The 56,493-nt window shown below is 46.8% G+C and overlaps 2 protein-coding genes and 1 long non-coding RNA gene across 13 annotated transcripts; 1 reads left to right on the top strand and 2 right to left on the bottom strand.

The window, feature by feature from the left end:
- Positions 1–14,524: 14,524 nt before the first annotated feature.
- LOC118554525 (uncharacterized) lies at positions 14,525–16,130 on the bottom strand. Its single transcript, XR_013442665.1, has 3 exons — positions 15,957–16,130; positions 15,354–15,514; positions 14,525–14,858 (listed from the first exon to the last, which is right to left on the bottom strand). It is a non-coding gene; the product is annotated as an uncharacterized LOC118554525 (long non-coding RNA).
- A 14,681-nt stretch (positions 16,131–30,811) lies between these two features.
- On the bottom strand, positions 30,812–40,570 carry PLAAT5 (phospholipase A and acyltransferase 5). The gene is made up of 6 exons (XM_078059140.1): positions 40,395–40,570; positions 39,693–39,782; positions 38,197–38,305; positions 35,090–35,198; positions 32,527–32,789; positions 30,812–31,017 (listed from the first exon to the last, which is right to left on the bottom strand). The coding sequence occupies exons 1-6, from the start codon at positions 40,568–40,570 to the stop codon at positions 30,925–30,927; spliced, it is 840 nt and encodes a 279-aa protein (XP_077915266.1). The 3' UTR covers positions 30,812–30,924.
- A 5,188-nt stretch (positions 40,571–45,758) lies between these two features.
- On the top strand, positions 45,759–56,111 carry LGALS12 (galectin 12). 11 transcript variants are annotated; one of them, XM_036122148.2, is made up of 10 exons: positions 45,762–46,249; positions 47,938–48,026; positions 48,153–48,366; positions 49,185–49,304; positions 49,835–49,873; positions 50,501–50,527; positions 51,011–51,099; positions 51,975–52,022; positions 52,234–52,253; positions 52,713–52,949. In XM_036122148.2, exons 1-10 carry the CDS (start codon positions 46,154–46,156, stop codon positions 52,769–52,771), a joined length of 801 nt encoding a protein of 266 aa, XP_035978041.1. In that variant the 5' UTR covers positions 45,762–46,153; the 3' UTR covers positions 52,772–52,949. The 11 variants fall into 11 exon arrangements, with proteins under 11 accessions (XP_035978038.1, XP_035978036.1, XP_035978034.1 ...); XM_078057873.1 differs by lacking the exons at positions 51,975–52,022; positions 52,234–52,253; positions 52,713–52,949 and adding exons at positions 53,951–54,101; positions 54,664–54,813; positions 55,577–55,594 and having other exon boundaries at positions 45,763–46,249; XM_078057872.1 differs by lacking the exons at positions 51,975–52,022; positions 52,234–52,253; positions 52,713–52,949 and adding exons at positions 53,951–54,101; positions 54,664–54,813; positions 55,148–55,300 and having other exon boundaries at positions 45,763–46,249.
- Positions 56,112–56,493: the final 382 nt, after the last annotated feature.

Raw genomic sequence — 56,493 nt, 5'->3', positions numbered from 1 at the left:
GGTGACTCAGTCCGTTAAGTGTCTGACTCTTGATTTCAGCTCAGGTCATGATCTCAGGGTCGTGAGATAGAGCCCTGCATTGGGCTCCAAGCTAGGTGTGGAGCCTACTTAAGATTCTCCCTCTCCTTCTGCCTCCCCTAAAAAAATTGCAAAAGACAAATTAAAAATTTTCAAAATGGCTCTATATTAATATGTGTATCTAATAAATACTCATGAAAAGAATACATAATTCAGGGGCGCCTGGGTGGCTCAGTCGTTAAGCGTCTGCCTTCGGCTCAGGTCGTGATCCCAGGGTCCTGGGATCAAGCCCCGCATCGGGCACTCTGTTCAGCGGGGAGCCTGCTTCTCCCTCTCCCACTCTGCCTGCTTGTGTTCCCTCTCTCACTGTCTCTCTCTGTCAAATAAATAAATAAAATCTTAAAAAAAAAAAGAATACATAATTCAATATTAAATAGTCAAAAGGCAGGAACATATAATTTTCAAAAGAAAAAAGTCTTATAATAATGCAAAACTGTACAAAACCACTGGAATTTAAAGACATTCAAACTAAAATAAAATACCAACTTTTATTTCCAAAAGACCAAAGATCTGTAAATAGAAATTTGTTAATTGATGGCAGGATTATAAAATAACACATGCTATAGAACTGCTTAAAACACTGGATGGTGTCATTATAAAGAGCGCTAAAAATCTTTAATTAATTCAGCAATCATTTATTCAGCATATAACAGTTACCAAGCAGTATGCCGGGAACCTTGGATACAAAGAGGAAAAGAGGGGCTCCTGGGTGGCTCAGTTGGTTAAGCATCAGACTCTTGGTTTCGGCTCTGTTGGTGATCTTAGGGTCATGAGACTGAACCCAGCGTTGGGCTCCGTGATGGGCATGGAACCTGCTTAAGATTCCCTTTCTCCCTCTGCCCCTCACCCCCTCAAAAAAAAAAGACATGATCATGATATCAAAAATATAAAAAAGGAAGGAAACTTGATAAGTGAATGAAGATAAATTGCTATCAGCAGAAAAAGGATTATTTTATGAGATGTTTTATGTAGACCTCGTGGTAACCACAAAGCAAAAATCTAGAGCAGAGACACAAAACATAAATAGAAGGGGAGACTGAGCAAATCACCATGGAAAACCACCAACTTACTAAAGTAGACAAAAACAAGAAAAAGAAACAAGGGAGAAACAAAATAACCAGAAAGGAAAAGATGAAATGGCAATAGTAAATTCTTAACTATTGATAATTACCCTAGATGAAATGGATTGAACTCACAAATCAAAAGGCACAGAGTGGCTGAATGGATTAAAAAAATAATACCCTAATATATACTGCCTGCAGGAGAATGAAAGTGTGGAAGATGATATTCCGAGCAAGTGGAAATGAGAAGACATGTGTGGCCACACTTACATCAGACAAAATAGACTTCAAGCCAAAAAGGTAAAAAAAGACTAAAAAAACATTATTATATGATATCAAAGGGATCAATACATCAAGAAGATATAATAATCATAAATATATATGCTTCAACACCTAAGCATTGAAATATATTAAGCAATTAATAACAGATCTTAAGGGAGAAACAGACAACAATACAATAACTACAGAAGATTTCAATAACCCACTATCAGCAATGGATAGATCAGCCAGACAGAAAATCAACAAGAAAATATTGGAATTGAACCACACTCTACAACAAATGGACTTGGTAGACTAGAACATGCCACTCAACAGCAGCAGAATACATCCCTTTCATCCAACATTCAAAGATGTGCAGTCTCATACTTTTCTCATTTCTTTAAATTATTGAATATCTAAATGTTTAGATATAAACAAAGCAATTAAAAATTTCATGGTTTAAATCTCTCAAACAAGCCAGACCCCACCTTCACTCCATTGCTGGGACAAGACCCATGCTGGTGCCCTTGTAGAAACAAGTTTTAAAACACACTGGTGAGGGTGACTCAGGCTGTGGACATGGGCTTCTGGGACTCAGACAACTACCTTAGTGATCACAGTTTTGTGCCAATTAAACACTAGTCTGAGCCTGGACAAACCTACTCAGCATCGGTTCCTTGAATCCTTTCTCTGCATATCTAGTGCAATAGTCCAAATTCCTTTATTCCCGAGTGACCAGTAATCCTATTTGCCTAATTATTTGCCTAATAATTAATAACACCCTCTTTTGATGTCAAAAGTATCCCACTGAGGATGAAAACTTTATGGTCACTCTACATATTCTTGACTGGAAAGAGGCTACATATCAGAGTTTGGAGAAAGGAAATCATTGGCAATGCATTCAAGCCTTTTGATGATGATTAAAAATTTTATTATGAACCCTAATCTGAGACACTGACCTTGAGTCATATACAATGTCATCCAGATTATTATCTGCCAAACTCCTTTAGGATCATAGAAACAATAAATAATTGGGTAAAGAGAAGGAAATAATGAGCCGTGCTCACTGTCACAGACTAAAAACCGTTTACTGGAGGCTGCATAATATCTGTAACAAAAGCCCTTCCCTATTCCTACACAATTTTAAAAGGACTCTCAAGATGTCAGTCTTCCCAACTTGATCTATAGATCCAATGCATCAAAATCAAAATCTATCCAAATTATTTTGTAAATATCAAATAATTCTAAAGTTTATATGGAGAGGCAAAAGAGAGTCCTCAAAAAATTAAAAATAAAACTACCACATGATCCAAAAATTCTACTTCTGGGTGTATATCTGAAGGAAACAAAACCACTATGTTGAAGAGGTATCTGTACCCCCATGTTTATTGCAGCATTATTTACAATAGTCAAAACATGGAAACAACCTAAGTGTCTATTGATGGATGAATGGTTAAACAAGTTGAATGGAATACCATTCAGCCAGAAAAAAGAAGGAAACCCTGCCATTTGTAACAACATAAATGGACGTTGAGAGCATTATGTTGAGTGAAACAAGTCAGACAGGGAAAGACAAATACTGTATGATATCACATAATGTGGGTGCTAAACAAAACAAAACAAAACAAAAAAAGACACTCATGGAAAAAGAAATCAAATCTGGGGTTACCAGATGAGGAGCAGTGAGAGGGATTGGATGGAGGTGGTCAAACGAAACAATTTCCAGTTATAGGATAAATAAGTACTGAGGAATAAATATGTACAACAGGATGACTATGGTTAACATTGCTATATGATATATTTGAAAGTTGCTAAGAAAATAGATCCTAAAAGTTCTCATCACAAGAAAAAAATTTTTTTTCTTTTTGTATCTGTATGAAATGATTGCTGTTAAATAAATTTTTGTGCTAATCATTTCACAATATTTGTAATTCAAGTCTTTAGCTATATACCTTAAACTTATACAGTGCTGTATGTCAATTATATCTCAATAAAACTAGGAAAAAAATATGCACCAATCATCATAGTACTTAAATATCTTAAGCAAATACTAACAGATATAAAGGGAAAAGTAGACGACAATATAATAATAGTAGGGGATTTAAATACACTCATTTTCTTTTTTTTTAAGATTTTATTTATTTGTTTGACAGAGAGAGACACAGCAAGAGAGGGAACGCAAGCAGGGGGAGTGGGAGAGGGAGAAGCAGGTTTCCCGCTGAGCAGGGAGCCCGATGTGAGGATCGATCCCAGGACCCTGGGATCATGACCTGAGCCGAAGGCAGACGCTTAATGACTGAGCCACGCAGGTACCCCTTATATACCCCATTTTCAACAATGGATTGATCATCCAGATAGAAAATGAATAAGGAAATAATAAACTTAGAGTATACTTTATACTAAATGGACCTAAGTGTTCTATAGACATATGGAGAACATCTCAACAACAGCAGCAGAAAACACATTCTTCTCAAGCACAGATGGAATGCTCTCCAGCATAGATCACATGTTAGGACACAAAACAAGTGTTTCCACCAGCTTGCCTTCCTCATTTCCTGCTCACTGCAGTTCTTGGCTAGACTTTCTATCATGACCGTCTTTGCAAACAGTGTTATGCTCGGTAAGTCAACACTTTTGGCCTTGTACACTTTCCAAGCCTTGACTCTGACTTTGACATCCCGCCTTTGTTTGAACTTCAAATCCTGTTTGTGTTTTATTTCAGTTGTAGAATGGACAGTGCCCCGATTCCAAGCCCTGGGAATGACTCTGGTAATCTGTATCAGTATTTTCAGACATTTAATCTTACGAGGTCTGACTTTTGTCATTCGAGGCTGGTGTACTTTCCAGCTGGTTGTTTCTGTGTCATTATTTGTCATCTTTCTGTCTTTAAGGAATAAGCTCTCTCTTTTTTTTTTTTTAATTTTTTAATTGTTATGTTAATCCCCATACATTACATCATTAGTTTTAGATATAGTGTTCCATGATTCATTGTTTGTGCATAACACCCAGTGCTCCATGCAGAACGTGCCCTCCTCAATACCCATCACCAGGCTAACCCATCCTCCCAACCCCCTCCCCTCTAGAACCCTCGGTTTGTTTTTCAGAGTCCATTGTCTCTCATGGTTCTTCTCCCCCTCTGATTTCCCCCCCTTCATTCTTCCCCTCCTGCTACATTCTTCTTCTTCTTTTTTTCTTTCTTAACATATATTGCATTATTTGTTTCAGAGGTACAGATCTGAGATTCAACAGTCTTGCACAATTCACAGCGCTTACCAGAACACATACCCTCCCCAGTGTCCATCACCCAGTCACCCCATCCCTCCCACCCCCACACCACTCCAGCAAACCTCAGTTTGTTTCCTGAGATTAAGAATTCCTCATATCCGTGAGGTCATATGATACATGTCTTTCTCTGTTTGACTTATTTCGCTCAGCATAATACCCTCCAGTTCCATCCACGTCGTTGCAAATGTGGAATAAGCTCTCTCTTAGTCTTAGAGGATTTTGGAATGAAAAGTGCATGGGATCAGGGTATGTGGATTCTGTTTGGTTCTTGGTCAAGCCTTGAGCATGTGCTTTACTAATCTGTGTGATTTGAAAAGCTGAACAGACAGAGTTGCCAGGTAGTATCTTTGGACACTAAATTAAATTTGAATTTCAGACAAACAATGAATTTTTTTATAATAATTATATCTCAAATGTTTCATGGCACATAGTTACTCTGAAAAATTTTCTTTGCTTGTGTGACATTTCTACTTGTTTGAGGTTCTGTATTTTTATGTGCTACCTGGATAAAATACAAGATGTCCCATTAAAAATTCAAATTTCTGATATATAACAAATAATATTTTAGTATAAGTATGCCCAAAGTATTGCATAGAACATAGTTTAACTAAAATTATTCACTGTTCATTTGAATACAATTTAACTAGGCACACTGTACTTATTTTTGCTAAAATTGGCACCTCCTCTGAAGAAAAGGGGAGCCAATATAACTCCAAGTCTGTATTCCAAGCAGTGAAGATGCACTGCACGGAGGGATCATCCTCATATTTTCCTACTTATGGTACAAGAAGTAGATTAAATATTTTCCGGTATAACTGAACAGTGGTGGTTATTAGATGGGAGAGGAAAGGCATCTATCTGCTGGGGAAGAAAACTTCCTTCTACACTTTTAGGTTCCATGGATGGCCTGAGAATTAAACTGACATAAGAGAGATTAGCAGGAGAAATACATACAAATTTATGTAATATTTTTACAGGTACACGGGAGTCTTCAGAAGGAAAATGGGAAAAACAAGAAAGAAAAAAAGGAAGAAGAGAAAAGGAAAAAAGGAAAGAAAAAACAAAGGAAAATGAAGATTCAAAAAAGCCAATAGGTCTAAAGGCTTATATACCTTTTGACTACACACTCACACACATAAACACACACTAAATTGTGGCGATGAGACAAAACAAAGGGGCTGATCCTGATCAAAATTCCAATGACATTTTTCAAAGTGCTGGAACAAAGAATCCTAAAATTTGTATGGAATCAGAAAAGACCCTGAATCGCCAAGGAAATGTTGAAAAAGAAAAACAAAGCTGGGGGCATCACGTTGCCCGATTTCAAGCTATATTACAAAGCTGTGATCACCAAGACAGCATGGTACTGGTGCAAAAGCAGACATATAGACCAATGGAACAGAATAGAGAACCCAGATATGGACCCTCAACTCGATGGTCAAATAATCTTTGACAAAGCAGGAAAAAACATGCAATGGAAAAAAGTCTCTTCAATAAATGGTGCTGGGAAAATTGGACAGCCACATGCAGAAGAATGAAACTCGACCATTCTCTAACATCATTCACAAAGATAAACTCAAAGTGGATGAAAGACCTCAATGTGAGACAGGAATCCATCAAAATCCTAGAAGAGAACATAGGCAGTAACCTCTTTGACATTGCCCACAGCAACTTCTTTCAAGACACATCTCCAAAAGCTAGTGAAACAAAAGCAAAAATGAACTTTTGGGACGTGATCAAGATAAAAAGCTTCCGCACAGCAAAGGAAACAGTCAACAAAACAAAGAGACAACCCACAGAATGGGAGAAGATATTTGCAAATGACACTACAGATAAAGGGCTGGTATCCAAGATCTATAAAGAACTTCTCAAACTCAACACCCAAAAAACAAATAATCAAGTCAAAAAGTGGGCAGAAGATATGAAAAGACACTTCTCTGAAGAAGACATACAAATGGCTAACAGACACATGAAAAAATGTTCATCGTCATTAGCCATCAGGGAAATCCAAATCAAAACCACACTGAGATACCACCTTACACCAGTTAGAATGGCAAAAATGGACAGGGAAAGAAACAACAAATGTTGGAGAGGTTGTGGAGAAAGGGGAGCCCTCTTACACTGTTGGTGGGAATGCAAGTTGGTACAGCCACTTTGGAAAACAGTGTGGAGGTTCCTCAAAAATTTAAAAATAGAGCTACCCTATGACCCAGCAATTGCACTCCTGGGTATTTACCCCAAAGACACAGATGTAGTGAAAAGAAGGGCCATATGCACCCTAATGTTCATAGCATCAATGTCCGCAATAGCCAAACTGTGGAAAGAGCCGAGATGACCTTCAACAGATGAATGGATAAAGAGGATGTGGTCCATATATACAATGGAATATTACTCAGCCATCAGAAAGGATGAATACCCAACCTTTACATCAACATGGATGGGCCTGGAGGAGATTATGCTAAGTGAAATAAGTCAAGCAGAGAAAGTCAATTATCATATGGTTTCACTTATTTGTGGAACATAAGGAATAGCATGGAAGACATTAGGAGAAGGAAGGGAAAAATGGGGGGGGGATTGGAGGGAGAGATGAACCATGAGAGACTATGGACCTGAGAAACAAACAGGGTTTTAGAGGGGAGGGGGGAGGAGGGATTGGTTAGCCAGGTGATGGGTATTAAGGAGGGCACGTACTGCATGGAGCACTGGGTGTTATACGAAAACAATGGATCGTGGATCACCACATCAAAAACCAATGATGTATTGTATGGTGACTAACATAACATAATAAAATTCAAAAAAGTAAAATAAAAAATAAAAAAGTTAAAAAAAATCCCTGGAGAATGAAATGTTATGTGTCACTTGTCAACAAAGCCCAGCACTTTTCAGTGAAATAAGCATCTGATTCTGGAAAAACTTAATTAAAGCTGCTGTTGGCACTCAAGTGATTTACACCATCATTCCCAGCCTGCGCCTGGTGATTCCCTGGGGAGACACCAATTATCTCCTGGGGATGTTGTGAAATTCTCAAAATACTCCTCTATACAACATGAATCTTTAATTCATTTTAACTTAACCAAAAAAGAAAAAAAGAAAAAAAAGGAAGGAAGGAAGAAAATGAGGGAGGGAGAAGAAAACCAAATTATGTGGTACTTGTTCCAGAAAAAGCTACAAAGTTTAGAACCGAGAGGAACTAAAAGAAATGGGGGGTAGGGAGGGGGGCTCTCTTTTGCAAACAGATCCGGGAGGCATGGATTCAAACTCTAGTTGAAGACCCACTGTGTACTGGTCACTGGGCAAAATCCTAGGCTCACTCTTTTCCCCTTCGACTTGAAAGGAAGTGAGCTTCGTGCACAGAGGTGGTCAGGCTCTTGGTTTCTTGGCGCCTGGTTGCGAAGCCTGGATTTAGCAACTTCTTGCACAAACCCAAGAATCAGCAAATGCCCACAGGGGCAAAGTGGTTGCAAATCCTTAGCTTACCTGCCATCTCTACCCTCCAGAGTCCCAGCCTCCCTGTTTCTGGTTGCTTCCATTGTTCTCTTGCCTTTTGTATTTTTCCTAACTTGTCTTGTTGTTTTTAGCAATACTGTTGACCTGCCACATACTCTTCTATTCACCCCAGAAGTGCATATGCAAAATGGTAAGTTTGTGGGGTGCCTGGGTGGCTCAGTTGGTTGAGCATCCAACTCGATTTTAGCTCAGGTCATGATCGTGGGATCGTGGGGTCGTGGGATCGAGCCCTGTGTCAAGCTCTTTGCTCAGCGGACACTCTCCTTGACATTCTCTCTCCTCCTTGCCCCTCCCACCACTACCTCCTACACACGCAAACGGGCGCTCTCTCTCTCAAATAAATAAAATCTTTTTTAAAAAGTAAAAAAAACCAAACAAACAAAGGGGCTGGACCTGGGGGCAGTAATTTGTGAGACAGTGAGTAGAAAATATATGGGAAAACTAAGGGGAAAAGTTATTTTATTACGAGTTATTTCATTAAGTTTGTACAGGTCCTTTTTGGCATCAACTCCCAGTCTCTACTGATAAGAATCTCTTCTCTTCCTGGCACAGAAAGGACATCTTTGTCATGGGAAATTTCATGACCTACTTTCAGGTAGAAAGACGGAGGTTGGAGCTCTTCCTGCATCTGCTGTTTCTCACGTGCCTTCAGCTCAAAATAATCAGTAGGCCAGAGCAGTATATTTGGGGTGGTATGTTCTGAGCACCTCCACATCTCAAGACAAAGAATACGTGAAAAATGGGCACATGAGAATTGGCTGCACCTCTGTCTTCTTTGATCAGGTGGGTGACAGAGTCTGCTCGGTGGCTGATTATCACCAACCAACCTGAGGGGGGCTTAAAGAAACTTAGGAAAGCTGCACACAGGAATGGAAGAAAGAATGCCATGGCATGAGGAGGAAGGGAGCTGGATAGGGATATGGGGAAGACATAACCTGACATCTATATTAGTTAGTATCCATAAGGGGAATGGAAGGTAAGATCACAGGTCTTCCGAGCTCACTTTCCTGGTTCTCAAAGGGTATCAACATTGTTTGGGTTAACATTAGAAGGGAATACGCTGTTGCTAAAAGCATTGAACACATATTTTGCTCAATGGAGGCAGGAAGCACTGAGTATTAACAATTCTAAAGAGTATATATTGGTCGGGCGCCTGGGTGGCTCAGTTGCTTAAGCGGCTGCTTTTGGCTCAGGTCGTGATCCTGGGGTCCTGGGATCGGCCCCACATCGGACTCCCTGCTCAGCAGAAAGCCTGCTTCTCCCACTCCCTTTGCCTGCCACTCTGCCTACTTGTGCTCTCTATCTCTCTGTCAAATAAATAAATAAAATCTTAAAAAAAAAAAAGAGTATATATTGGTCTCACTCTGTGTAAGGAAAAGTAATAAAAACTAATCCATGCCTTTCCAACTAATGTTATGGCGGCCATTTTTCAGAACAGTAAAGCCAGTAGAAGGAAGAATTAGTGACCGCGTAGAAGAGAGCATAAGGAGGTTTCCTGTTTGTTCATTCATCCACACACTTTCATTTATGGTATATGTAATGAGTGTCTACCTGTGGCAGGTTTTGTTCTATCTCTGGAAATATGTAATATTCCATTATTCATATATACCACATCTTCTTTATCCATTCATGTATCAATGGACACTTGGGCTGCTTCCATATCTTGCTTGTAGTAAATAATGCTTCAATGAGCATAGGAGTGCATATATTTTTTCAAATTAGTGTTTTTGCTTTCTTTGGATAAATACCCAGTAGTGGAATTACTGGATCATATAGTATTTCTATTTTTAGTTTTTTGAGGAAACTACACACTGTCCCCCACAGTGGTTACACCAATTTACTTTCCCATCGAGATTGCATGGGGTTCTGTTTTCTCTACAGCCTCGCCAACACTTGTTATTTCTTATCTTTTTGATACTAGCCATTCTGAATGGTGTGAGCTGATATCTCACTGTGATTTTGATTTGCATTTCCCTGGTGATGAGTGGTGTTGAGCATCTTGTCATGTGTCTGTTGGCCATCTGGATGTCTTCTTTGGAGAAATGTCTGTTCATGTCTTCTGTCCATTTTTAATTGGATTATTTGGGGGCTTTTTTGTTAAGTTGTATGAGTTCTTTATATATTTTCCCAACACCATTTATTGAAAAGACTCTTTTCCCCACTGTATATTCTTGCTTCATCTGTCATAGATTAATTCACCAGACAAGCATGGGTTTATTTCTAGCTCTCTATTCTGTTCTTTTGATCTATGTGTCTATTTTTGTGCTATACTGTTTTGATTACTACATCTTTGTAATATATCTTAAAATCTGAGATTGTGTTACCTCCAGTTTTGTTCTTCTTTCTCAAGATTGCTTTGGCTATTCGAGGCCTTTTGTGGTTCCATACAGATTTTAGGATTATTTGTTCTAGTTCTGTGAAAAATGGTTGGTATTTTTACAGGGATTGCATTGAATCTGTAGATTGCTTTGGGTAGTATGGACATTTTAACAATATTAATTCTTCCAATCCATGAGCATGGTACATCTTTCCATTTGTGTCTTCCTCAATTTCTTTCATCAGTGTCCTATAGATTTCAGAGTATAGGTTTTTCACTTCCTTTGTTAAATTTGTTCCAAGGTATTTTATTCTTTTTGTGCAATTGTAAATGGATTGTTTTTTAAATATCTCTTTCTGCTACTTCATTATTAGTATACAGAAATGCAACAGATGTTAGCTGTGGATTTGTTTGCTGAGAGTTTTTATCATGAATGAATGTTGAATTTTGTCAAATGCCTTTTCTGCATCTACTGAGATGATCATATGGTTTTTATCCTTCACTTTGTTAAAGTGATGTATCACGCTGATTGATTTGGGGATATGAAACCATTCTTGCATCCCTTCTTATTCATATTTTTAGTGATGAGGAAGTTGAGGCTTAGAGATGTCCTGTTACTTTCCTCAAGGTATATACCTAGCATGTTGCAGAGCCATTGTATAAGGCCAGGTTATAAAATCTGGGTGTAAATCATACTACACCAAGCTCTCCCCTGATCTCATTCTCAGATTTAATTCTAGCCATCTCATTTGTGGAGCACAGCATGCCAAGATTTCTCTGAAACAGGTAAACCCAAGAACCAAAATATAGACTCTCAGGAAATTATCCTCCTTCCTGAAATAAACTATTTATTTATTTTTTTTAACTAAGAGCAGCCGACTGAGGACCAAGCTCGGTTGCCAGAACTGTCATGCCCATCTGATATAATGAAGCATTGGACTATAATCCTAGTTACTCTTCATTTAGTCCCCATCCTAATCTAAATCTCTAGCCAACACACCCCTTCTGAGGCCCTGCGGCCCAATCGAGTCTCGCATTAAAATGTCATTGTCACTACATAATTTCCCTCAGTCCCCTCTAACCCTCCAATTCACCTTTCATAGCACTTTTACATTATCAATGCATCTTTAATGGCTGTATTTTCCAGTATACAGAAAAATAAGCCATCTATCTTGTCCTCCATTATGGACCTCACGATGCCTACATTTTGTGAAAACTGAGCGATTTCTTGCTATTGTTGTTGAAGGTTGTGAGATGCAAGAGGAGCCGGAGGCAAGACAGATAAAACCTTCTGTGTGTGACTCGGTCCACATACCCAACCTGCCTAAAGGGATCTGTGCCCTGTCCTTTGTGAGGTAGGCTTCGCACAGTACATGGGGAATGTTAAAATATTGGAGATATTTTTCTGTTTCTTATTTCAGAGGATACAACACGCTCTAGAGACAGATTTGAAATAAAATCTGAGGAAGCCACAAAGATAATTGTTGTTGGGAGGTAGCAAACAGGTTATGAAAAGACCAACACAAAACAAATTGTACAGTGAGGGGTTTTATCATATGGCCCTACGAGGCTCATCACTGGAGATGATACTGAGATCTTCAATCATGGACAGAACTTGCTTTAAGTTCCTTTACTTATTTGTTTTCATTTCAACTGAGGTAAAATTATAAACAGTAAAGTGCGGCTCAATTAATATTTCTATATGTGAATATATAACCATCACCCAGATAAAGTTTAGGAAAAAACTCTAAAACTCTAGAAGGTCCCACTATGTATCCTCCACAACAAAACTCCCCACCCCCCCAATAAACTTAACAATTATAGCCTCCATGATCATACCGTTATTTTATGATAACTTTTAAATCATTACTTTGCGAAGAAACTGTGTTTAAAATGTACCCAGAGATTATGTTTTAATCAGGTATGGCAAGACATGCACCCTTGGAAATGATTATCATGAAGGAAGCTTATGCTCACAGGTCCCTAGAAAAAGAAGGCATGACATGCCAGACAGGGCCATGTGGAGAGCACCAGGGTCATTCAGGAGGCAGAGAGGAGAAAGCATGGCCTAGCACCTTTATTGCAGTTTTGGTGGGAACAGGAGAGGGTAGGTCCCCAAGTAAGGTTAGGATTGGATGGTTTGAATAATTCTGGTGGGCTCTGGGCCATAGCGGTGGCCCCTAGTTGTCCAGAACCTGGCCCTGGGGTGGTTTAGGGGAGAGGGAATATTGGCATGATGTGTGAGCTTGATAAAGGAGATGGTTGGAGCATGGGCTCTGGGTTGGTGGTTTGTGTATCAAAGGTGGACTTACAGGGGAGTCATTTGCTCTCTCTATGAATTAGCTACCCCTGGGGGAGGCAGTCTCTCCAGGATCAAGGCCCAAAATGCCAGAGTTTCCAAAATACAGAAAATAAGATATAGTCAACACGAATATTCTACAAATCAGACCATGCCTTTGTATTTTAACACCAACCCTGGCTTCCTAGCTCAAATAATCATTTTTAGGACAGAGAATCTAAACCTTATGACATCTGTCTTTCCTCTTTTGTTCACCACAGACTCACAACTCTCATACTCGCTTACGGCCTGACTCTCCACCTCTAGCATGTGGGGGGACATTATTTTCCTGTTCCAGATTCTCTTTGGCTTTGCCAACCTTCCAGGCAACTGTACTGGATTTTTGGCAATGAATTGCCTGGGCCGAGTGAGCCGGATGATTTTTATGTTCCTGCTGGGAATCTCCATTCTAGCCATCACATATGTGCCCCGAGGTGAGAAAGGAGATTGTATGGATCACTGATCTGAAGCCAGAAGGAAAGGGAGGATGGTGTTCCAAGGATTTCCTGAAACCGGTCTGGGGGTGAGCACAGTTTCTGCCATTACATTGCTGGGAAGAGAACCAGAGGTGAGCAAATGTCAGCTCAGATATATGATTGCCTTCATCAAATCCTGGAAGTATCCGGAAACTGGTGCCACCTCTTGCTGGCAGGTTCTCTAGGACATCAACTGATCACTTGTATTTTGGCTGGTAACACTTTATATAGTAAGCATGGAGGATCTGGACCTTGTCATTGTATCCCACGTGAGAACACTTCCTCTGTCTGGGCTCTTTTTTTATTACTATAGCTTCAGCCAACATTTACTCTCTGGCATGTACATAACCACTCACATGCGTTCTATCAGGTTGCCATAACTGCAGCTCTGGTTTAGGAATGTCATCCTGACAGTAAGAAAATAAAAATTCCTTGTCTTTAAGGAGAGGAGTAAACAGTAGGAACTAGGCATTAAGTCGTTAAGAGGCTCTCTTAGATCTCTTTTACTAAACGGAATGATTATATGTAATGAATGGGGCAACCAAGGTGGTCCCCAGGCTCCACCTAACTCCCAGCACAGTTGTGTATTTTATAGGATCCCAGATCGGTGGCTCCACATCTCATATGGAATGTCAGCAATGGTGCAAGTTTGCTCTCTTATAACAGAGCCCACTCCAATGTTGTAACACTCTTTTTAAGTTTTTTAGAGAGTGAGAGAGAGCGGCGGGGCCAGAGAGGGGGGGAGACAGAAGGAGAGTGAGAGAGAGAATCTTAGCCAAGCTCCACGCCCAGCACAGAGCCCATCGTGGGACTCGATCTCAAGACCCTGAGATCGTGACCTGAGCTGAAATCAAGAGAGTCAGACGTTCAAACGACTGAGCCACCCAAGCTCCCAGGAGTTGCTATTTTATTATTCTCTTCTGCAATACTAGTCCCATGTCAACATTGTGTAAGCTCCTAGGTTTTAAACTCTGGAAGACACGAAGGAGTCTTTCACCCTCAGTCACTGCTCACACGGCAGTCCTACATTCTACATGAAGGACAGAGGAGACACTGGACAAAATAAATGAAAGCAGCTCCTACTGGACTCAGCTTCCCCTCCCTCCTTTTCTGGCAAATCTCAGATACACAGGAAGAGTGGATGAAATAACTCAGAGCCTTTTATTCACCGCAAGGCAGATTATGTAGGTCAGTCACACTTCTCAGCAGATTAGCCACCACACATGCTCTACCTCTGTGCACTTTCTCTAGAGTGTATTTTAAAAGCACAAAAGCATCTCCAAAAAAGGCCCTTTTTGCTTGTAATTTGATGGATTCTGATTTTCAGCTCAGATGTTTTGGGTCTCACTGGTCTTCTTCTCTCCAGAAATGCAGACTCTGCGAGGGGTTTCGGAAGCTTTGGATAGGAGGAGTTTCTCCTGCCACTGTCACCACTGTTTCCACTCATGGAAGTGAACTCATGCCCACCGTAATCAGGTATAAATCTCATGATGCTCTTTCATGATCAAAACAGACATTTCCCAGTGAATTGACACTTACTGGGGAGAAGAGAACCAAGACGAGTTGGTTGTCAAAAGCATCAATTATAATAGTAATGATAATAACAAAAATTATGCCTAAATTTTATTGAAAGCTGAGTTTTTGCCAGGCACTGGATTAAATCATTTAATGTAACATCTCATGTGATCTTCTGGATCACACAAAGGGTAGATGTTATGGTTAACGGTATTTTCTTAATGATCAAATTGTGTCTTAATGCACAATTAAAAGAAAAAAATTGTTAGCAAATAAGAGAGATTCTCAAAGCAAGAAGATGTCATCAGCCTCCCATGTGTCTAAACACGCTGATGTGCCATCTCCCATAACCAGAGCAAAATAATAAACCACAAATTATATGTGTGGATATTCACTATATATTTTGTATTATCGTTTGTACCCCAAGAACAACAGCCACAGGAATCCTGGGAATTGCTGCTAATATTGGAGCAGCCCTGACTCCCCTCTTGATGATCCTAACAGTGTATTCTCCCTACCTGCCCTGGATTGTGTATGGAACTTTCCCCATCCTCGCTGGTCTTGTTGTTCAACTCCTTGCTGGAACCAGGATTCAGCCTCTGCTCAACTCCATCCAGGATGTGGAAAAGGAGTGAGAAAACCCTCTGGATGCCCATTAGGAGAGCTGTGTGCTCTAGATCTGTGATGAAGAAGACAAAACACAATGAGTTGAGCCCACTGCCCCCAGTCTCAGACCCAGACTATTCCATGTGGCCAATGCCTTTGGTTTGGTTACAGCCTCATCCATCCTCACACTGACCTCAGACTCCCCTGCAGCTCCCTAGGTCACACAGACTACCTCTTCCCAGCCTGCACCATAAGTTTAGTGGTGAAGAGGCCAAAATTGGGTGCCTTAGGGTGACAAACACACCTTGAAGGTATTTCACGAACACTCACAGATCCAAACACCAGGCTCCCATCCCTCCGATCCCAGCAGCCTCCAGCCCGGGGAGTGCAGTCAGCTCTCTGGGACTGCTGATTCCTGTGGGCCTGTATTAATCTGATTCTGATTTTCCAGGGAAACAGAACCAGTAGGATATGTACATATACAAAGAGACATTTATTTTAAGGAATTGGCTCACGAGATTGTGGAGGCTGGCACATTTGAAATCTGTGAACGGGCAGCAGCGTGGAGATCCAGGGAGGATTTGAAGGAAGAGACGAGTTTCTCAGGCTGAAGGCAATCTGGAGGCCGAGTTCCTTCTTCCTCTGGGGGGGCCTGTCTCTTTCCTTTAAGGCCTTCAACGGACTGGATGAGCTCCCCACCCCACCTCCACCCCACACACACATGGAGGGTAATGTGCTTTACCCAAAATCTACTGATTTATTAATTAATAATATCTAAAAACTACCTTCACAGAAACATCTAGATTGGTGTTTGATCAAACATCTGAACACCACAGCCTAGCCAGGTTGACATATAAAATCAAACACCACGAGGTCTGAGGACTGCCCTGGTCACTGAAGAATCTGAGCAGAATCAGGGAGAGGACAGGAGCCCCTCCCACAGATGACCATGCATCTCAGGGGAAGAGTCCCGTTGGGCTGCCCGTGAGATCCAGACTGGCTGGTTTCCACTGGGAATGCAACTGTTGAGAAAAGAGGGTAAAGAGTGGTAAATGTAGGCTTTTTTTTTTTAAGACATTTTTAAATGATCAAGTATTGGAAAGGATTTTTAAACTTTTGTTTAATGCCCCTGCCTCTTCCAAATCCCTTTGGCATCCAGATCCCTTGGCGTCCAAAGGTGAGAGATGAAACTATGGAAGCTGCCTTCGCAGATCCTGCCCTGGGAGCCTGGTCTTTTTCTTCACAAAATTTACTCAAACCCTTGGGGCAGGGGTCATGTTTTTTATCGAACCTGGTGGGTCAAGAATCAGCTTGTTCTAAAGAATGCAGGACATATATGCTGATTTGATGTCCTCTCATTTTTGTGCTTGTTTGTTGGTCTCATTGGATTTTTACCAGGAAAGAGGCCCAAGAAAAGCAAAGCAGAAAGATATTTCCATTAAAGTGACATAGTTTTAAAGAATTCTAGGAGCTGATTCAAGAGAAAAATAAAGGAGAAAACAGATAACTCCCAAATACTGGAAAAATTTGTAATATAAATAAATAAAAATGGAAAAAATGATTTTTTTACATTTATGGTACTAAATTACTAAGTATAAAATACCTATAATTAATCATAATAAGAAAGGTGAAGAAAACCATAATATTTTTAAAAGACTTAGAATATTTGTATAATTGTAGATAACTAGTGTGCTTCTGGATGGGAAGGTTGAATAGGACTAAAAATAACAATTCTTCTCCCAATTAATAGTAATTACAATGAAAAACCACATACTTTTAGAAGAATTTGAGGGTGGCTCAGTTGGTTAAGCATCTGCCTTCGGCTCAGGTCATGATCTCAGAGTCACGAGATGGACACAGCGTCGGGCTACCTGCTTAGCTCCGGGTCTGCTTGGGACTCTCTATCTTTCTCCCTCTGCCCCTGCCCCCTGCTCTCTCTCTCTCTCAAATAAATAAATAAATCTTTAAAAAAAAAAACTTGGCTACAAAATCTTGGAATAAAAAATGTTCTTTTTTTTTAAGATTTTATTTATTTGACAGAGAGAGACACAGCGAGAGAGGGAACACAAGCAGGGGAAGTGGGAGAGGGAGAAGCAAGCTTCCCGCGGAGCAGGGAGCCCGATGCGGGGCTCGATCCCAGGACCCTGGGATCATGACCTGAGCGGAAGGCAGACGCTTAACGATTGAGCCACCCAGGTGCCCCTGGAATAAAAAATGTTCTGAATAGTAAAGCAAATGCCAGAAATTTAAAGAGAGGTCAATTCGAATAATACACATTTAAAGTCTCTTTTGGACAAAAGTTTAACAACTTATCAGAGAAAACCAGAAAAATATTCACCAAAATGATAAAAAGACAATTAACTTTTTTTTAAAGATTTTATTTATTCATTTGAGACACAGAGATACAGAGAGAGAGAGATACAGAGAGAGAGAGCATGAGCAGGGAGAGAGGCAGAGGGAGAGGGAGAAGCAGGCTCCCGGCTGAGCAGGGAGCCCTATGCGGGACTTGATCGCAGGACCCTGGGATCATGACCTGAGCCGAAGGCAGACGCTTAACCATCTGAGCCACCCAGGCGCCCAAGACAATTAACTTTTATTCATGGACTTTTGATTGTTACTTTCTTCTTTGTAATTTTCTGTATTCAAAGTTTAAACAAGCAGTATGTAAAATTTCAAAATATCGTGTCAAAAATAAAAGAGCAGATGACAAAATAAACAATTTTCAAAATACACCTTTAATATCTACCCCCCCAAAAGACTATAAGTAGTTCAATAGAAAATGGGTAAAAAGTGGAATATTAAATTTTCAAAAGCAAAAAGCCCACATGGCTAATACATTTATGGAAAACCATATAAACCCGCTGGAAATTAAAGACACACAAACTAAAATGGAGTATCAACTTTTATCTTCAAAAGACCAAAAATTAAAGTGTGCTCATTGTCAAGGCTGGTGAGAGTGCAGTTAAATAGAAATTCATGAATCAATAGCAGAATTATAAAATAGTTCCTGCTAGAAGGCTGCTAAAAACACAATTTGGTGTCATTATCGAGAACTTTGAAATGAGTCTTCATTAATTCGGCAGCCATTTGTGGATCACGTAGTAACTACCAAGCAGTGGGGTAAACACTCCCCAGATGAAGATGCAATAAAAATACAGGCCTAAACAGAGATTTGAATGGTATATAGCTCAATGCACAAGTAGAGCTGTAGTCTTGTAGTTTTATTTTCTATAGGGCAACATAATTTTAATTTAAGTCCCCATTTCCTCCAAGTTGGCAGTAAATCACAGGTCAGTTAGTTTTGTGGATTGTTTTTACGACCCATCCCTACCAGAACTATTCTATATCCCATGGACAGGTGTGGTACTACAGTGAGGGGGTGTGAAAAAGTCAGGGATTATTAGTTATCTGTTCAAAAAGACCACCAGGTTACTACTGGCCCTGGACACACTTGGTTGCTACAACATTGACATTCACCACCACAACAGGCACTGGAAATGGGGGCTTCCGGTCTGGCTGCCCCCCCTTCCTAAGCAGCTGCTCTGTTATGGGCCTGCTGCTTCTCTGGGGTGCTACCAGACCTCAGGACTGAATCCTTGCCCCCCACAACCTGCAGACCCTGTCCCACTTTCCACCCTCCCCAAACACTCAACTTCTTTCCTCTCTCTCATTATGTCTTCCAGAGAACTTCTAGTTTTACTTGGGTACTTAAGTTTTGAAAGCAAAGTCAACTGGTCTTAACAAGCTTCTTCTATCTTTCATCTGCAAAATGCCCTCCAAGAGACAAAACAAAACAAAAAAAGCAGATAGGATAAACCGTAAGAATGTGGGGAAGACACAAAGGAAATTGCAAAGAAATCATCCCTAATATTATTGGCTTATCCAGCCACATCCCTCCTCCTAATGAAATGTTTGAGGTCCTATCGTGAGAAGGAACAGGCAGAACCTATAGTTGTTCACCTTGAAGGGTGGTGGCCAGTCCACGGATTCTGAGGTTTCCAGAGGAGAGTGTCCCAGAGTTCTTCATGGGCATTTGTCAGTGGTACAAAGATTGAAAAAGAATTACGTAGGAAGTGACATCATGGAAGATGGGAGAGTAGAAAGCACCTGGAATCCATCTTTTCATCTGGACAACAAAAGTACTGGCTTAGGTCATGATCTCCTGGTCCAGGGATGTAGCCCCACATCCCGCTTCCTGCTCAGCGGGGAGTCTGCTTCTTTCTCTCTCTCCCTCCCTCTGCCCCTCCCCACCACTCATTCTCTCTCTCTCTCTCAAATAAATAAATAAAATCTATAAAAAATATACAGAGTCTATTCAAAGCTTATAGCTTCCAAATGAAGTCTTGGCTGATAAATTGTCTTTCATTTTAGTCAATTTCATCCACTAGCACAGCATTGGCTACCATCCGGAACACCCACCCCGGTAGGTAGCCATGCCCACATTCCTAGAACAGGCTATGGGGAGCCAGGGTGGGCAAAAAGGACCTTGTCCTTCAGACATCAAGGATCTGTGTTCAATTGCTACGTCTGATCACAGAGGTGCATACATAGAGGCAGGCTGCCATCACCACAGACCCCACGGGCTGAAGCAGCTCCCAAGAGATATAGAGAGAGAGCACCTGTTATTCCTTTTTTCTCCCCCCTCCACCCATTTTCCCTTTTGGGAGCTATACATTTAAGAACTAGGACAATTGAAAGCAACCACATAGGGGTTCCCAGCTGGCTCAGTCAGTAGAGTGTGCGACTCTTGATCTTGGGGTTGTAAGTTCAAGCCCCATGTTGGCTGTAGAGATTACTTAAAAAAATTGTTTTAAATCTTATTCTAAGAAAAGCAATCACATATACAGGGAAATCTAGACATCACCACTCGTGCTCAGGTAAAGTTCAGGCTCAGAAAAGAACCAAAAGACCTTAAGATTTCATCTTGAGCTGATCTCTATCACAGAAACACCCTGTAACAGTTTTTTGGGTTTTTTTTAAGCACTGGCCCCGGAAAAGGCAGAAAATCTGACTTCCGGTGTTAACCATGTTAAGATTCAAATGTTAAGTTTGCAGCAAAAAAAGAACAAGAAACACAAAGAAACAGGAAGATATGACCCATTCAAAGGAATAATATAAACTAACAAAAACCATCCCTAAGGAAGCCCAAAGGATGAACTTACTAGATAAAGACTTTAAGGGGTGTCTGGGTAGTCAGTTGAACAACCAACTCTTGATTTTAGCTTAGGTCATGATCTCAGGGGTGGGATTGAGCCCTGCATCGGGCTCCATGCTCAGCAGGGAGTCTGCTTGAGATTCTATCTCCCTCTCCCTCTGTCCCTCCCCCCTGTACTCTCTCTCTAAAATAAATAAATCTTTTTAAAAATAAAAAATAATAATACATGGAATGCTAGAACTATGTCACCAAAAATGTATTTAAAAGGCCTGGAGTATTTAGCAGTGTTATATGTTATATTTTTATGCAAAACAAGATAATATTTTTAACTAACAACTCATGTTTTATTTTTTCCACACACACACACACACACACACACACACACACACACACCACTCTTCCGTTAACATCTTCACGCATGCACTAGAGTGATCATGCATCCTGGTTTGTCCAGCTCACACCTGTTATTTTGGCATAATTATTCAGCATCCACTTTTACTACTAAAAGTGCCTCAGTTTTGCTTTTATGATCATCCTACCTAAGGCCTTTCTTTTCAGGTCAAGCAACTAGAAATGGGTCATTAAACTAGACATGAGTTATCATGTCATGGGAGGGAACGTGTTAAGATAAACCAGCAAATTATTTACTTTGGGTTCAGAAATCTTTGTCCAAGTATAAGAAAGAGTTAGGGAGACAACTTATTTAGCTAGTCCTGTCCTTCATACCATCCCTTCAACCCAAAGACTAGCTAAAGACCTTCTGAGCTGGGGGAGGACTGTCTGAGAGGAAGCAACAGGAGAGTAGGAGCTCATCAAGAATTCTGGTCAGAGTACATGTCCCACCATCCAAAATAGAACGAACTCTCTCGCTTAGCAGGAAGTCGAGAGTATAAGGAGGTGCATTCATGGAGAGAATTTGAAAACAATCAATAAAACTTACTAAGTCAATCTCTGTTTTATTATCACCATGCATCAACAATTTTAAATAATATAAGTGATAAACTCTTCCTACCCACCCAAAAAATACTTTGTCGGTCCAAGTTCTAAATAATTGATGTGATTACTGCTAAGTTTTAATCATATATATGTAGGCTTAAAGTTAGCACAGTTTTGTTACTTATCACTTAACAGATACTGTATCCACATGGACATTGATTTGGAGCACTGCCCGCTCTACAGTTGATTCTAGGTATCTGTGGACTCAGCCACACTCATTCCTTTCAAGAAGAAGTTCTTGAGGATTCAGAATCATACCAGCTCACTTTGGGCACTAGCATATCTTCAATCCCTGTGGTGCGATGTGTTCCTGCCTTTCCATAGTGGGTTCAAATAAATGATGAAAGCGTAGTGATTGGAAAGATAACGAACTTGAACTTGAATTACTAATTATGTAATTTTCTGTGACCACCTGGAGTCTTATCTGTGTTTAAAATTTACACCAGTAAAACAATGCCAACTGTGAGATGTCACATTTTTGTTTGGCAGGTGAACATTTCATTTTATGTAATGAAATATTTTACTGAATTTGAAGAATATTTTCCAGTCGGAACTCACATTTTTTAAGTGCTTACCTCTTTTAAAAACTAAAGAACAAATTAAGAAAACAAAATGTTATTTAAGCGGTACAATAGAGGTTGCTTCTATTGTATCTTTTGCTGATGTTTCTATTTTGTTGTGTGTGGGTTTTATTTTAATTTACTTACTGGACAATTATTTACATAAAATATCATATCAGGCAGTAACCAAAGGATCAAGTTCAAAATACAAGGTAGAATAAAAACTATTGAGCAAAGGTATAAGGAGGTGCATTGTATTAGTGTACTTTGTATTAGTTGTTTTATTTTATTCAATTGTTTAACTTCCTTGGTTATATATTCGAAATTCAATTAAAATTTTTTTCCCCTGTCTATTCTGGCTATGAATATTATTTGCTTATTTCATGATTATTACTGAAAATTATTTTGCCATATAGAGGATGAAGGGCTTAAAATATGACCTATTCCGGGTGACAAATATGCTAGGTTCTGCGCCCCCCTCCCCCTCCCCAGAATAGGGGAACTGAGAATAGAAGAACTCGTGCATGATTCCCAGCAGAGACTTGTCACTTGACAACACTCTAGATGTTCCCCTGCCACAAAGGTAAGGAAGCAGCAGAGTATGGATGGCTGCACGCCAGGAAGGGTGTGATGCCAGACCCAAGTCTCCTCTGGCCTGCGGCGGCGGCAAATAAGCCAAGAGAACAGCTGGAGCGAAGTGATGGCTGGAAGGAGTTTCAGAGTCTTGAGGAGGGTGCCCCCCTGTGGACAGTAGTGTGAACTGCACCTATGGGAAATGAAGGACCCACAGGTTGCTCCGCAAGGTGCCGGCGACAGTCGCACCGCGGCTGGAAGAGTTCACCGGCAGCAGGTGCAAGCAATGGGGGAGAGGAAATAGACCGGACTCCACCCTCTTCCGTGTCACTTAGGTATCATCCGTGGGCAAAAGAAAGAAAATACTGGGAAATGGCTCGGTTTAAACCCGAAGTGACTGAGTACCGATGCTGCGTGCCAACAGCAGAACTGGGAATCTAAACAGACGGAAAGTTATATTTTTTCGAAGTTACATTTTCGCAGAGCCTAGTTACTTGGCTTTAGAGGAGATCTCATCTGCGACTCTGACACCGGTGTTGAGTAAAATCCAAACATCCCCAAAACAGAAGTCGTTTTCCTATTTGCCAGCAGAATCGCGTTGATAGCAAATGCGGGGGGCAGGCAATTCTCCACTCGCTGAACTTCTCGGGGGGCCTTTTTATCGTTGACTCCCCAGAAACCATCAGGGCGCCCAGAAAATGTTAAGTGTGGTAGAAACTGCAGTGGGTGGCCTACATCTGTGGTGTCCTGTCCACTTGCCACGGTCTTCAAGTCTGAAGGATGAATTTCCCACTTTCCCACCGCTAGGACTGTTGACGGTTGGCAGCTCCCAACTGAGACCCTCTCCCCTCGTCCTTCACAGCCTGCAACCACCAGCGAATAAATAGAGAGGCCCTATATTAAAGGACAACCCTGCAGGGCCGTTGCAGCTCCCCAGCTCCCCAGAGGCTGGCTCAGGCCTTTGCTGTGGCTGCATCACGGCTGGACTCTCTGTCTGGTCCTGCTGCCTCATCTTCCCGTAGTGGGCAAACCTCTGCCTCAGAGTCTGCCTCCCAGGGAGCCTGATCTGCAACAGTAGATTCTCTACAATGCAGCATTGAACTGAAGCCGCAAAAACTGTAAACCCCAAACACACATTTTTAGTGGAATAACCTAAGTGTCTACCCATGTGTCTCACTACATATGAAGCTTCTCTAAGGAAGACCAGCCATGAGTCTGGACCGACCGATCAGCTTTTGGGCATCAGAGCATGTTCTGGGTCCCACCGGAAGAAAATAAGCAAGGATCTACTGCGGTCATTTGCTCTTTCTGGCTATCTGAGTCCTTCACTTCCTAATCCACAATAATCACATGGTTCTGGAGAAATGGCCCATCACGTTACTTTAAAGCCGATGTCATGAAGCCCTAAATCCAGCTGTCCTCATTTACTCCAGGATTTGACAGTCACTTAAACCAGCAAATTCCTCACTTTGCTTATGTTATTTTGTTGAGTTTTCCATCCTTTGTAACTAAGAGAGCCCTAAGACAGGTCTACTTGCAGCTCTGGGAATATCTAGAGAAAAAGACTTCAAGATGTTTCTCCCAGATTATTTCCCCATATTTGGAGGATGACAGATCACGATACATATGCATCTTTCTATAGTTTTCTTTTTCTTTTTAAAGATTTTATTTATTTATTTGACACAGAGAGAGAGACAGCGAGAGAGGGAACACAAGCAGGGGGAGTGGGAGAGGGAGAAGCAGGCTTCCCGATGAGCAGGGAGCCTGATGCAGGGCTCGATCCCAGGACCCTGGGATCATGACCTGAGCTGAAGGCAGATGCTTAACGACTGAGCCACCCAGGCGCCCCTTTCTACACTTTTCTTAATATTATGTATCTGCTAGGGTCCTCATGCTTGGAGTGTGGGTATATGTTCTTGACGGACAAGACTGAGTGAGCCTCGCCCCCCCCCTCCTGAGCCCAGCCTTGCAGAGTAGTAGTGGAGTTGATGCTCTCTGCCACATCAATCCTGAAAGGCTGATTCCTACCAAAGAGATTCTGATGTCCTGTGACTCCCTCGTCCCTCCCCAGACTGAGCTTTTCTCCACCTCCCGTAAAGAGGACACACCTTATTGCTTCAGTTCTATGAGTCGTTACTGCATGTGGATAAACACAGCTCAGTGTTGAGATCCTGCAGAGCACTTCCATCCCAAAGGTGGCACAGATCAGCTTCAAAAATTCATCCTCCCTCCCCAGTCTCTACTCCTACTCACCTACCAGCCGCGGGCCGCTGTCAGGATTATGTGCAGACTCTGCCTCTGCTTGGTGGGCCCCACGGATGATGCGGTCTTTGGCCCTGCACATTGTCATCAGTATGCATCTTTGAGCCTTAAGTACTCTCTTCCCCTAACTAGGGTTCATTATCAAGCAGCTCTTAAAAAAAATAAAATAAAGCAGCTCTTGATCTCAAAGTTCTTATTTCACCAAGTGGAGATATTACTGCTATAAACATTTACCCACTTAAAGCCCTGGATCAAGCGTGTCGAGCGGGAGCAGCTGTTTCAGGGGCCACAGAGTCTGCGGTGAAGGTAAGAAACACATGGAGCACGGGGTCAAGGGAGGTCCTAAAGCATTTAAAACAGCGCCTAGAGCGGGGTGCACGCTCCGTGAATGTCACTATTACTATCGTTGTTAGTCGGCAGTATTGCATTCTTATCAACAGTTGGCAGAGCTCCTCGGAGAGGCTTCCCGTCCAGCAGACGCCGCCCTCCACCCCCAGCCCCCTGCTGCCCCCCGGGCCTCGCCTCACCCAGAGCTGCTCCAGGTTTATCCCGTGCAGACACAGGCAGCTCGATGACATCGTGCCTGGAGAGAGGGTTCTGCTGCTATGACATGGGGGCCGCAGTAGCCTTGTCTTTTTAACTCAGAACTCCTCACTGCCACCCTGACCCCTGCTTGTGGGTTCGGGCAAAGGTGAAGGAAGCCTGTTGTGGCCTCCGCTGATTTTCTCGAAAGCTTTTCTTTTGAAGCAGAAGCGCGAGTACCCGAATGTATTCATTCCCAAAGCATCCCCCACGTGGCTACAGACTCAGATATGCCTTAACTTTGGGGTTGAACTTTAAGCAATACGTCTGAAAGCAAACATAAAAATTAATCTTTTATATTTAACCTAGCAAACTGAATAGTTTGAGTCAGCAAAATATTAAAAAAAAAAAAATACCCACCATAATCCAGCAAAACAAAACCAAACCCAAACCACTTCCTCTGTGCCAAGAAGCAGCCGTGAGGTCCACGAACAGTTGTCTTCTAATCACAGGCTCTGTCTAACTGACGGGTGGCTTCAACCACGCTGGGACAAGACAGTTCGAGAGAACAGAACCTTACATGGCTTACAGAGCTTTCCCCGAGTTTGTATGGCCATTTGTTGTTTTGCTCAAGTGACAAAAGAAGTTTCGGTAGGAACAGCGTGCAGGTCAGAATGGTCTATGATCGTCAGAAGGCAGAGCGTTCTGCTCCCACTGCCCTCATGTTGGGCCGGACGATATGTCTGGCACGAGTATCCAAGTCCCACAGATTCAGAAACCAGCCTTCCCTCTAAGATCTTGCTTTTTTGGAGCCCTTGTGCCCTGTTGGTGGGAATGCGAGCTGGTGCGGCCGCTGTGGAAAAGAGGATGGAGTTTCCTCAAAAAATTAAAAAATAAGCCATAAAAAAGAATGAAATCTTACCATTTGTGATGACAGGGATGGAGCTAGGGAGTATTATAGTAAGTGAAATAAGTCCGTCAGAGAAAGACAAATACCATAAGATTTCACTCATATGTGGAATTTAAGAAACAAAACAAATGAGCAAAGGAGAGAGACAGAGAGAGAGACAAACCAAGAGACTCTTAACTGTAGAGAACAAACCGGTGGTTACCAGAGGGGAGGTGGGTGGAGGATGGGTGAAATAGGGGATGGTGATGAAGGGGTGCCCTTATCATTGTGAGCTCTGAGTCATGTATAGAACTGTTGACTCACTGTATTGTATACCCAAAACTAAAATAACACTGGATGTTGTCTATACTGGAATTAAAATTTTAAAACTTCATTAAAAAATTAAAAATAGAATTGCCATATCATCCAGTAATTCAACTACTGGGTATTTACCCCCCAAAACCCAAAAACACTAATTCAAAGGGATACATGTGGGGCACCTGGGTGGCTCAGTCAGTTAAGTGTCTGACTCTTTTTTTTTTTTAATTTGAGAGGGAGAGAGTGCAGATCGAGAGGGGGAGGGGCAGAAGGAGAAGGAGAAGCAGGCTTCCCTATCCAGGGCTCAATCTCGGGACCTTGGGATGGTGACCTGAGCCAAAGGCAGATGCTTAACTGAGCCACCCAGGCAACCCGCGTCTGACTCTTGATTTTGGGTCAGGTCATGATCTCAATGTCGTGAGATGGAGCCCTGCACTGTGTGGAGCCTGCTTAAAATTCTATCTCTCCCTCTGCCCCTTCCCCCACAATTGCACTCTTTCTCTCTCTCAAAAAAAAAAGGGAATACATGCACCCTTATGTTTATTGCAGCATTATTTACAATAGCCAAATTATGGAAGCAGCCGAAGTGTCCACCCATAGATGAGGAATACTAATTATCCATAAAAAAGGATGAAATCCTGCCATTTGCAACAACATGGATGGATCTAGAAGGTATAAGGCTAAGTGAAATAAGTCGGACAGAGAAAGATAAATACCACAGGATTTCACTCATATGTGGAATTTAAGAAACAAACAAAGAAGAAGAAAAAAAGACAAACAAAAGCCAGACTCTTAAATACAAAGAACAAACTGGGGGTTGACAGAGGGGAGGTGGGTGGGGGGATGGGTGAAATAGGTGATGGGGGTTAAGAGCACACTTATCATAACGAGCACAGAGTCATGTAGAGAATTGCTGAATCATTATATTGTACACCTGAAATGACTATAACGCTGTATGTTAATTATACTTGAACTAAAAAAATTTTTTAATTAAAAATACATACATTTCCATAAAAAAATAATAAAATAAAATCTCATTTTTTTGACCGAGCTCCCCTCCTGCGTGACTGCAAGAGACCCAGTTCCCTCCCAGGGTTTTCCGGAGGACATGGACCTGGAACCCCCGCTGGTCTGCTTGCTTCTGACGGACTCCCTCCAGCGGTCCCTGGGCCTCTTGTCTCTGTAGCAGTCGCTCTCTTGGGTACTATAGTCTTGTGCTATGGCTCCTTTATCTCCCTTCTCAAGACAAGGCTTGAGAATAACAAAAGGTGATTGTGAGCATTAGGCAGACACTGGGGAGCAGTTTATCTCTACTCCTGGTGTCTCAGGAGACTCCCTTCTGTCCGGGTCTCCCCTCAGCCTCTGGCCTGCTGCCAGGGAGGAGGGCTTCTTTGTTTTACTCAGTTGGCATCCCTGACTGACATGTTTTCCACTCCCTATCTCCCACTCCCAGCCAGCGAAACCAGATCTCTTTACCATCATAATACTCTCTGCAGAGCTAATTCAGTGTTTCCCGAAGTTGGCCTTTCAATCAGTAAGCAAAACACCCGGATAGCGCACAGTCCCTGCTGACTCATGTGTCACGACTACCCCTACCCTGAAGGAAACCAGCATGGTCAAGTTCTCTGACTTTCGCTGTGACGTGCCCAGTGAACCAACACCACCACTGACCCCACTCGCCCATCCCCCCAAAGGGAAAAGGAACAAGAACACTAAAAAAAAGCACACAAACAAGAGATCCATGTGTAACATCTCAGAAACATTTGCATTCACATGACTTTCCCTTAGGGTTTCCTGGAACAGCAGGTATGTGCCTTCTAGCTACAAGACTGAAAAGGTTTACCCAATTGGTTCCACCCAAAGCAGAGATTTCAGTTTTGACCCTAGAAGGCAGAACTTCAGGTTTGTAAACTCCAGGTTTGTAAACAGCACTTTAAGAAACCCTCCCTCCCCCCCCCACCCCACCCCTGGAAGTGTAAGGTGTGTGTTCCAGAGCTCACGGCTTTATGGGCAGCTGGGAGGTAAGAGAAGACAGCTGTCCAGCCAGGTGGTCTCCGCCCCATGCTCCACTGTGACTTGTGTCCTTCTAACCAACTCAACTTCTCACTGCTGTCCCTGAGCACTGCTCGTGGGTTCAGGCCAAGGTGGGGAGAGCCAGGGCATGGCACGTGGTAGATGCTCAAAAAATGTTTGTTGGATGAATGAATGAACATAAACCCTGATTACGCGCCTGAGGCCCTCGGCCCCACTGGGTGCAAACCCAAAGCAGCCACAGCAGTGTCTTTCTGTCCCAAACCTAAGCAAGAGATGGATGAGCCTTTAGTTTAGAAGTTACTAAACATCTCAGATCTGTACCTCTGAAACAAATAATGCAATATATGTTAAGAAAGAAAAAAAGAAGAAGAAGAATGTAGCAGGAGGGGAAGAAGGAAGGGGGGGAATCGGAGGGGGAGAAGAACCATGAGAGACAATGGACTCTGAAAAACAAACTGAGGGTTCTAGAGGGGAGGGGGGTGGGAGGATGGGTTAGCCTGGTGATGGGTATTGAGGAGGGCACGTTCTGCATGGAGCACTGGGTGTTATGCACAAACAATGAATCATGGAACACTATATCTAAAACTAATGATGTAATGTATGGGGATTAACATAACAATAAAAAAATTAAAAAAAAAAAAGAAGTTACTAAACACTCTCTGGAGTGGGGGAGTTGTTTGTAAATCAAACAACATCCGGTTTACTGGATTAATGATTACTATGGTCTGGGAGGCCAGTCATTCTTCAGAATCAAAAGGTTCACTAATACATGAGCGACTTAATTCAAAACTAAAAGGAATATAATTTATAAAAGATACATTCCTGGTGGTTGGGTTCTACTTCAAAGGAAGTCTCAACCTAGACAATAATGAAGAAGGAGCAGAAGGGAGCAGTTTCGGGAACTCAGCGGATTCTGGGGGGTGGGGGGAGGTGATTGGAGGAACTCAGGGTAATAACGGCTTTACCCTCATCATGATTCACAGAAATGAGGGCATACGCTCTACCTACCAACACCCGGAACTGCCACGCAAAGCAGAGATAGAGGCCATCGGGAAAGACAGAGACACACACCCAGACTCCAGCGTCTAGGGAACAGGAGGATGTAGTCAGGTTCGGATTGCTAAGAAAAGAATGGAAGGGAGGGGGTTAGGGAATGGAAGAGTTTCACTGAGGGTCTACTTTGTTCAAACAGGAGAAAGGCTCATGGGCAATCCTAACAGGTCTCATGTGAAATGCTTTGGGGGCTCCATCTTGCTCTCGTCCACATCGATCACAGTTCCTAGCCATTCTGAGAATCCCTCTCTAGCCTTCCCGGATGGCTTCAGCTCTCAGTGGGCACCAACAGTCCCTGGTCATAATTCTGGATCTGCTGTCATGCCAACAGTGGTCAACACACAAAAAATCGCTCCTTCCTCTCCCTCATGCGCCCAGAAGTCCACTGAGGAAATTATTTTAAATATTCATCTGAAATCAATGAAAATAACAGTTTCAAATTTCCCGGTAATTCTAAGGTAGAAAAGCAAAGTAAATGTTGATTATACTTTAAAGCAAGGGGGTGTCAAACAACAAAGAATAAGGCTGGTGTATGGTTTTGGATTAAGCACAGATGGCCCCGAATAGCAAGCCACTGAGCTTCCTTCCATTCCCCACCCCCCCCACCCCCCCACCCCCCCCCACCCCCCGCCAACCCCGCACAACGCTGCAGGTCAGGAAGAGCAGGATTCTCATGAATGCAAAAAGCTGGAGACTTTCTAGTTCAAGAACAAGAACTTCTGAAAAAGAGATCCCAGTTACTGGGAATGTTCAAGCAGGGGTTTCCCGGCTGGTGTAGGTGGTATCCAAACATCGCAGACCCGAGTCAGCCTGAGAAACAAGCAAGGCCCTTCCCGCAGGGAGGGAGATGAGACAAGCCTATGAAACGCCCAGCACGGTGCCCGGCGCCTAACGGATGCATAATAATAAATATTAGGTTCTTCTCACCCCGCGAGTCCACGGATCTAAGATCACATATATTGGATGTATTTCTGGAGGGGTAATTGGATACATTCTAGATTCTTCCAGAAGCACACAGTTTTCTCGAGTGGGGTTATGGAGAGAGAAGGCAAGGGGAGGCAAGGAGGCACGTGTCCTGTGGATGGCAGCAGCACTTCCTCTGCTTGGAGTCCCGAGCGCCTTCAGGCAGTTACGGGCTTGGGCCTTATGCTCTCCACAACGGCTGAGATGACCGCTCCTGCAGCCTTTGCCCCTTTTATCAGGGCGTGCTCTACCTGCAAAGCAGACCGGTTCACAGGACATTCAGGGGCCATCCCAGGCTTGTGCCCTGCCCTGCCCCCGCCGCCCCACTCCCCTTCAGCACCCGGCCTGCCTGGAGGAGGAAGCCACCTGTGCTAGCCTCTATTTCCAAAGATCTTAGGGTTGCAAGAGACCTAGAGAATTCAGGATGGCCCGAGATGAACATCAGAGGCAGACACACTCCCTGTCCCCGCCGGGGGCATCCACGGCTCCTGGCCTTCTTCCCTCAGAGCCATTCAGCCCAGGGTCAGCCTCTAGGGTAGGGCTCAGAGGCAAAGGATCTCAGAGTGGCTCAGCCACCGAGGCCCTCATCCTGCAATCAGGGAGCCTGAGAACCAGGGAAGGGAACTCACTTGGACAAAGTCATGGTGGGAGTAAGTGTCTGAGCGTGGCCCACACTCCACAGAAGGCCCCTTATCATCCATTTGGTCCCTGGGGTCTTCTTGTCATGCACAAATGCTCTTGGGATGGGAGATCCCTTACACTGGAGCCCCCGAGCCCCCCACCCACCCCCGCACTGGAGTGAGGCCTCCGGAGAATGGAGTACAGGCTGGGAGAGGACAGAATACAAAGGAGGAAGGTCCAGAAAGTGGAGGGGGACAGGGCGTGGGTGACCTGCTCACGCTCACTCAGCAATAGTAAAGAGACCCAGTATTGGGATTTGAGCCCAGTACCCTGAGGGAACATAAGAACCACAGAAAAAAAGCAGAAAAATTATGTTCCTCCTTTAATTCTTCATTTCTCAGTCTATTAAAAAGGGGATAATAAATACATCCTCTGCTCCTCTCATGGGGTTTTAGTAAGGATCAAATAGGAATGAGGGCTGCTCAATTTGTCACATATTTCGAGCTATTTTTCAAAGCTCTTGAACACATGGACTGTGCCTCACTGGATTTATCCCCGCCCTGTGTGGTGGTGGGGGGGTCACAAACCCAAAGGCAACACGCACGGGCCAGGCAGGTAAGGTGGGCAAAGCTGGTAGGTGGCACGTCGACCCCCACAAGTCCCATCTAAAGAGGCAGCCACTACTTGGCCCTACAGGGTGTCAGCAAGCAGGAACACGGGCCTGATGGCCTGATCAATTAGTTGTTCTAGAAAGGCTGTGATTCCAGATCTTTTTATATAAAACTTCTATGTTTTTAAATGTTGGCAAATAATACAAATTAAAAAAAGAAAAAACAAACCACTACTCATCCAAGCAAAACATGTCTGTGGGCCAAATGTAGCTGAAAACCTCACTTCATCCCCGTTTTGTAGAAGAACAAACAGTCTCAGAAATAAAATGGTCTGGCCAAGGAGACCCCCCAGCCTTTGCACTCCTCCATGGGTTAACAGAGGGGAAACCACCTCCTGAACCGGAAAGTCCTGAGAAGTAGAAGCTCACCAGTACAACAAAGAGCACGAAACCACTGACCACCGTTCTGATCACTGATGAGATGACAAGCCCCAGCAAGAAGCCACCGTCTGAGCAAAAGGCCTCATACCTGCTGGCTCCGGGGCACACCGTATCTGAGGTCATTGACAAAGTGCTCACAGTTCCCTTCGATCAGGCTGTACTGCACTATCTTGTTGATCATCTTTTTTGTACGCTGGATGATCTGGTCCACGGGCAGGGGCAGGTACGTCCCATCCAGCTTGTTGTTGATCTTCCAGGAGCAGCCATGCAGCACGTCCTCCAGGCGGCTGTACTTCACGACCGCGCGGTTGCTGAAGACGGAAGTGATGCTGCCCGCCTCAAATTCCTCACCTAGAGACCAAGATGAACAGAAGCTGGAAAGCTGCGAGGGACAGCAGGGGGCAGAGACTGCCTCAGTCTAAGCTGTGGGTCAAGGTGCTTCCCTCCAAGATCTTGGCTTTGGCATCTGTCAAAGGCATGGCCGAGGACCAGGAGTTGGATGAAATGAGCTGCCCCCCAGTGAGACGCCTGTCGCCTGGATATCAGCCTGCCTATCAGCCCTTTTTCTTTTCTTTTCTTTTCTTTTTTTTTAATGACAGATGATGTTGAGCATCTTTTCATGTGCTTATTGGCCACGGAGAAAAGTCTATTCAAATCCTTTGCCCATTTTAAAAATTGGGTTATTTGTCTCTATATTATTGAATTGTAAGAATTCTTTACATATTCTGGGTAGTAGAACCGTGTCAGATATATGTTTGCAAATACTTTGTGCATTCTGCGACTTGTCTTTTCACTTTCTTTCTTTTTTTTCTTTTTAAGATTTTATTTTTTTATTTGAGAGAGAAAGAAAGAGAACACAAGCAGGGAGGAGGGGCAGAGAGAGAGGGAGCAGACTCCCCGCTGAGCACAGGGAGCTCAATGCGGGGCTTGATCCTAGGACCCTGAGATCATGACCCAAGCTGAAGGCAGATGCTTTAACTATCCGAGCCACCCAAGTGAGTGTGGCTGCCTGGGACCAACCTTCCCAGGAAGACTTCTGCCCTGCACCGCATTCCCCACTGTCAGCAGTCTCTTTCTCATAAAACTCTAGAACTGCTTTACAGCACAGCCCCAGACTCCATTCTGTACTGTACTGACCTGACCAAGTCCTAGGATTTGAGTCTTGCTTTCCTAACCAGACTTCAGTAATCTTCACAAACGTGCGCTAAGCACCCTTAGGTGTGAGCGTCCGCTCCTGGCTGTGGGGCTGGCGTGGGGCTCTGTGACCTGCCTCCCTCTGCAGCCTCAGCTGGGCGCAGGGGAGGCCAAGCAGACTGGGCTCTGGGTGCTACCCACCCAGCTTCCGCCCAGAGCCACTCTGCCTTTCTCTCCACTCAAATATTTGAAATTTGAAAACAGGGTTCCATAGATTTGAAAAAGGAACCATTTAAAAGGCGCTATATTATCATATTCAGTCCCTAGAGGAGACAGCTGCTCAGAGAGGGTCAAGAACCTGCCCAAAGCCAGGGCGGTCCGGTGGTAATTTAAAACCAAGACCATTTTTCTGCTCTGACCATAAGGATAGGCAAATGTGTGTGCCCTTCCCCCTCCGAAAGTTGACCAAGAACAAGAAGTGTCCCTTGTCCTCTTCATACGTATTTGAAGAATATCTCCTGATGTTACAAAAGCTGGGAGAGGGTCATTCAGCTTTCAGGAACAGAATTTGTTTTTAGAGGAAGATCTGTTGGGGAAGGTGGGGACATATCAGTTAGAGACCTCTTTGGTTATACAAGAGGGAGGCTCCTGGACTTAGTCTGGAAAGGGGATGTGGAGGTGATGTGGAGCGCTTTTTACCTTCTCCGCGTGTAGGTGGGGCAGGGAGACGGGTTCCGCTGCAGGTGAGAGGCGGGGCCAAAGGACAAGGATGGAGGGGGTGGGGGTGAGGGCCATGAGCATGGTGTGGCCACAGGCCTTTGGTCCCAGTGCCCTTCTGCAGTTTCATCCTGAGTGGGCAGTACTCACACAGGATACAAAATTCAAAAGGCATCAGAGCATATGCAGTGGTGCCCCCCAGCCTCCCCTTCTCCTAGCATCTCTGGGTCCCTTCACCGGAGGGGACCACTGTGACTGAGTGTGTCTCCCATTCTATCTTCTACCATCACCACGTCCTGCCATCAAATCTCCACTAAATTTTAATTAGTCACCAGTTGAATCTCCGCCTTGTGTTAGGCAAACTTGAGCCACGAAAGGAAGGCTGTGTGTCCACGCTGAGGCGAGATCAGCCTGGGACAGGCAGAAAGAGCAAGGAGACGAGCCAGGGTGGATGTGCCCAAGCCATCAGGAAGCTGGAAGCAGCATTTGGGGGCCATCAGAACACGCAGGCCTCTGCACCCCTCCTGGGGAAGCCTCAGAAATATGAGGAAGGATACCGAGGCTCAGCGAACACGGGGGCCCCCTTGTGCATTTCATCTCCCCTTAGGGCTGGACACTCGGTGGTGTTTGGTAGACAGAGATCAAGCTCCATCACCTAGTCCACTAAGGGCCAGGAATGTGTCGAGTGTTTTACTGCTAATGAAGGGCAGCAGCCGAGGAACACAATAACTAAATGCACTTCTTCTTACTCTGCTAGCTTCAGTATCAATATCGAATTGTCAAGGAGTATCCACCCTTACTCGGGGCAGCCAGATGCACCACGCAGTCATCTTCCACATAGATGGCCCAGTGCTCATAGCCGATTCGAAAAATCTCAATCAGGTCTCCGGGTCTGGGTCTTGGTTTGCCCTGTGATGGGAGAAATAAGATAAAATAAAGAAATGGCACGTGCCCAAGGAACTCCGGAGACACTGTTTGGGGGGGGATTAGCTACAGCTCAGCCTAAAGACACTGGGTTTCATCACTCTGTAGAAATCCAGGCTGCCAGAAGCTCCCTTCCCATACAAGACCAAAGGACCCGCCCCCACTGCTGCTGTCAATCAAGTTATTAAAGCCACAGAGGCTAACTGAGCTAGCTATCAATGTATTGCCCCTGGGCTCCAAATGCTTATCACAGATAAGCTCAGTGATATGTGCGGGAACTCTTAAGCTTTTCTCCTTGAAAATGAGCATGTTGTTAAGCATTGCAAGAGGAAAGGGTTCTCCTGCAGTTTCTGGCTTGGGGCAGGGGATGGGGCGGGTCTAGTGTGGGTGTGAGGACTTCTGGTGGAGCTCTGCCTGAGCCAGAACCCTCCGACAATAACCTTTCTGAGCCCTTTGGCAGAGAAATCAGTGCCCAAACATCGCCTGTACCTGCTGATGTCTCGATTCCCTCTGCACGTCTCCCACATGGACCACCTGTGGTCCAGAGGGTGCCCCGCTCCTTTGCATGCTCAAACCACCTGCTGACAGCCAGCCCCCCGCCCCTTACGCTCCAAAAGGTTGTACTTGCCAGGAGTTACAGTGCCACCCCAGCCTGGCCAAACCAAACTTCTCTGCTCTCCTCTCTAACGAGGTCTGAACCCCTTCCAAGTCTGTCCTTCCCTGAGTATTCTCCCTCAGCCCTGGGAGGTCATATTGAGGTTCTTCATTTCTTATAGTTACTCTTACATAGTTTAACAATTCTTTATAGTAAACTTCCCCCTGTTTAATCTACTGGGTAGTTTGTATCTCTTGATTGGACCCAGGATGCTGATCCTCTATCTCTTCAAAGAGGCCTGGGGAAGAGACTGTGTGGGTGTATGTATGTGGGTATGTGCACAAGAACTTAAACATTTATTAAGAGGGTAGTTCTCATATTAAGTGCTCTCACCACAATAAAAAACAAAGAAAGAAAAGAAAACCTAGAGCTGGGCAATCAGAGCCTGGGGAGACCGAGGGAGCCATGGAGTCGATCACACCGCCCCACTCACCCATCAGCTTTACCACGGCTTTGTCACTTACGCAACAATTTGCCAGTTTTAGTCTAATTTCCTCAAGGCTGCATCTCACCTCTCAGTTCCCAGCTCTATTTCCCTAGCGGAGGACAGCCATTTGCCTGGCAAAAATTCACAGAAGAACTATGAGAGACTATGGACTCTGAGAAACAACTGAGGGTTCTAGAGGGGACGGGGGGTGGGGGGAAGGGTTAGCCTGGTGATGGGTATTAAAGAGGGCACGTTCTGCATGGAGCACTGGCTGTTATACGCAAACAATGAATCATGGAACACTACATCAAAAACTAATGATGTAATGTATGGTGATTAACATAACATAATAAAATAAAATAAAATAAAATAAAAATTCACAGAAGTAAAAGGGGGCTTTTCACCTGTTTCTTTTCTGAGATACAATTTACAAAATTTGTTTAACCATCACCACCATCCATTGGACTTCATCAAAATTAAAAAATTTTGTTCTTCAAAAGATGTTGTTAAGAGAATGAAAACACAAGCCACAGACTGAGAGATAATACTGCAAAGCATATATCTGATGAAGGGCTTGCACACAGAATTTCTGAAGAAACCAAGGGGAAAAATGGGCAAAAAGATTTGGACACTTCACCAAGGAAGATATATATGGAAGAGGTTCAGCATCGTTAGTCATTAGGGAAATGCAAATTAAAACCACAATGAGATCCCTACAGACCTATGAGGATAGCTACAATTTAAGAGACTAACCATACCAAATGCTGATGACGATGTGGAGAAACTGGAACTTTCACACACCACTATCGGGAATGTAAAATGGCACAACCAGTTTGGAAAACATATCTTTATGTTTTATGTAACTCTTTTAACTATGTAAGAGTTTTATGAAATGCAAATTAAAGTATAGTGACAAGAAGCAGATCAGGTGCTGCCTGGGGATGGGGGTGAGGAGAGGCGGGGTTAAAAATACAACTACCATATGGGGGCGCCTGGGTGGCTCAGTCAGTTAAGCATCTGCCTTTGGTTCAGGTCATGATCTCAGGGTCCTGAGACTGAGCTCTGTGCTCTGGGCTCTGTGCTCAACAGGGGAGACTGCTTGAGATTCTCTCTCTCCCTCGGCCCCTCCCACCCCTCAAATAAATAAATAAAATCTTTAAAAAAAAAATACATCTACCATATGATCCAGCCATTTCATTCCTAGGTATTCACCCAAGAGAAAAGACAACATATGTCCACACAAAGACTTGCACACAAATGTTCACAGCAGTTTTATTTGTAATAGCCAAAAACCGGGAACAGCCCAAATGCCCATCAACAGGTGAATGGATAACAGTGGTGTATCCATACAATGGAATACTACCCAGTAATAAAAAGGAATGAACTATTAGTCACATGCAACAATATTGATATAACTTTAAATAATTACATGAAATTATGTGAAAGGAGACAGACAAAAAGAGCACGTACAATATGATTCCCTTGACATAAATCTCTAGAAAATGCAAATTAACGTATAGTGACAAGAATCACATGCTTCCTGGGGATGGGGGTGAGGAGAGGTGGGATTTACAAAGGGAAACAATGTTTTGGGAGTTACGGAGATGTTCATTATCTTGATTGTGGTGACGGTTTTGTGGGTGCACACATAGCACACCAAACATATCCAACTGTATATTCTAAATACGCGCACTTTATCGTATGTCAGTTATAGCCATGTAGTTATACCTCAGTAAAGCTCAGTAGGGTTCAACAAAGCTGTTTTAAAAATTTTTTTAAGGCACAACATCCCAAATCAGGATGCACTTCAACCTGCCACACAGTCTTAATAAAGTAAAACACAGTCTGCAGAAAAGTCGCAGGCGCAGTAAAGATATGCGCTAAGAACTCGTGATACCCACCTCAGCGACTTGCTTTGTTAATTTCCCTGCACTCTCAGGCTTTGGGGTTGAACTCGACTCTGCTCTTTTCTGGTGGGCTGTAGTCTCCAAGTTAACTATGGGCTTCTCCCTAAATGAATTTTGTGAACATAGAGTTAACAAATAACACTATTCCACAATTATTGGAAATTCTGTATTACTTCAGATTTGTGATTTTCAGATCTCTTTCGATTTTGAGACCCTAGGAAACATCCTCCCCAAAGCTTGTTTCCATGATCATGCCGTTAGCTGCCATGCAAAATAATTGCCGTTTACTGCTTTTCAGATGACTGTTAAACTGCTAATGATAGCAATGAGTAGCTTTCAGGATTTTGTTTTTTTTTTTTTATTGCTGATCATCTTTCTTACATGTTTATCAAAATGACACTTGCACATAACTTTTAAAAAAATGGTAACGGTACATAATGGCTTCTAATGAAATGCAACAGGCCTCTACTCCCTCCCTCTCTCTGCCCATCCTACTGGGAGAGGCAAGCCCCTTGAACTCTTGAGCTGTTTCTTCCAACAACTAGCTCCATATGTCTGAGAAATCTCATTAAGCCTCAATACTGTAACTGCAAGTATCATGAAAGAAATCAGTATATTTTGTCCCTTGAACCAAAACGTTGTTAAGAGAGGGCTGAAACCAAGTGCAGGACTATGCTTTGGGATAATATAGTGAAATATATTGGGGTCAAAAATGCCTGGGTTTGGGGCGCCTGGCTGGCTCAGTCAGTAGAGTGGTGGAGTGTGCGACTCTTGATCTCGGGGTTATGAGTTCAAGCCTCACGTTGGATGTGGAGATTACTTTAAAAAAAAATAAAATCTTAAAAAAAAAAAGACCTGGGTTTCAACCCTAGCTCTGATCCTTGCTGTCCAACCTTGAGCTAGTAAATGAATGTGTTTGAACATCAGTTTGATTATCTATAAAATAGAGATGAGAGTATTTGTCTCGCAGAGTTGTCAGGAGGGTTAAAGGAGAGAGCATACATACACACCTGGTACGTTACCAACCAAAAAATGGCATTTTCTTTGCCTTTCCTCCATGCTTTACCTCTTCTCCAAAGTGTAGTGTATGGGGGTGGAGTATAGCTCTTTGGGGAACGTTCAGACCCTCAAAATTTTAAAAAGAAGCAAACTGTGTTTTTAATGAAAGTGAATTGAGGAAATTTGCAAGATCACATCATTCATTAGTGAGACCAAGTGGCCATGTGGTAAGCGCCAGTTCTTAGGGTTCTGGAGGTTCTTGTGGCTAGAAACTGCTGCCGGGCAGGTCTGGTCAGTGGTCCCCAGGCCTGGTGGTAATCTATTATCCGTAGCACACCAGCTTTCCCTTCACTGGTTGGGGTGGGGGGTGGGGGGTAAGCTGGTTCCTATGGAAACCACCTCTGGATTTGCTTTACAGAACTGCCATCAAAATCGGCTCTTCAAAGGCTTCCCCACCCTAAGACCCAGTCCTTCCATACAGAGACTCTTACCGCTCCTGGACGCTTCTGCTCAGCTCTGAAGTTCCCTGCTGCCGCTCCTTGGGAGAGAGCTGGAACAACGCTTGAGATGATTCTTCTAGTGGGGGGTGGGGAGGAGGATGCTATTTAAACCACAACTGCCTCCTACAGGGAATGAAATCTGTGAAGGGAGAGTTGGAGCAAACACCTTGACATCTACGTGAAGGTGGGCTCAGAGCTCCAGTCGAGAACCGTGCCTGGCCTGGTCGGCCCTCAATCAGTTTTTGGGTAAATGAAGGGGATTGTGGGACTAGATGCTGGAGAGGTCTCAGTTCCCCTGGGAAGGAGAGACTCGGGAACTCCCAGGGATAAAATCAAGAGGATGAAGTGAGATCCCAGAAATCCGGAAGCTAAACCTGACAACAGAAGCTTCTGAGGCCCTAGAGTCCTAGAGCCATTGTCAACTCTGTTGGGGAGCTGCCACCTCCGCTTCCATTTCCACCCGAAAGAGGGTCGGAGGGTAGATACCCGAGAGGCGCACTGGACGCCTGGCTCGCTTTGATTGAATTACCAACAAAAGATCATTCCCAAGTATGCGCTCATTCCGGTTAACGGGCATTTTGCACGACCAACACAGAGCTACGAGGAGCCTTGAAGGTATCTCTGGTGCCTTTTCTGGGGGTCCGACAGCCCGCTGGGACCTGAGAACCCCCCTAGTAGGGCCTCGGGGCTCGGTGCAGAGGAGCCCGGTTCCTGCGGCCGGGCCGACGGGGCACAGCTGACCCGCCGGGGGCTGGTGGCCGGTCCCCAGGCCGCGTACCTGCGGCTCGCGGGGCGGGTCTGGGGCGCGGCCGGGGGAAGCGAGAGAGGCGGCGCCTGCTCTCTTCGTGGGCGGCTGGGCTCAGGCCCATCCCGCTGCTGCCTCTGGAGGAGCCGCGGGCGGGGGTGGAGGACGCTGGCGCAGCGCGGTGAGGCCCTGCGGAGGGCGGAGGGGCGCCAAGCGGGGAACCCGGGGCGCGCAGCAAACGGCGGGGGCGCGCGGGCGCTGTGCGCACGGCCGAGGGAACGGAGGGGGCGCTCAGGGCGGCGCTTAGAGGCCCAGGAAAGGCGGCGGCCGAGGTCGTCCCGGGGGTGGAAGGCAAAGCAGAACAGTAGGCACGGAGGCCGGAGGCGCGGTCCGACGTGGCTGCAGAAGCCAGACGGAGCGGACCGGGGAGCGACAAACGCGTTGATGCCAGATTAGGAGGGCCTGGGGAGGCACGCTCAGGAGTTAAGATCTTGAGAGATTCAAAGTTTTTATTTGAATTATTTATATGACTTAAATTATATATTTTGTAACTAATTATATATAACATATAATACATACAAAAGAACACATGGAGGGGCGCCTGGGTGGCTCAGTCGGTTAGGCGTGGGACTCCTGATAACGGCTCAGGTCTTGATATCAGGGTCGTGAGTTCTAGCCCAGGGATGGCTCCACGCTGGGTGCTGAGGCTACTTAAAAAAACAAAAACACATGGAATACATGTAGTTGCGAAACATAATAAAATTACTGCCCATGAATACACCAGTCTACCTAAGAACGGGAACATACCTAGCACAGATGCTCCTACCTGTGTTTTCCTCCCTTATCCCATCCCCCTGCCGCCCTCTGCCATAGGTAACCTCTCCCACTCTTGTGTCTATTATGCCCTTGCTGCTTTTTTTTTTTTTAAGATTTTATTTATTTATTTGAGAGAGTGAGAATGAGAGAGAGCACATAAGAGGGGGGAGGGTCAGAGGGAGAAGCAGACTCCCTGCCAAGCAGAGAGGCCGATGCGGGACTCGATCCCGGGACTCCAGGATCATGACCTGAGCCGAAGGCAGTCGCTTAACCAACTGAGCCACCCAGGCGCCCTACCCTCTGGCTCTTTACAGAAAATGTTTGCCAACCTCTAATCCTATAGGTTTCTCCTCCACCTCTTTTCTTCCTCATAACTTTTTAATTGAAGAAACAGGGACACTGGCTCGGGCAGCACACATACTAAAGTAACAATTAGCATGGCCTCTGCACAAAAATGACATGCAAATTTGTGAAGCGGTCCATATTTAAAGAAAAAAAAAAAGAACCAGGGTTATTGGTCTTGTAAAGTCTCCCGACAGTCTGAATTTTGCTGCTGTTGTTCAACATGATCATTCATGCCCTATAGTCCTACACACGGGAACCCAAGTACAGAGACTCGATCAAATCAGATTGGGCGACTTTTTCTTCAGGAGGATTCCATTAGTGGTGATGTGTTCTTCCATCAGGAAGTAAATATGTCCGTTTCTGTTTCTTTCTGCGGTGTCACCAACATTGATGACCAGGGCTAAACTGTATTGGGTTTGGGTAACCGAAAATGATTGGAAAATGCCAGGAACCCAGCAGGAAAGAGAGAGTCAACCTACATGGTCAAGAGCTGGGGTGGGAGGGGGCGGGGGAATCAAGCTACGTCAAGTTTTTGGTTGAGATTCTTCCATAAATTTATGTTCCATGGGGAGGGAAGAAGGTTCCTGGGATAAACATCAAAGGAATGAGAAGTGTTGTGTTAGCCTCCTGAGGTTATGGGTGATGCCTGTTCTTCCCCCATTTTACAGTATTTCCGTCCAGATGGTTCAATCTCTGTGGGGCGGGGGGGGGGGGGGGAGATAAATAAAAAGCCGCTGGCTTTCCCCTCCAAGTGTGTGTCGTCTCTTTCCAATGAGACTGGAAGCTCCTTGAGAGCAAGAGTGATTGCCCCTCCCCGTAATGACCACAGCGCACAAAAACTCCCTCACAGGGCAGAAGAGCACCCGAATAAGTTGAAACTGTCTTCTCCAGAGTGTATTAACATGCTTTCAGGCAATAACACCTTCATTCCTTCAACAGATGCTGATTGAAAGACAATTATAAGAGAAGATTATAAATAATTATATGCCAACAAACTGGGCAATCTGGAAGACAGTGATAAATTCCTAGAAACATACAAATTAACAAATGCTGACTGAACATCCCCTGTCCATGTCAATTCCTGCACCCTCGCCCTCCTCCAAAATGGTCCTGACTGGAATTAGCCAGCTCCCCCCTCCTCCAGATTATACCCGCAGCTTCTCTGTTTTTCCGTTAGTGCCCCAGACTCTTCCCAATCTTTTGGTTCAAGATGCTGGAGGCTTTTTTCTTTTCTTTTTTTGGCCCCTTTTCCTCATCTTTTTTATCCAGCCAGATGTGCAGTTCTGTTGATCCTTCCTGTCCAGGATTTCTGCTCATTATCCTACCCTCTGCTCCAAGATGGTGCAAAACTGGTCCCAAGAGAAAGAGGATCCATGAGACTCTGCAGTGACCTAGAAGGGAACCAGATAGAAGAAGGGGGTGAGATGTAGACCAAAGTAGGTGAATCTGGGCATTAGTCTCTCCCTAGGCCCAGAGTTACACCCATTCAGGAGCAGGGATAGGGAAAGGAGTTGCTGGATCAAAGAATGGGGGAGAGTGGGGCACCCTGACATCCCCTACCACAGTTTATGATTCCCCGGCTACTAATTGGTTACTCATAGATAAATAGCTAAATTTGCCTCAGTGATGATCTTTGGCCCGTGGGAAGAGCACGTGCTTAGTGTGGGCTTGGGCCAGGACTCCACTCCTGCTGGGGGGAGACAGAAGGAGCTGGTGGCCGGATGGGAGCCAGAAACCACAGCTCCTTACAGTCATTCATTCTTTAAATACATTTTGAGCACTTGCTCGGTATCAGGCATTGCTTGGTGCTGAGGGTGTAAGTATAAATTTGCCCTCATGGAATTTATAGTCAGGAAGTAGGGGGAGGGGGAGACAAACATTAGACAATTCCTCAATATATAATGACCAGTTATGATAAGCGCTCAGAGGGACAAGCCCAGGTCTAGGGAGCTGGGGTGGGGTGGGGGCACCATCCTGGGGCAGGGGGATGCCCCCCTCCTGTCAGTATCAGGGTCATCATCAGCCCTTTCCCCTTTCCCACATGTTCCCCTCCCTCTGGCTCAAGAAGAGGGATTTGCCCTCTCCCACCCCTGGACGGACCAACAGACACTAAGGCCCTCTCTTATTCTGCAGCCTCCCATATTCTACAAGCCCAACCAGGTCCCTCCCAGCTGTCAAAACCCAGGGAAAGGAGAAATGAAATGCATCACCTTCTTCCTTCTGCTGCCTCCACTGTGGGCCCTCGGCAGCCCCCACTCCTGACCCCTGCAATGGTCTTGGGGTTCCAGGATGAGACCAGTTATAGCTATTCCTCTGAATTGTGCTCTGCCCCCCAAAATCAGATGTGGAAATCCTCACCCCCAGTAACTAGAATGAGATTGTATTTGGACATAAGGCCTTTTTTAAAAGGGTAATTTAGGTAAAATGAGTTCACAAGGGTTGAATTCCTGATGACTGGTCCACTTAAAAGAGATTAGGACACAAACACACAGATCAAGGGGCAACCCTCTGCAAGCCTCAGGGAAAAAAAAAATCCTTGCAGACACCTTGATCTTGGGCTTCTAGCTTCCAGAACCATGAGAAAATGAACATCTGTGTTTAAGCAGCCCAGTCTGTGCTATTTTGCTATGCCACCCTCCTTCCTCGATTCAGAGGCGGGGACTGAGGCCGGGTTGGGGAGTGGGGAAGAGCACATTTGCCTCAGGCCAAAAGATGGGCGCCCTGAGCCTGGGACCAGGACCCAGGCCTGCCTCCCAGGGGCAGGGCCCCCTGCCTTGCCCAAAGGAATTCTCCACCTTGGTTTCTCCTCCACATTGTGTATCTAGATTATTCTGTCTGAACACATTTCTGATTGAATTTCCCCACACGAAGAACCTGCCACAGCCCAGCTCCTCCTACCCAGCAAGATCTGAGCAAACTTCCTGGCTCTGCACCACAAGCCCTGCCAGTTAAGGTCTAGTCAGTGAGTGCTTCTCAAACATCCACATGCATCAGAATCACCTGGGGAGTATGCAAAAATGCAGATTCCTGGACCCTGCCACCAGAGAGATTCCTCTTCTGTAGGAGGGGGAAGTGGGTGGGGGCGGCAGAAGGACGTATTTCTTTCTTTTTTTTTTTTTAAAGATTTTATTTATTTATTTATTTATAGGACAGAGAGAGACACAGCGAGAGAGGGAACACAAGCAGGGGGAGTGGGAGAGGGAGAAGCAGGCTTCCCGCCGAGCAGGGAGCCCGATGTGGGGCTCGATCCCAGGACCCTGGGATCATGACCTGAGCCGAAGGCAGACGCTTAACGACTGAGCCACCCAGGTGCCCCAGAAGGACGTATTTCTAACAAGCTTCCAGACCACGCTGATACCACACTAGAGATGCTCCGGCTCAGCTGCCTTTCCCCAGAGCCACCCCTGCACCTGCCCCGTGGTCAGAGCAGCCTTACTCTTCCCTCAGCTCCCCAGGCCCTGGAGCCTTTGCCCAGCTTGGCGTGCTGCCAGGATCTCCCTGCCGCCAAGTCCGACAGGGTGCTCAGATCCTGGGACCTCCCAAATCAGGATAAAGTTGAAGGGTTGTGCTGCCTTTTAAAGGGAAGGCTTTATTGGAATTTGAACCAGGACTGGAGCAACTCTAGTCCAAAGAATCCTGGGGGATCGTGATTAAAAGGCAGATACCTGGGCCCACCCCCAGACACAGGCCTCCCGTGGAGACACTCTTCTGGAGTCACCCTCCCAATACACAGACGAGCAAAGGGAGTCACAGAGAGGGCAAGTGACTTGGCCCAGGGCACACCACTTTAGTGCAGAAGCTGAGCAAGAAGCCAGGCCTCCTTCTGCGTGGAGTGAACTGCCCACTGCACCTCGCTGCTTCTTCTGAGCCTCCAGGGGGCGCTCCTCTCCTCCTGCCCATTTCCCACCATCCTCCACCTTCTTTCTGGTGACCGCAGCTGGGCCCTGGCATTTGGAGCTAAAGCTGAAATGGAGCCCCAGGGGACTATAAATCATGCAAAAGGGAGAAAAGTGGGGGAACGGGCAGGGAAACGAGGGGAAGGGATGAAAACCTCTGGGGGGCGGGGAGGGGAGTCTGGCATGAGAAGCCACTCAGTGATGTGCAAGGAGCTGGGGCGGGGCTTCTCCTGGGACCTGCCCACAAGTGCCACCGCCCCAGCCTCTGCCTGGGGAGGGCTCCAATGGGAGCCCGGGAAACCACAAACCCTCTGCCCTCTCTCTCCGCAACAGCTCGGTGCTTCAGATCCCAGTGCAGGTGGGGGCAGGGCGCTGGTTAGCTAGGTGCTTAGTTCAGGCTTCTTGCTCCTGGACTCGGATTTTTCCTGACAGCCCCAATCCAGCTGGTAGGACTGGATCTGGGGTGTGGACCAGGGGTGGACCGCTGCCCAGACCTGCCCTCTCGGGCCTGCTGCAAGGGGTACGGGGACCCTGCTGGGCGCAGGTGACGCTAACAGCTGGGTGAGCTGCCCCGGCACCTCAGTTCCTGGCTGGGAAAGGCAAGTCCGGCCAGTGGGGGCAGGGCCAGGGCTCCGGGAATCTGGATCTGCATGCCGAGTTGGAGGCACTCCACCCCCATGTCACCTGGAGAAAAACTGGACCCACTTCCTGACCCCTTCATCCTGCAGCCGCCAGTCTTCCACCCGGTGAGCAGCCACTCTGGTCTGGAATCTCCAGGTCTCAGGCCCCCCCACCCCCCGACTCCAGCTGGACCCAGGCTCCCAGGTGGTGGGTGGAGAGGCCTTCGATCTTGGGCCCTGTTCCCCCAGCACCTGCTTATGGACTCTGGAAGGCCCTCCTGAGCTTAGCAAAGTGGCTGACCAGCTAATTCCCACTTGGATGAGAATGATGGGGTTCACAGGGTCCTTACATTTTAAAAGTAATAGAACCTGAAGTCAGTGCTGTGCTCCTACTATGTGATGGGAAGCTAGGCTAGGAGGACCTGGGGCTGCTGAGTAGTATTGTTGTGGGGGCACTGAGTACCTAGGGTAGACTCATCCCCAGCCTGGAAGAGAGTCAGGTTGTACCTCCAACTCAGGAATGGGTGTCCCCCTCACGTCCTCCTCCTGCTCAGTGCTCACGTGGATTTTCTGAAGTCTGGCCTTGCTTTACGGAAGGCTGAATGCCCAGGACACTCTGCCCTCCCATTAATGAATGCTAACTATCACTTTCTCTTGACTTGGCCCCCTCCCCCTGGGAGAGGTGCATCAGCTCAGTAATTATTACAGGCCAGGCCTGGAGCCTGGGAAGTGGGAGGGACTGAGATGCTCAGTCTGGCTAAGCTGTGGGCCCTCTGACAGCCGGGGGCTCCAGTACCTCCCCGGGGGCCTGAGTAATGGGGTGAAGCAACTGCCCAGGTTACAACCCCTCCTTGCTTTGCAGGCTGCCGAGCTCCTACCTGGAGGGCAGCACTGTTGGGGCTCAGCATCTTCTAGATGGCTCGGAGAATATGTGAAAGCCAGTCTTGTGTTATGCCGACATGTACCTGGGACATGTTCACATTCGTTCTGCAAACACCTATTCAGAGCCCACGCTGTGCCAGGCCAGGCGCTGAGCCCAGAAGGGAAAGACAGGGCTTCAGCTCCGAGTGGCCTGAGCCTCCACGGAAGTAGCCAGCCCCGTGGTCTCCCTGTAAGCCCGCCAACGGCCAAGCTAGCCATACGAGTGAAGTGTTCTGGGAACACAGGGGACGGAAGGAAAAACTCAGTCACCATAGTGGACAGTGCTTGGAGAAGGTGTCAGAGAACCCTGAAAGTCAACTTGGATCTCACAGGGCCAAGGGAGAGCAGAGGAAGCGGCCCCGAAAGGCAGGGAGTTGTAAACGTGTGTGTTGTGTGTTAGGAATTCTGCATAGCTTCTAAGTGGGGAAAGGTGAGCCTGGGCAGGTAAGCCGGGCCATTGTTGGGTATCTCTCCAAGCATCCATATCGGGTCCCAACTTGTCCAGCCTTTCTGCCCGCCCCCCAGTTCCTGGGCTCGAGCCAGTAAACAGTCCTCAGGATCTCGATACCAGGCTTCTGGAAGCCAGGGCAAAGTCTCACTGAGGACACTCCCGTGCTCAAGGAGCTGGGGAGAGGGGCAGGGCTGGTGCTGCAAGGGGGTGATGGAGCTGAACTTGGCTTCCCCAGGGCAACGTGGCTTTGACATGTGAGGGTCCCGGAAAGGTGAGAAGGTGGAAGAGAACACTAATTTTTTCCCCCATAGGGACGTTTTCTGTTTGGGGCAGGAGAGTGGAATTTTCTTGTTCTTCTCTCCCCACCCACCCACCTGACACGGGGCTCCCTTGTAAGACCCATTCTCCAGCTCCATGTGGCTAGCTTTCTCCTCTTGTTCAGGTGCTTCCTTATGTCACGACAATTTTCGGTGGCCTGCGTGCAGGCAAGATGGTCATGCTACAGGGAGCGGTCCCTCTAGAGGCACGCAGGTAAGGGGGTGCTCCACGGGGCTTCTGGGGCTCTGCCCTAGAGGCATCGAGCTGGAGGCTCCTCTCTGCCCTCGGGGTCTTGGGGTTTCCGACCAGGGGTGCCCCTTCGAGAGCACCTCTCACCAGGTTCCAGGTGGACTTTCAGTGCGGCTGCAGCCTGCATCCCCGGCCAGATATTGCGATCCACTTCAACCCTCGCTTCCACACCACCAAGCCCCACGTCATCTGCAACACCCTGCACTTGGAGCGCTGGCAAGCTGAGGCCCGGTGGCCCCACCTGCCCCTGCAGAGAGGAGCCTACTTCCTCATCCTCTTTCTCTTTGGAAACGAGGAAATGAAGGTGAGGGGAAGGGATGGGCAGCAGCGTCTAGAACCTGCATCTTTCCCCTCTTCCTTCCTTCCACCGAGTTCCCCACGTCACTGTGAGGAGGGGCATCACTGGGAGGACTTGAGACCCGAGATGACCGAGCAGCTGCCGAGCCCCGTTCCAAGCTGCCCTGGGCCCACATGGCCTGGGACCCATGGTGGCAAGAAAGCTCCCTCGTGCCTGGCCCTGGGGAGGGCACCACTGCCACATTGCTAGCAAGCTCTTTAAGAGCGCCTGCAATACGATGGGCTCTTTTCTAGCCCCTAAGTGCCCGCTCGTTAGATCCTTGCGAGGTGGGTACTCACATCCTCCCCATCTCAGGGTGATGGAGGGCGCAGGGACCCCGAACCCCACTTCAAGGCTTTCTCCACAGATGGGAACTCCTGCCAGAAAGATGCCAGGACTCTGACCTCTCCGGGGGAAAGGGGAGCCAATGAGAACCAGCAGTGGAGGGAGGGCCCTGTGGTGGAGGAGTCGTCCGGCCTCCTGAAACCCCATTTCTTCACCTGGGGCTGGGGCTGCTGAGGGATGACGAAGGGAAGTGCTGTGTCAGGGGCAGAGGGCCAGTGAAAGGGGCCTTGGTTCCCAGGCCAGCTGTGCAAACTTGGGAAGGTCATGGAAGCTCCCCGCGCCATGGGCACGTCATCTGTCAAACGTGCCCATCTCTCAGAGTGGGTGTGAAGGTAAACGAGGGACTTCCCGGGTAAGAGCACCCAGCGAGGCCAGGCACGTTAGCGCAGACTCAGCGCGCATCAGGTGCTGCTGAGCTGTCCGTCTGTCTATGTCTCCAGGTGAGTGTGAACGGACAACACTTTCTTCATTACTGCTACCGGCTCCCGCTGTCCCGTGTGGACACCCTGGCCATATTTGGCGACATCCTGGTGGAGGCCGTTGGATTCCTGAACATCAACGTGAGTTCCCTGGGTGACAACGGCCCCTGACTTCCCCTGGTGTCTGGATGGGCCCAGGACCCCCCCTCCCCCACCCCCGCTGCCCCAGGCAGGCCCTGTCACACCTGTCATAACCAAGGTGGAAGGGATCCATCAGGTGTGGGATACGAGTGGGGTTGAGAAGGTGCCCCCAGAAGGGGACCCGAGAGCAATGGCCAGGAGGTGATCCACTTGGACCCTTGGAGCCACGGGACCCAAGGAGCAGCTAGCTCTGTCCTTCGCCCCCGAGGAGCTTATGAAAAATGTAGATTTCTAGGACCCGCCGCCAGACATTCTGACTCAGTAAGTCTGAGGTGGGGCCTAGGAATCAGCATGTTCAAATGCCGGGTTTGAGAACCACCCACAAGGCCTACGGGGAGAATGAGGAGCTACCCAAGCCAACCTCCACCCACCTCCCGGGCATAGGCAGGGTAGGCAGGAGCCCAGCAAATGACTCGCAGAGCCTGCGGGGGGCCTGAATCCCCCGTGTTGCCTTTTCTTTTTCCTGACAGCCGTTTGCGGAGGGCAGCAGCGAGTATCCGGTTGGATACGTGAGTCTCTGGGGAGCAGGCTTGGCCCTGGTGGTTCCGGCCACCCTAGCTGAGCCACCGGTGCTCCCAGCTCCCCCAGCTTGACCTGCCACTCGCCGGGCTGCTGTCCAAGTTGACAAAAGCCAGCTTCCCTCACTGTGCAGTTGCCATGGATACTGGCACCCCGCCCCCTCCCCCCCCCCCCCATGGCTGGCAAGCCTGGATTCACCTCTCCCAACCCCAGCGGGGGCCCTCTTGGGAAGATGGACTGGGTGGGTTGGCTACCCAGCGTGGGCAGAGCCCCAGGACTCCTATCAGAAGATCCCGCCAAGTTGGAGCTTTCTGTCCTCAGCAACCGGGCGAGGCAGCTGGGGTCGGCCTGTAGGACAGAGAGGGAGATGAGGACCGAGGCCACACAATAAGTGAATGACGGACCCTCTGTCCAGTTCTTCTCCATTCTTCCAGAGCTAGTGTCCGTCTGAATCCAAGAGGGCCCCCCCGGGGCTCTAATCATTCACCTGTGTTGTCTTTGAGAGAGACAAACCCCAGATACCCCCAATTCTTCATAATAATACTGAGAAGCTCTTTCGCTGAGCGAACACTGCATGGTTTCCATGTCTCCTTTCTCTTTCTTTCTCCCCTCGACAGCCTTTCCTGCTGAAGAGCCCCAGCCTGGTGAGTGACCTCCCTCCTGGGTCCCCTAGAGGAGGTGTCGTCCCGGGGGGGCAACCCCACCTGGTGGGAAATGCCCTCAGCATCAAGGTTCCCCCTTCCCTTATAGAAACCTCCAGCTTCGTCTTACCTTTCCTCCATTTATTCTGCAATGATTTGATACTCTTCTGTGCCAGGCCCGGTGAGAGCTCTAGCATAGAGGGACCGGCCAGCCCCAGCCCCCCAGGTGCTCGCAGGCTGGTGGGGAGACAGACCAATGAACAGGCCGTTACAGTTCAGGATGCAGCAATGGGGGACATATCTGGTGCTCACGCCCCGGGAAGGGGGGGCGGCCACTGAGCTCAGCCCCGAAAGGCCAAGGAGAGCCGAGGCCTGCAGTAGATGTTTAATAAATGAGCAGACTGAGAGTCCTCCCGGCTGCAGGCCTAGAGGCAGACTTCCCTCCCTCAGGGCCCCCCTTCTCAGTCATTTCCCATCTTCTTACAGGAGGTGCCCTGCTCGCGTGCCCTTCCCCGGGGTCTCTGGCCCGGACAGGTCATCGTCCTGCGGGGGCTGGTCTTGCCGGAGCCAAAGGAGTAAGTATCCAGATGGAAGGGAGGGAGAAGCATCTCAGAGTGGAGCATGAGTTCTACAAGTACCCCCTCTTTCATCTCCAGCACCACTGCCCCATCGTGGAGCTTGTGGTTGGGAGGGTGCTCAGTGCCGGTCCCAACCACTGAGCACTGGACGGTGCTTGGAGCGGCCCCGACAGCCCCGATTCTGGGAGGACCTTCCCTGCCTGTCCATCTGGTCAGGCCAACTAGCCTCTCATCACAGGTGCCCCTGGGGCCTCCAGAAAGGTCCTTTAAGGGCTCAGGCTGAGATCCAGAGAGAGAATTCGACCTCCCAGGGTGACAGAGGGCAGTGGTTTAGGAAACACAGGCAGGCAGCCCCAAAGAGGAGGCCCAGTGCTGGGCAGTGGGAGCTTGGAGCCGCACACCAACCACACGGAAGCTGCCTAACCTCTCCCACAGGGGGCTCTCCTGCTCCACTCCCCAAACCTGCCGGCTCCAAGCCACTTTCGCTTTCTTTTTCCTGTTTTCCTCTCCTCCCCATCTTTTTTTTTTTTTTTTTTTTTTTTTTTTTAAAGATTTTATTTATTTGACAGAGAGAGAGATAGTGAGAGAGGGAACACAAGCAGGGGGAGTGGGAGAAGGAGAAGCAGGCCTCCCGCGGAGCAGGGAGCCCGATGCGGGGCTCGATCCCAGAATTCTGGGATCATGACCTGAGCCGAAGGCAGACGCTTAACGACTGAGCCACCCAGGCACCCCTCCTCTCCTCCCCATCTTTCCTTCTTTCCCACCCCCTTTCCTTCTTGCTGGAATTGCGTTGGAATTCATGACTTTTCTGGGCCACATCACCTGGGTTTGACTTCTGCTGAGGACACTTACTATCTGTGTGCCCCTTCAAGGCAGTCACTTTTCCTCCTGTGCCTCAGTTTCCTCGGGTGTAAAAAGAGGTAATAATAGTGCCAGCTTCAGGGGTGGTGTGCATGCTTTGAATTGGGCCAGGCACGTAGTAAGCGCTCTACAAATGTGGTGGTCATCAAAATGATCTCCGTGGAGGGGCGGGAGGGAAGGGAAGTGCCCTGTCTTCTCCGTTTCTGTTTCGGTTTTGTTTTCTGGAGTCCCTGACCTCACTAAACTCTTGCCCTTCATGCTCTTGAACAGGCCTGTGAATTCTGGAGCCGGTATGCAGTACAGCCCCGCACAGCACGGCCCTCAAACCAGGCACAACGGGGTTGGAGTCCTGCTTGTGCCTTTTATAAACTCTGTGGTCTTGGGGAAGTCCCGACACCTCTCTGAGGCTGGAGTCCTGAGTTTCCCCATCAGAATAAAAGGAGAAAGGTCATCTCAATCCTAAAGGGAAAATGGAAAAGTTCCCAGGGGTAGAAAGAACACCCTCCCCCCCCACAAAAAAAAAACTTGGAGACACGATACCAGCTTCATGTCCTAGCTCAGTCAAATGGTTATTATTAGTGATGCAGCAGGTCACTGAACTGCTGTTTCTCGGGGGCCATGAATTCACTCACATGCCCCGAGGCTGGACAAGTGACATAAATAGTGAAGCCCTGGGTTGGGAAGGTAAAGTGGAAGAAGTATTTCCATAGAGGCACTCAGGCCAGACCTTCTGATTATTTTTTAAAAAGAAGCTGGAAGCCATCTTTCATATAAACTTTCCCAGTCTGGGCACATGGCATTACTTTGAAGTTGAAGAACACTGTGGGCCAGCCAGGACATTTCTACAGGCCACTTCCGCCATGGGCCGCCAACATAAATGCTGTTCCTGTTGTTTTCTGGAAGCGACTGTGGCTTGAATTGGACAGAGGGAGTCGGAGTTGGAGGGCACGGAATTGGTCTGCATTAAAAATCTGTCCTTCCCTCTGCATCCCTCTCTGCAAACACTGAGGAGGGGGGGATGCGGCTGCAGGTGCTGCCGAGCTTCACTAGGTCTGGAGGGAGTCTGTTACCCGGCCCAGGGCTGTGCAGGACAGGGATTGGGGGGGGAGGGCACCCAGGCCTCCAGGAGTTCTCAGGCCAATGGGAAGGGCATGGGGAAAGGGCTTGGGGTTGGGGCTAGAGGCTCTGTGCGGTGCACTCTCCAGGGCCCCTGCCTTCCGAGCTTCTTCCCAGTGGTGAGCCCTTGCTGCCTCCTTCCCAAAGCTGAAAATATCTGGGGCATCCTTCTAGAACAGTCAGCCATGTGACATCTTGTCCTGGTCACTTATATGGGCTGCTGATCCTCAAGGCACAGGATTTCTGTGAGGAGTCCGTAAAACACATACTGTGTGCCAGGCACTCGCTAGATTTCACATACATCATCTCCTTTGTTCCTGTCAATGGGAGGTATTGTATTATAGAGTGATATTTGTTAAACAGTAGGTGTGATCTGAGTGCTAATTACATGCCCAGTGCTGTTCTAGCGCTTTACCCGTGACAACTCGTGAGGCAGGTGCAGTACTCTTCTCCCCACACTACAGATCAGGAACCTGAGGCACAGAGACGTGAAGTGACCTCCCCAAACTCACAGGACTAGAAAGCAGCAGAGCTGGGTTGAAGCCAGGTAGCCTGGCTCTAACCCGCACGTGATTTGCAAAACACTGAAGACATACCTAGCTTCTAGCCCCCAATAAACATCAGCTACTACTAATGTAATTCTCCCCATCTCGAGTCCCCGGCAAGGTCATTTGCTCCCCCAGGGTCCTCCAGCCTGCAGGTGGCACCGTGGGGATTCAGTCTCAGGTGTGCCTGAGACTCGCTCAGGTGTTCCCACCCCTCTGAGCTGCCGAATCTTCCAGCTGCTCTCCCACATCCATCCCTGCACGCAGGGTCCAGCAGCCGTGGCTCAGAGGAGTCAGGGAGCCCCTTCTCCCGCCCCTTCTCGCAGCTTCACACTGAGCCTGCGGGACGAGGCTGCCCACGTGCCTGTGACGCTCAGGGCTTCCTTCGCAGACAGGACTCTGGCCTGGATCTCGCCCTGGGGGGGCAAGAAGCTGATCTCGGCCCCCTTCCTCTTCTACCCACAGCGATTCTTCGAGGTCAGTCAGAGCCACGTGGCCTGGTCCCTCTGGGGCGGGGCACAGAGCTGCGCTCCGATGGGGAGACAGGGGTGCGTCCTGGGGGTGGGGAGGCAGAGGATGTGGGGCTGGGAAGCCAGGACCTGCCAGCAGGAGCAGACATCCACACCACGGCTCTCAACCCTCCGTGTGGCTGCCAGCGAGCCCACTCCCAAAACACGGATGTAATTAATCAGAGCAGACCCTGGTTATTTAAAAACAAAACAAAACAAAACAAAACAAAACAAAAACACCCCTCCCCCCCCATGACTCCAAAGTGCAGCCAGGGTTGAGAACCGGTGCTCGGGGAATGCAATGGCACAGATGGTGAAACTGAGGCCCAGGGCTGGGATGACCCTTATGGAAGGTCACAGCGGTCTGGTGACAAGGTGGGCGCCCAGTCCTGTTCTTTCCCACCACCGGGTGCCCCACGATTCCGGTCTTTGTGACCCCTGAGTGGAGGGCTCACTGGGTGGGGACGTCAGGCAGGCGGTGGAGGGTCCGTCTGTCCGGAAGCCTGCAGGCCCGGCCCGGCCTTTCCCAGGTGCTGCTGCTGTGCCAGGAGGGCGGGCTGAAGCTGGCGCTCAACGGGCTGGGCCTGGGAGCCACCAGCCTGCGCCAGCAGGCCCTGGAGCGGCTGCGGGAGCTCCGGATCAGTGGCAGCATCCAGCTCTACTGTGTGCACTACTGAGAAGTGAGCCGGGGACCCCACCAGGGAAGGGAAGGGCCCGCCCATGGCCGGTGCCCCTCGGTGTGGCTCCACTCTCCTCCCTGCTTGAACCGCGTGCCTGGCACCGCCACTTGAGTCTGCAGGGGCTTCGGGCCCCACAGCAGAGGGAAGGCACCGGAGCGAGAAGGCTCCCCAAACTCCACGGCTCCCTCCACCAGGAGCCTGGGACTTGGCTCCCTCCTCCGGCAGGGCCCAGACAGGGGGCAGGTAGAGCAGCCTAACAAGGACACTCGAAGGTCCAGTGGCTGAGGGGCGCCTGGGGGGCTCCGTTTGTTAAGCATGCGACTCCTGATTTCAGCTCAGGTCAAGATCTCAAGGTCATGAAATGGAGCCCCGTGTCAGGCTCCGTGCTCAGCAGGGAGTCTGCTTGAGATTCTCTCTCTTCTTCTCCCTCTGCCCCCACCCAATGCTCTCTCTCAAATAAATAAATAAAATCTTTTAAAAAAAAGAATACAGTGGCTTAAAGAATTGAGACATGCAAAAAAAAAAGGGGGGGGGTGCCTGGGTGGCTCAGTCGTTAAGCGTCTGCCTTCGGCTCAGGTCATGATCCCAGGGTCCTGGGATCGAGCCCCACATCGGGCTCCCTGCTCCGCGGGAGGCCTTCTTCTCCCTCTCCCACTCCCCCCGCTTGTGTTCCCTCTCTCGCTGTGTCTCTGTCAAATAAATAAATAAAATCTTAAAAAAAAAAAAAAAGAATTGAGACATGCATTTCCTTCTCATCTAACAGTTCTGGAGAAAATGGTCCCCAGTCAGTGGTGCAGCTCTGCTCCCCGTGGACCTTCAGGAGGGTCCCAGCCACAGCGCCCGCATTCCCAGGGCATCGGCATCATCTGGGTGGCTGAGTCTCGGCAGCTACCATCCCTAGGTTTCGGTCACTGAGGAAGTAACTAGAGAATGTGGTTAAGGCCCACCTGCTTTCAGAAGCCCCGGCCTGGGCTTGGCACGCCCTGTGCACACTCCCATCTCCTCCACAAGCAGTAGGTCACGGGGCCACGCTGGGTGCAGGGAAGGCTGGAAATGTGCTCCAGCAGGATGGCCACGTGCCTGGCCACGGTTCATCCGCTGTGATTCCTAGTATGTGTGGATCTATTTATACTGTCTTATTTTGTGTTTTCCACTTCCGGGGCTAGTTTTTCCCCTATATTTTCAGCTTTCTTGCTTGCTACTGGATTGATGAAATCTTTATCACCCTCCCCACCTTTTTTTTCTATTACAGTGGTTTGGAAGTTTTAAACTGCATTTTATACTTCTAGTGAGTTTATTATTAATAATAATATTAATAATAATAATAATATTAATAAAATTGACTTTTAGGAATGGGTAAAATCCTGAGTTTTAATATATATGTGGATTTGTGTAACCACCACCATCACCATCAGGACATATAACAACCCCATCACTCCAAAAAACTCTTGTGTCACTGCTCTGTAATATACCTCTTCCACCCCGTCCCTAACCCCAGCAACCAGAGGATCTGTTTCCCATTTCTACATTTTGTCTTTTAGAAAATGTCATATAAATGGAACATATAGTATCTGACCTATTTAATCTGGATTCTTTCATTCTTCATTATCCTTTAAAAAAAATTTAGGGGCGCCTGGGGGGCTCAGTTTGTTAAGCATCTGCCTTCGGCTCAGGTCATGA

The sequence above is a fragment of the Halichoerus grypus genome, chromosome 11 (genome assembly GCF_964656455.1).
Source record: "Halichoerus grypus chromosome 11, mHalGry1.hap1.1, whole genome shotgun sequence".
Lineage (NCBI taxonomy): Eukaryota > Metazoa > Chordata > Mammalia > Carnivora > Phocidae > Halichoerus > Halichoerus grypus.
Note: the sequence above shows the minus strand (reverse complement) of the source record. Positions and strands in the feature narration are given on the sequence as shown.

Bases quoted from the DNA above. Each gene is read 5' to 3' on its own strand.
- PLAAT5 (XM_078059140.1), bottom strand. From the start codon at position 40,570: ATGGGCCTGAGCCCAGCCGCCCACGAAGAGAGCAGGCGCCGCCTCTCT. The intron at 38,306-39,692 runs GTAAGAGTCTCT...AAATTCATTTAG, and splicing joins AGCAGAAGCGTCCAGGAGCG to GGAGAAGCCCATAGTTAACT. The intron at 31,018-32,526 runs GTATGAGGCCTT...TCTGCTTTGCAG, and splicing joins GTGTGCCCCGGAGCCAGCAG to GTAGAGCACGCCCTGATAAA.
- LGALS12 (XM_078057873.1), top strand. From the start codon at position 46,154: ATGCCGAGTTGGAGGCACTCCACCCCCATGTCACCTGGAGAAAAACTG. The intron at 48,367-49,184 runs GTGAGGGGAAGG...CTATGTCTCCAG, and splicing joins TTGGAAACGAGGAAATGAAG to GTGAGTGTGAACGGACAACA. The intron at 54,102-54,663 runs GTCAGTCAGAGC...GGCCTTTCCCAG, and splicing joins ACCCACAGCGATTCTTCGAG to GTGCTGCTGCTGTGCCAGGA.